The sequence below is a fragment of the Onychostruthus taczanowskii genome, unplaced genomic scaffold, assembly GCF_017590055.1.
Source record: "Onychostruthus taczanowskii isolate IOZ18803 unplaced genomic scaffold, ASM1759005v1 scaffold84, whole genome shotgun sequence".
Taxonomy (NCBI): Eukaryota; Metazoa; Chordata; class Aves; order Passeriformes; family Passeridae; genus Onychostruthus; species Onychostruthus taczanowskii.
Genome location: NW_024506332.1, coordinates 1,569,520 through 1,637,942, shown reverse-complemented (window position 1 = coordinate 1,637,942; position 68,423 = coordinate 1,569,520). Strand labels below are relative to the sequence as shown.

The 68,423-nt window shown below is 56.1% G+C and overlaps 2 protein-coding genes across 2 annotated transcripts in view; one reads left to right on the top strand and one right to left on the bottom strand.

The window, feature by feature from the left end:
- Positions 1-7,954, top strand: part of ATP6V1B2 (ATPase H+ transporting V1 subunit B2) — a 10,327-nt gene extending 2,373 nt beyond the window's left edge. Inside the window, exons 2-14 of the mRNA XM_041424950.1 lie at positions 434-489; positions 1,106-1,204; positions 1,842-1,935; positions 2,026-2,103; positions 2,599-2,738; positions 2,843-2,944; positions 3,414-3,511; positions 4,487-4,610; positions 5,094-5,244; positions 5,509-5,591; positions 5,674-5,778; positions 6,266-6,395; positions 6,491-7,954. Coding sequence (XP_041280884.1) covers positions 434-489; positions 1,106-1,204; positions 1,842-1,935; positions 2,026-2,103; positions 2,599-2,738; positions 2,843-2,944; positions 3,414-3,511; positions 4,487-4,610; positions 5,094-5,244; positions 5,509-5,591; positions 5,674-5,778; positions 6,266-6,395; positions 6,491-6,627 — 1,397 coding nt within the window. The 3' untranslated portion in view covers positions 6,628-7,954. The remainder of the gene's footprint in view (positions 1-433; positions 490-1,105; positions 1,205-1,841; positions 1,936-2,025; positions 2,104-2,598; positions 2,739-2,842; positions 2,945-3,413; positions 3,512-4,486; positions 4,611-5,093; positions 5,245-5,508; positions 5,592-5,673; positions 5,779-6,265; positions 6,396-6,490) is intronic.
- A 3,731-nt stretch (positions 7,955-11,685) lies between these two features.
- LZTS1 (leucine zipper tumor suppressor 1) lies at positions 11,686-33,403 on the bottom strand. Its single transcript, XM_041424909.1, has 4 exons — positions 33,304-33,403; positions 16,131-16,540; positions 14,975-15,799; positions 11,686-14,295 (listed from the first exon to the last, which is right to left on the bottom strand). Exons 2-4 carry the CDS (start codon positions 16,479-16,481, stop codon positions 13,636-13,638), a joined length of 1,836 nt encoding a protein of 611 aa, XP_041280843.1. The 5' UTR covers positions 16,482-16,540; positions 33,304-33,403; the 3' UTR covers positions 11,686-13,635.
- Positions 33,404-68,423: the final 35,020 nt, after the last annotated feature.

The following is a 68,423-nucleotide window of genomic DNA, read 5'->3' as shown; positions in this document are numbered from 1 at the left end:
AGAATAAACACTGGGATCACCTCAAGGAGCAGGAAAAGTGCTTCATGAATTCCTGTCATGGGGAATAAACACTGGGATCACCTCAAGGAGCAGGAAAAGTGCTTCATGAATTCCTGTCATGGAGAGGGAAACGCTGGGATCACCTCAAGGAGCAGGAAAAGTGCTCCACGAATTCCTGTCATGGAGAGGGAAACACTGGGATCACAAAAGTGTCACCTCCAGAGAGCAGGACACCCAATCCTGTCCTTCATCCTCCTTGTGGAGTTCCTAATAAACAGAAATCAGGTCCCAAATCTGAGCCTGGTGGTAGGGATTGAATGGGAAATGGGATGTGGGCAGGGATGGAGTGGGAAAAGGGATGTGGGCAGGGATGAAATGGGATTTTTGGAAGTTCCTGAGGAAGTGCCTGACTCTTGCCTTGTTTTTTTTGCAGCTTACAAAACCGTGTCGGGTGTGAACGGGCCCCTGGTTATCCTGGACCAGGTTAAGGTAAATTCTCAGCTGTTCATGGGGATTTTGGGGGGAGAGTTGCCAGGGAAAGCTGGGAAAGGCAAAATCCAGATTGCTGGGGAGTTCCCCAGAGCCATTTTGGTGCATTTCTGACTGCTGGGATGAATGGGAGTGTGGAAGTTCCTCTAAGGCAGGAGGGAAGGGAGAGCTCTTGGGGCAGGAAAAGAAGCAGAGTTTGAGTTTTACCAAAGCCCTGGGATGCTGATGCAGTTCCAAGATGAAATGGAGCTGTTTGCTTTGTTCCCAGCCTTTCTGTTTCCACATCAGTGCTCTGGAAAAGGAAGCAGTGGAAACTCCTGGCTTCTTTTCAGGCTGCTCTTAAGGGCAAAGCTGCTGCAGGTTTTTCTTCTTGTGCAGAGGCTGCACTGGGGCTTTCTGTTACTATTTGGAGTTTTTAGAACTGATTCTGGCAGCTCCAACCATCTAAATATTGTTTATTCCCACAAAAATCGCTTTAACCTGGGAGATTTAATATCCTGGGCAGGAGTTTATGATGAAATTATTCTCAAAACCCGAGTGGTTTCCAGGCTGGGAGTGGTGATTTTTGTTTGCTGGCTGGAGTTTAATGCCTTCCCTCCTCCCTCTGCCCCCTCAGTTCCCCAGGTACGCCGAGATCGTGCACCTGACCCTGCCCGACGGCACCAGGAGGAGTGGGCAGGTGCTGGAAGTCAGTGGCTCCAAAGCTGTGGTTCAGGTAGGAGCAGGAGGCTCTTTTCCCATCACTGATTAATCAGGAGGAGCCCTAAACCAAATCAAACCTGTCTGGAGGTGTGTTCCTCTTCAATGGGAACAACAAATCACCTGCTTGTTCCCAGTGCAGGTGGCATCGATAATTTTAGGAGATTTCTGACAGTGCACAGTGACATTTTTATTTCCATCCCCCCTGGATGTATTTCCACCCCCCTAGATATATTTCCATCCCCCCTAGATGTATTTCCACCCCACTGGATTCCTTTGCTGCTGGATTAAAGGAATCCCCTGGAATTTGCAGTGCTGGTTTCCAGATCAGCCCTGTGCTAAGTGGGTGCTGGTGTTTCTCCTAAAAAGCTGTTTCTTTTTCACATTATTGCATCTGAAGGACTTGGCAGGGGGAAACACTTGAGGTCAAAGGCGTTGCACCAGGTTTGGTGGTTGTTGCTGATAGAATTCATTATTTTATTTTTTTTTTAGCAGTGTTTTGTGGTGTTTTCTACCAGCTCTTGAAGCTCTTTCCAGAGCAGCTCCTGCTTTGTGCCCGGGGGCTGCAGGTGAAGCAGCATTCAGGAGTTGCTTTGTGGAGCACAAAACTCCTCTCCTGTGATGAATTTTTATTTTTCCTGCTGCATTTGCAGGTATTTGAAGGCACTTCAGGGATTGATGCCAAGAAAACCTCCTGTGAGTTCACCGGGGACATCCTGCGAACCCCGGTCTCGGAGGACATGCTTGGTGAGGATTTACGTGGGGATGTGAGCAATGATTTATCCAAAATTAACTGCTTTTCACAATAATTCTCATTTTTATTGCTGTTTCCTATAGGCAGGGTGTTCAATGGATCAGGAAAACCCATAGACAGAGGCCCCATTGTCTTGGCTGAGGATTTCCTGGACATTATGGGTTTGTTTATAATCCTTTTCTGAGGGGGGGTAAAGTCAAACCTGGTGTGTTTCAGCTTTCTGGATTTATATATTTGAACACAAGGGCTAACTCTGTATTATATATTAGAACACAAGATCTAACTTGGGAGGAGCTTCATCTCATTTTTGAGTATGTGTATGGCACCAAATTCTAATTCAACTACCCAACTGCAGGGAGATGAGGGAGCAGAAAATTTTCAGCAGTGTTTGAAAGATGCTCTTTGTTATTTGTAGACTTAATTCTACAACACCTAAAGGTGAAATGCTGATAACCTGGCAGGGTTTTAAATCATTCTTACCACTGATATGAGCATTTAACAGCAGAGTCTTTGGCCCTGAAAGGCTCAGGTGTGACCAGGTGCAGCTAAAGGTCTGTTGGTGTCACAGTGGGGTTTGTACCCATTCATCAGGGTGTTTGATAGAGCTCCCAGCGTGTCCAGGGAGTAACATTGTATTCTCTCCAAAAATCCCACAGGCCAACCAATCAACCCCCAGTGTCGGATCTATCCAGAGGAAATGATCCAGACTGGGATTTCTGCCATAGATGGCATGAACAGTATTGCCAGGGGCCAGAAAATCCCCATTTTCTCAGCTGCTGGGCTGCCCCACAACGAGGTGAGGCCTCAGAGCTGCTCTAAACCTGGTGGGAGCCAAAACTAAATTTAATTCTGGGCTGTGGGACAGCATCAGGTGCAAACCCTGGCATATTTGTTGCCTAGATTGCTGCTCAGATCTGTCGCCAGGCTGGCTTGGTGAAGAAATCCAAAGATGTGATGGATTACAGCGAGGAGAACTTTGCCATCGTCTTTGCTGCCATGGGGGTGAGCCCACAGTGCTGGGGGAAGGTGGGGCTGGAGGAATCAGAGATTCTGAGAGTGGCTGAAGCCTGAGCAGCTTCTGTGTGTGGAATTAAAGAATGGGTGAAAATCCCAAAGGCTGGAATCTGCCTCTGGAACAGGCTGCCCAGAGAAGCTGTGGCTGCCCCATCCCTGGAAGTGTCCAAGGTTGAATGAGGCACCCTGGGTTAGAGGGAGGTGTCCCTGCCCATGGCACTGGAGGGGATTTTGGGGTCCCTTCCCACCCAGACCATTCCATGATTCCAGCAAAGTGTGGCTGATCAGGATAAAGTATCTCAGACTTGCTCTCCAGCCTGGAATTCCAGAAGTTGCTCACTCTGGGAGCATAGAAGAACCTGATGGATGGAGATCTTTTGCTGTTGGTTATTAATGAGCTCATCAGCCCTTAACTGGCTGGGAAATATGCCAAGTCAAGCCCAGAACTGTGCTTTAGGTGAACATGGAAACCGCTCGGTTCTTCAAGTCGGACTTCGAGGAGAACGGCTCCATGGACAACGTGTGCCTGTTCCTGAACCTGGCCAACGACCCCACGTGAGTGGCCACTGCCTCGGGGGGAGAACAAACCAGCTGGGGGGATGGAGCCTTGTGGGGGGTTTTGTGCAGGTGCCACTTGTGGGGTGGGCTTTTGTGGCAGCAGTGCTGCAGGTGAGATGCTGGTGGAGCTGCAGGTGCAGTGGTGCTGGTGGAGCTCTGGGTGCACTGCTGCTGCTGCAGCTAAAATGCTGGAGCTGCAGGTGCAATGCTGCTGGTGGAGCTCCAGGTACAGTGGTGGTGGAGCTCTGGGTGAAATTCTGGTGGAGCTCCAGGTGCAGTGGTGCTGGTGGAGCTCTGGGTGCAATGCTGCTGCTGCAGCTGAAATGCTGGAGCTGCAGGTGCAATGCTGCTGGTGGAGCTTCAGGTACAGTGGTGCTGGAGCTCTGAGTGAAATTCTGGTGGAGCTCCGGGTGCAGTCATGCTGGAGGAACTGCAGGTGCAGTGGTGCTGCTGCAGCTAAAGTGCTGCTCCAAGTGCAATGCTGGAGCTGCAGGTGCAATGGTGCTGGTGGAGCTCTGGGTGCAATGCTGCTGCTGCAGCTGAAATGCTGGAGCTGCAGGTGCAATGCTGCTGGTGGAGCTTCAGGTACAGTGGTGCTGGAGCTCTGAGTGAAATTCTGGTGGAGCTCCGGGTGCAGTCATGCTGGAGGAACTGCAGGTGCAGTGGTGCTGCTGCAGCTAAAGTGCTGCTCCAAGTGCAATGCTGGAGCTGCAGGTGCAGTGCTGGTGCAGTTCCAGGTGCAATGCTGGAGCTGCAGGTGCAGTGCTGGTGCAGTTCCAGGTGCAATGCTGGAGCTGCAGGTGCAGTGCTGGTGCAGTTCCAGGTGCAATGCTGGAGCTGCAGGTGCAGTGCTGGTGCAGTTCCAGGTGCAATGCTGGAGCTGCAGGTGCAATGCTGGAGCTGCAGGTGGTGCCTGGCAGCTCCGTGTGGCTCCCAGGTGTCCCTGGCAGGTGACAGCAGCTTGTGTTGCAGCATCGAGCGCATCATCACGCCCCGCCTGGCGCTGACCACGGCAGAGTTCCTGGCCTACCAGTGTGAGAAGCACGTGCTGGTCATCCTGACAGACATGAGCTCCTACGCCGAGGCTCTCAGAGAGGTGTGTGCTCCTTGAGGTGTTAATTAATGTGTGTGTTGGCAGAAAGGGGTGCTGTGAAGTGAGGAGCCAAGCTGCTGCTCAAGCTGTTGGAATTAATATTCATGGGGGTGGTTGGGAGCAGCCAGGGAGGATTTCAGCTGATCCTTGGTTGGCTGGGATTTATTTCACTGGTGGAAATTCCACCCCTGGAAGTGTCCAAGGCCAGTTTGGACAGGGCTTGGAGCAGCCCTGGACAGTGGGAGGTGTTCCTGCTGTGGCAGGGTTGGGTCTGGATGATACTTCTTTCCAACCCAAACCACCCCATGATTCCATGAATCAGCAGCTTGATAGCCTGATTTTGGATTTACCTTGTCCTGTCACACGTGGCTGCGCTGCCAAACACCTGAGGGGGGTTTGTGTGGCTGCACTTGCACTAAGCCCAGGCAGACAGCAGCTCCCTGGGCTGGGTGTGACTCCTCGAGGATGTTTTTGTGGCTGCCCCAGGTGTCAGCAGCTCGGGAGGAGGTGCCTGGGCGCCGCGGCTTCCCCGGCTACATGTACACTGACCTGGCCACCATCTACGAGCGCGCCGGGCGCGTGGAGGGCAGGAACGGCTCCATCACCCAGATCCCCATCCTCACCATGCCCAACGATGGTGAGTCACAGCCAGGGGCCTTCCAAGAGCTGCCCTGGGGGCACCCAGCAGCACTCTGGCCTTTAGGTTTCCTTCTTATTCCATGTTTTGGTTGCTTTCTGGTAAAAATGCTTTGCCCTTTGAGGGCTCAGGCTTCAAGAGCACTTGGGATTTGTGGAGGAAATAATTGCTGAAGTCACCTGGCAACAAAAAGCTGCAGCTCAGTGCTAAAATGGATATAAAAGGGCTGAAAATGTTCAAAACTTTTTTTTTTTTTTTTCACAGATATTACTCATCCCATCCCTGACTTGACTGGATACATCACTGAGGGACAGATCTACGTGGACAGGCAGCTGCACAACAGGCAGGTGTGTGCCTCAGTGCTCACAAGGTGCTTAAGGTTATTCTGATTTTTAAGGGTTCCTGTTAATTCTGGGTGTTTTCCCCCAGATTTACCCCCCCATCAACGTCCTGCCCTCCCTGTCCCGGCTGATGAAGTCGGCCATCGGCGAGGGGATGACCAGGAAGGACCACGCAGATGTGTCCAACCAGCTGGTGGGTACAAAACCCCTCTGGGAACAGCACACCCTTAGCTGCCCAGCCTGGATCAGCTGGGATCCAGAACATTCCTGAGCCTGCTTTAATGCCTTGAGTGTTCAGTGAGATGTTTTGAGTTTGACGAGGAATTGTGGATTAGAGAGGAGGGAGCAGCTGAGCTGTGGGCGTTCACTTGGAGAGACCTCAGAGCCACTTCCAGGGCCTAAAGGGACTCCAGGAGAGCTGAAAGAGGATTAGGGATGAAGGGACAGAACACAGGGAATGGCTTTCCACTGCCAGAGAATGGGGATGGATGGGATATTGGGAAGGAATTCCTGGCTGGGAGGAGCTGGGCTGGAATTCCCAGAGGAGCTGTGGCTGCCTCTGGATCCCTGCAGTGCCCAAGGCCAGGTTGGGCTAAGCTGGGACAGTGAGAGGTGTCCCTGCCGTGGCAGGGGTGATGTTTGAGGCCCTGCCAGGGTCCCTGAGCCCCCTTCCCCTCCAGTACGCCTGCTACGCCATCGGCAAGGATGTGCAGGCCATGAAGGCCGTGGTGGGGGAGGAAGCCCTGACCTCGGACGATCTCCTGTACCTGGAGTTCCTGCAGAAGTTTGAGAAGAACTTCATTGCTCAGGGTAAGGCTGGCAGCAGCTCCCAGCGGGGCAGGGCTCATCCCAGGGCGTTCCCTGTGGCCCTCCCTGCCCCACGTGCCCCCGGGCTGTCCCTGCAGGGCCCTACGAGAACCGCACGGTGTTCGAGACCCTGGACATCGGCTGGCAGCTGCTCAGGATCTTCCCCAAGGAGATGCTCAAGAGGATCCCCCAGAGCACGCTGGCCGAGTTCTACCCTCGGGATGCCAAGCACTAGCCTGGCTCCCCGTGCCCCTGCTCCGTGGTTTGGTTTCCTTTTCCATGTGTTGGTGTTTCCCTGTCACCTTCCCAGCTCCACCCAGCAGCAGGTGACACTTGTGGCAGTGTTCCCACTGAGAGCAGTTTGGAAAAATATCCCTTCTCCCACAGCCTGCATCTCCAGGAGGATGCTCTGAAAATGTGCAATAGCCACCACGAGGCTTGGGCTTTGAAATGAGCCTTTTGTGGGTTCTCAAGGCTGAGCATTGCCAGAAATTGCAAACCTTCACTTTGAAACTATGGGTTAGAAAACACGAGAGAGGATATGTGACTTGCAGGACAACATTCCTTGGTGAAAAATGCGGGTTTTTAACCAGGGCTGCACATTCTGGAGGGTTTGTGTGACCTGAGGATGTGGAGGTGACACTGAGGGCTTCCCCACCAGCAAAGGTGGAAAAGTCCTTGTCCTTTCAGAGGACAAAGGCCAGTGAGGTGCTACCTGAAAGTAGGAGGATAAAGCTCAATTACTGAATTGCAGGTTTTAAATGAAAGTTTGCAGAGTAAACTTCCTTCTTCCCCCTTTTTTGGTTGGATTCTGGAGATGCCAGACAGAACCAGCAGCTCAGTCTGGGCTCAGGAGTGTCACCACAGCTGTTGGTGGTTCAAGGCTTTGTGCTGCTGCTGAGGGGGATCCTGAGAGGTGAAAACCAACCTAAAACCTGGCCTAGGTCTGCTGCTGGTGTGAGCTCAGCTTTTAAACCGTGGTCTGTTCACACAAGGCAACAGGAGTTGCTAATAAAGAGGCAGCTTTCAATGTGAGAGAGGATATTTCCAACCTGCTCCTGGTGTGCTGGGCCCATGCTGTGGCTGGAGCTGTTGTGGTTTGCACTCCAGGCACAGATTTGCCTCAGCCCTGAGCTCAGCATTCCCAAACTCTGCAATCCTGGCTGGGCAATTCCGTGTTGTTCCTTTTCCAGCGGGTTCAGCCGAGGCTCTGGGCCCACTGCTGCTGCTGCTGGCACAATTCCATGCTTTTTCCAGGCTTTCCTGTAGTCTGAGCTCTGGGCTGGCTCAGCAGGGCGTGTTACACCTCCCTGCACGTCTGGGAAGGTGCTAACATGACTGGAATGTGCTAATTCCAGCTTTCCCTGACGTCTCCATGTGCAGTTCTCTGGTTTGTTCCGTGTTCTCTGTGGCTGCAGCAGCGATTTTATTCCAGTGCATTCCACCCAAAGCTGTGTCCAGTCTCTTTTTCCCAAGGTCAGGATGGGAGGGCAGAAGCGTTGGCATGAAAACACTTTAATGTAGAAAATCTCTAAATAAATTAAATATGGAAGGTGTTGAACAAACGGGAGCTTTGGTGGTTCTGGGACTGAAAATTCACTCGGGCTGTTCAGCAGTGTTCCTGTCCCTGGGAATGGGAATGGAGCAGCTTCAGTGTGGATTAAGGGTCACTGGAGCCTTCCCCCACAGTGTCCCTGGAGCTGGTGGCTGAGGAGGAGGAGGGTCTGACCTTCAGCCTCAGTCACAGGGAAAGGCTTTGCAGGAATGTGCAGGGAATGTGATCCCTGTGTCCTCACCTCCCTCCCTCTGTTTCTGGGGGAGGCTTGGAAACCTTAAACTCCTGGAAAAGGAGCTTTAGGCCCCACTCTGGCTGGGATTTTGGGTATGATCAGCAGTGGGGTGGGGGTCGGTCAGTGACCCCTGTCCCAGCTGGGGACAGCCTGAGCCTGCACAGGGCCCTGGAAAAGCAGGAATGGGCAAACCAGGAATGGCCTAGGCAAACCTGGGAATGAACAGAAGCAGGGATGACCAAACCATGAATGACGAAGTCAAAGCTGGAAATGAACAAACCAAACCCAGGAATGGCAAATGTGGGAATGAGCAAAGCTGGGAATGACCAAATCAAACCCAGGAATGACCAAATAAACCCAGGAATGAACAAATAAACCCAGGAATGAACAAATAAGCCCAGGAATGAACAAACTAAACCTAGGAATAGCAAGCCCAGGAATGAACAAATAAACCCAGGAACAGCAAGCCCAGGAATGAACAAATAAACCCAGGAATAGCAAGCCCAGGAATGACTAAGTCAAACCCAGGACTGACCAAACCAGGAATGAACGAATCAAACCTAGGAACGGAAAACGTGGAAATGAACAAACCCAGGAATGGCAAACCCAGGAATGCCCAAACCAAACCCAGGAATGGCAAACCCAGGCATCAACGGCCCAAACCCAGCTTTGGTTCTGCTCTCCGGAGCCCCTGGGGCTCAGCACAGCGTTTCCCCCGAGCTGCTCAGTGCTGTGGGATGAACAAAGGCTCTGTGGCTGTCCGTCTGTCCGTGGCCGTGCTGTGACAGCTCCTGGCACGGCTCTGTCGCGGCTGGGGACAGGGGACAGCAGGTACCGGCTCAAAGGGCCGTGCTGCTCTCCCAGCTGCCGCTGCCGCGCCTTTCCAGGCCGCCTGCTTTTTTAATTCAGATTTTTGATCCCATAATGAGTAACGAGCACCGCCCGGGGGCTCAGCCGAGGGATGGCAGCCGGTCCCTGCCGCGGGCACACGCCAGCTGTCCCCTCGCTGGGGAGGGGAGGGGACAGCCCGGGCGGGTCCCTCCTGCCCCGGGGGCCGCGGGCCGGTGGCAGATGCGAGGCAGGGCCGGCACCAGGCTGGTGGGCAGAGCGGCCGGGGCTCATTTGCACATCAAAAGCGGCTTTTGGCTCCCCAAACCCGGCCCTGCGAGCGCGGGGTGGCTCCGAGCAATTCCCCGTCCCAGGCAGCGCCGCGGAGGAGGGGTTGGGGTTGGGTTTGGGTTTGGGTTCGGGTTCGGGTTCGGGTTTGGGGCTGGCTCTGCCCCGCACACAGCCAGACACGCGTGCGGTGCCACCGGCGCGTTTTAAGGAGATGCAAATCGGCTTTTCTCCGCTCCGGGCTTATTTGCATGCGCTCATTACGCTCATTAGCGCAACTGCTGCTCCCGCGGCAGCTGGAGCAGGGCTGGAGCAGAGCAGGGACCCCCGGCCCGGGCCATGCTCCGGCTGGGCTCGTTCTCCCGTTTGCCCCCCAAAAACCTGCCTGGCTCGTGCTGAGCCTGCCCCCAAGGGAGCTCTGGCTCCAGAGAATGATTTTCTCCTGGGATTATCCGGCCTTGCTGCTCCTTCCTGCTCTGTCTCCTGCAGGAGCAGAGTCCCATCTGTGCTGGGGCTCTCCCAGGACAGGAGCAGTTCACATCCTGGTGCTCTCCCAGGAGCAGTTCACATCCTGGTGCTCTCCCAGGAGCAGTTCACATCCTGGTGCTCTCCCAGGAGCAGTTCACATCCTGGTGTTCTCCCAGGACAGGATTATCTCACACCCTGGTGCTCTCCCCTGCCAGGTTTGTGCCAAGGCTGGCACAGCTCAGCCGCAGTTTCAGGAGGGATTTGCTGCAAAAGGGGCAGGATCGTCACCTGCTTTTCGGGAGAAGCAGCCCAGGGCCCTCAGGGCTGGGATTTTGGGTCTCCAGGGATGAGGTTTTGGCTTCCCTGGGTGCTCCTAAGAATTCCCTGGGGTGTTTGTGCCCTCAGGGATGCTGCTGTCCCTCCTGGCCCTGCCCTGGCTCCTCCTGGTGCTGCTGAGCTGGGCTGTGACCTCTGAGGGACAGAGATGTCCCCTGGGAGTTCTCCCGGGCAGAACTGAGAGCCCAGGGCTCTCCTTGCTGCTGCCTTGCCCGGATTCCTGGGAAGGAAGGCCTGGGGTGGCTGTGACAGGAGGGACCCCCAGGGTACAGAGCCCTCACAGGATTTTCTGTCCCTTCCCTCCCCAGCAGTTCCAAAATAAACTAAAAGTAAATAAACCCTAAAAATCAATATCCCTCGCTCCTGGGGTAGCAGGAGCACAGCCAAATTTCCCTGGAAAGCAGCAGCAGGTGCCAGGTGCCTTTTTGGGGTGCCCAGATCCACCCCCTGCCCCGTGGGTGCAGCCAGATGAGGCAGAATGAGCAGAGTTTCCTGAAATTGGAGAGTTTTCCCCATTTTCTGCTCCCCAAACCTCGCCCTTCACCTCCCCCCACGCTGTTTTTTCGTGGAGTTGATTTGGTTTGGAGCAAAACAGCTGAAATAGTCAAAATACGAGCTCGGGTTTGTTCCAGCAGCCACGGGAACCTCTCCCTCGGGAATTGTTTTCCCTGGATCTCCTGAGGGTCGGGCCCTGCCTGCTCAGGGAATGCTGGGGGTGGGCTCGGGGTGAGATCCAAGCCCACCTGCAGGGTCGGGGGGCTCAGGCTGGGAGGGGGCCGGGTGGATTATCCCACCCTCCCTGATCCACCCGAGCCCAATCCCTGCTTCTCCGTGCTCGGGTTATCCCAGCTGCAGAGCGGAGATAACTCCAGGCTGGAAAAAGCAGGGCAGGTGCAAGGATGTCCCCAGAGGGGACCCTGGTGGGCTGTGATAAATTCTGGTGGCTCAGGCATGGAAAATCCCCAGAACGCCACTGAACGCCCTCAGAGAGAGGCTGGGGAAGTTTTAAAAAATTTATTTATAAATAAAACCATAAAATTAACCAGTAGTTTACATCAGTCACCAGAAAGAACATCCAAAAAAATAACAAACAAAACCAAACAAAATAAAAAGAAAACCTGCAGAAAAATAATTCTCTGTCCAGGCCGGGACCTGGAGCGACACACCTGGAATGCGACGGGCACACACAGCGCGGTTGTGCAAAGGCAGCACGGCGAGGCCTCTGGAGATCACATCACAGAGCTGGGGACACGCCTGGGGACAGGGACAGGGACAGGGACAGTGCCACCGGGAGCAGGAGCGGGGAATTGCCGCGGTGGGGCGAGGTCGGGACGGGCTCTGCTCCCTCGGCTCCGGGCACAGAGCGCCGGGCGGGGCTGTGCCGGCTTTGGGGGATGCACAAAATCCCCCCCCGGCCTCGGGGGGGTGCACAAAATCCGCCCCCCCCGGCCTCGCCATCCCCGATCCTTCAGCTTTCCAAACATCTTTCGGCTGGGCAGGGTTGGGAAGGGACTGGGCAGGGCTGGGCAGGGCTGGGACTGGGCAGGGAAGGGAAGGGACTGGGTTGGGGCTGGGCAGGGCTGGGCAGGGCTGGGACTGGGCAGGGCTGGGCAGGGGCTGGCCCCGGGGGCACCCGCAGGAGCCTGAGGTTGGCTTTTCCAGCGTGCCGGGGGTGAGCATCGCTTGTGCCGGTGCCAGGATGGGCTGGGCAGTGCCAGACCCGGCTGGGCAGTGCCAGGACAGACTGGGCAGTACCAAGCCAGGCTGGGCAGAGTCAGGACCACCTGGGCAGTGCCAGGCGTGGCCAGGCAGTGCCAGACCTGACTAGGCAATGCCAGGACAGGTTGGGAAGTACCAGGAGTGGCTGGGCAGTGTCAGGACCAGCTGGGCAGTGCCAGACCTGACTAGGCAGTGCCAGGACAGGCTGAGAAGTACCAGGAGTGGCTGAGCAGTGCCAGGTATGGCTGGGCAGTGTCAGGACCAGCTGGGCAGTGCCAGACCCAGCTGGGCAGTACCAGGACTGGATGGGCAGTGCCAGGACCAGCTGGACAGTGCCAGACCCAGCCGGGCAGTGCCAAGACTGGATGGGCAGTGCCAGGAGTGGCTGGGCAGTGCCAGACCCAGCTGGGCAGTGCCAGGACTGACTGGGCAGTGTCAGGAGTGGCTGGGCAGTGCCAGGAGTGGCTGGGCAGTGCCAGACCCAGCCAGGAGAGCTGGGGCAGTGGTTTGGTGTGCTCAGGGCCGGGCGCAGAAGGCACAGACTGGTTGGTTCCTGTGTGTCACCTTTCCAGGCTGGAGTGGCACGAGGGACGCGGAATTTTGCACAGCTCGGAGCCCGTGGCCAAATTGGCGACGTTGGGATTGTGCAAGAACCCCGCCCAAGAGCCCTGGGATGGGGCAGTGGGTAAATAATTGCAGCAAAAATATCATTGCACTGGCACAGAGGGGTCCCCTGGAGCCCCCAGCCCACAAACTGGGTCCTGCTGGTTCCCTCCCCAGTCAGGGGGACACGAGGGTCACCAGCAGCACCACCTCATTATCTGTGGAGCCACTCGCTGGTGGCAGGAGGAACTTTTAAGAGCTGGGGTAGAAATTAAGGTGGAAGTGGTTGGTTTGGGGTGTTTAACCAGCTCCCCTTGGCCGGATCCCACGGGATCAGGGCACGGGAGGAGATAAGGCAGCCAGGGCTCCCAGGAGGGACAGCCCTGGTGAGTGCAGGGGTGAACACAAACCCCATTCCTTGGTCAGGCCGTGGCTGGGACATTCCTGTGAATCCTTGGATGCAGCTGCTGACTGGCAGCCGGGAGAAGGGACAGAGTCCTTGTCCGTGGGAGCTGGGAATGCCGGGCAGGGGAGGGCTGTGGTTGGGTGCAGGGGCTGTGCTTGGGCTGAATGGGGATTTCAGGGTGATTTCAGGGTGATTTCGGGGTGATTTCATGGAGTGGGGCTGTACCAGGGGGGTGTGAGCAGGTGGGGACCTTCCTGAGGCCCTCAGGGCTGGTAGGGCGGGATGTGGCAGTGGCAGGAGGTGGCTCAGCGCCCTGGGATTGGCACTGACGGAGGGTGAGGAGGAGTGGCAGCTTCCTCCAGGAAACTGGGGCTGATTCCTGCCACCATCGGTGGGCAGGACTGTGCTGTGCCATCCCTGGAGCTGGGCACACACTGGGGCTGATTCCTGCCACCATCAGCGGGCAGGACTGTGCTGTGGCATCCTCGGAGCTGTGCCATCCTCGGATCTGTGCCATCCCTGGAGCTGTGCCACCCCCGGAGCGGGGCCAAGCCGGGTTCCCCAAGCCTGGAGCAGAGCATCCCCTGGGCGCTGGGCACGGATGGCAGAGAATTCCCTGGAGTCCTGATCCCTGCCCGGGGGCAGAGGGGGCGGTGCCGGGGCGGTGCCGGGGCGGGGGAGCTGCGGGCACGTCACCATTGGCACGAGTGGCTTGGTCACCTCTGGAACACGACGGAGGGACGGGGGGGACACGGCTCAGCTCGGCCGCGGGGCGGGGCCGAGCGGCTCGGGAGGGGACAGCGGCTCAGATCTCGGTGGCGATGATGTCCTCGTAGGGGACGTCGGCGCCGGGGATCTCCAGCTCGATGGGCTCCTTGCCGTCCTCGCCCGCCGCCAGCTGCTGCAGCATCTTCTCCAGGCTCTGGTTCCTCTTGTACATGTGCAGGTAGCTCTGCTGCAGCTGCTTCTGGTAGTGGATCACCTTCTCCTTCTCCTCCTTCCACGTCTGCCGCTCGTGCTGGAAGCTGCAGCTCATCTGCTCGTTGTTGTCGCGTTCCGCCTTCAGCTCGGCCCGCAGCCTCTCCAGCTGCCCCTGCAGGGCCTGGGCATCGTCCCCGCCCGGCCGGGGCCCCTCGCGGGCCTCGCTGAGCTGCTCGCGGAGCGCGGCCAGCTCGGAGCGCAGCTCCAGGATCTCCTGCTCCAGCAGGTTCACCTTCTCCCGCAGCAGCTCCGACTCGTTCTTCTTGCGCTGCAGCTCGTTCTCGCACACCTCCAGCTCCATGGCCTTGGTGCGCAGCGACACCTCCAGCTCCTGGCTCTTCATCTCCAGCCCCTCCATCTTCAGCCTCACCTCCTTCAGCTGCGCCTTCAGGCTCAGGATCTCCGTGGTCTTGGTGGTGAGCTCGGTCTGCGACTCCTTCAGCTGCTGCTTCAGCAGCGAGATCTCCCCGGATTTCTGGCACACCTGGGGGGGTGAACACCTGAGTTAGGGCTGGACTGCGGGGAAGGGCCGGGGCACAGCTGGGGTGCAGCACATGGAGACCCTGAATTTAACTTCCTTACCATTATTTCTTAGAATTATGGACCCTGAATTTAACTTTTTTACCACTATTTTTTAGAATTATAATTTAATTGCAATTATTATTTATAATTAATATTATATTAAATAATATTACATATTATTATTTATTTTTATATTAATTTGTAATTAATATACCCGTTGGAATTTCCAGATTAACAGTGTTTGCTCAGCAGTACCAAGGAGTGAGTAAATTAACCTTAAGCAGAGAGTGGAAGGTTTTACTGCTCACTAACAAATGGCCGTGGCAAGCCCATGGAATTCCCATTTCCTTAAGGGAAGGCAGCTTTACAGCTCCTGTGGGGCAGAAAAACCCGAGCTGGAGGCCAGGAATGCTGAGTTATTTTAATGCCTGAGGGGTTTGTGCTGTGCTTGTTCCCTTGGTGAGGGGAAGGGTTCAGGAGGGCAGTGAGAGCCTCAATCCCACTGCCCTGGGAACAGCCCGGGACTCTGCTGGGATTTCACATCCATTTCCTACAGCCTGGGACGGGATGGGAAGGGCTGGGGGGTTTGGAGCTCTCCCCCTCCCCGTCCCCCTTGCTCCTTGTTCCCCCTTTTGCCTCACCTCCCACTGCGTCTCCTCCAGCGCCGGGGCAAAGCTGGTCTTCTCCTTCTCGTAGGACCTCAGCTTGGTCTCCAGCAGGTTCTGCTCCTTCATGAGTTTCTCCAGCTCCTCCCGCAGCTGCTGCTTCTCCTGCTGCAGCTGGAACACCTGCAGGTGCAGCACCTGCTGCGTCCGCTGCGTTTTCTGCGAGGTTTGCTTGAGTTTGCTGTTGCATTTCTGCTTCAGCCCCTCCAGCTCCTCCTTGCAGCGCCGCTGCTTCTCCTCGTAGGCCTGGCAGGAGCTGATTTCCTTCTCCTCGAAGCTCGACTGCAGCTCCTGCAGCTCGCCCTCCCTCTCCAGCAGCTTCTGCTCCAGCTCCTGGATGGTGGATTCATCCGTGGCGATGGGCGAGCGCACGCAGACGCTCTTCTCGGCGGCGGCGCGGTGCTGGGGGGCCTTGCCGGGGTTCAGGATCTTGTTGCCGCCGTCGGAGAAGGACATGGCCTTGAGGCTCATCATGTTGCTGTCCTGGATGATGGCACACTGCAGGATGTTGTGGGCAGAGCCCCCGAAGCGGCTGATGGGGCCCATGGGGGTGACCAGGGGCTCCAGCTGGTAGCTGCTGCTGGTGCTGTGCGTGGGCAGGCTGGACATGGAGTTGCGGCCGGAGTCGGACAGGCCCCCCGAGCACGGCAGCGGCCGCAGCTCCTGCTCCTTGCCCTTCTCCGGGGGGTGCAGCTGCTGGCCCAGGGGCCCCCCACTCTCGGGGGACGAGTGCAGGATGGCCCCGGAGCGCGGCAGCACCGGCTTGAAGGCCGTGGGACGAGGCAGCGGCTTGTCCCCACCCTGCCGGGGAGAGCAGAGCGCGTCAGCACCGAGCGAGTGTCCTCCCGCCCCTTCTGCCCCCCGGGATGGCACCCCCGCAGTGGGACAGTCTCCCCGGGGCTCGGGGGAAGCTGCTGGCTAAAACTGCTGGGTTTGGAAATGAAAGGACCCAAATCGGCTCCTGCTGCCGATCCGAACTCCCAAAAGCAGAGGTGGCAGAGTGCCCCCAGCTGCCCCTGCTCTCCCTGAGCTTCCTCAGGCTCAACCAACACAACCCCGTGGTGGCACCTGCAGACACTTCGGGGACAGTGGGACATCCCCCCCGCTTCCCGGGCCGCTTTTCCCCACTCACCACTTCCAGCTGGCTGGGGAAGGGCATCAGCTTCTGCGGCGTGGGCGTCCCGAAGTCCAGCCCGCTGGTCCCGGCGGGCACAGCCAGCTCCCCGCCGCCCAGGGCGGTGTAGTCCGGCCGCTGCGAGCCGTGCGCCTTCTGGCTGACCTTGATGTAAAAGAAATCCTCATTCTTGCTGCTCTTGGAGCCGGACTTGTGGCCGGAGTCCTGCGAGAAGCCGAAGCGGAGCAGCCCGTCCGAGTAGCGGTTGAGCTTTTTCAGGTGCGAGGACTTGCGGAGCTTGTACTGCGAGGCGCGGCAGTGCTTGCTGTGGAAGCTGTGGCCGGAGATGAGGCTGCTGACGCTGCCCATGCTGCTCCCGGCGCCGCCAGATCATAGCAGAGCCCGCGGAGCGGCCGGGAGCGGCGAGCCTGGGGACACGGGGACACGGCGTCAGCAGGACAGGCCACCCGGGGGTGGCAGAGCCCCCGGTTTGGGGGTGTGAGGGTGGGAATTGAGGCTGGGGGGACCTCAGCCCCGTCCCGAGCTCTGTGTGACAGGGACAGCGGCACTGTGATGTGTTTATGAAAAATCCCTTCGCCGGGATTGTTCTCCTGAGGAGCTGAGTAGCCTCAGAAAAGAAGTGTAGGGACAGCGGCACTGTGATGTGTTTATGAAAAATCCCTTCGCCAGGATTGTTCTCCTGAGGAGCTGAGAAGCCTCAGAAAAGAAGTGCAAGCAATGAACATTTTTTGCATGGGTTTTTTGCATTTCCTCATATTGTAAGCTTTGTTTTAGTGATATGATGGGATTTGACGTTCTACAGGTGAAGAATCTCCTTGATCATTCCACATCAGCACTTGATTGAGGTTTTGATTGGCAACAGATAAACCTCTCGAGATGTGTTTGCTCTCTCTTCTGCAAGGGCCAAGCAGAAGCATTACAAACACAAACTTTCGTAAAAGTTTAATTGTATAAAAAGGGTGAGCTGTCACTGTGATATTTTTATAAAAAATCCCCTCGACAAGATTTTTCTCCTGAGAATATGAGATGCCTCAGAAAAGAAATGTAAACAATAACTATCTGCTGCTGTGGAATGTGGTCTGGAGGTTGCTTACCAACAGGTGCATCTTTGGTCTCGTGTGAATTGTTTTTACTTGGTGACCAATCACAGCCAGCTGTGTTGGACTCTCTGAGTCTGTCACGGGTTTTTATTATTCACTCCTTTCCCCCTATAGTTTAATATAGCGTTTTTAAAATAGAATATAATATCATAATATAATAAATCAGCCTTCTAAGAAATATGGAGTCAGATTCATCTCTTCCCTCGTCCTGGAACCCTCAAACACATGGACAGGACAGCATGCCAGGGAGGCACATCCCATTCCCACATTCCCCATTCCCACATTCCCCATTCCCACATTCCCCATTCCCACATTCCCCATTCCCACACGTCCAGCTGGGCATCAGGGAAAGGCTCCTTTCCCCAGAGGGTGGTCGGGCACTGGCCAGGCTCCGGCTGTGCTTGGGACCCTCCTGGATAAAGCCAGGAAATGGCTTGAAATGGCTTCAATTTCTTATTAATTTAAATGGCTTTTATGAAATATTTAATTAATTTCAGTGGATTTTTAGCCATCCTGGATAAAGCCAGGAAAGTTCTCTAAAAACGCCCGGAGGAGGAAAAGGGATTTGTGGCGATTTTTGGGCGTAATCCAAACAGGCGCCCGCATCTCCTGCTCGTTCCTGGACAGATCCCGGCTCCACAGCCTCTCCCGCATCCCTGGCACTCCCGGATCCCTCTCCACTTCCCAGCACTCCTCTTAACCCGCCTGGAAAGGGGCTCCGCGAGGCTTAATTAGCGTTAATGGCTGCGCGGCACTCGAGGGGACGAGAGGCCCTGCGAGCGCTGAGTGCTCCATCAGAGGTGCTGCTTATCCGCTTTGTTGTGAGGGGAAAATATAAATTAAAACAAAGCCCCGGCTCCTGGTGGCCTCCTCGACGCTCGGCTCTAATGGGGATGCAGATCCATCTCGGTAATTAGCGGTGAGAAGGAGGAAGGCACGTAAATGAAATGAGCTGGGTCCTGTTTGCGCTGCAGCAGGAGGGAGGGAAGGTTTCTGCTCCGTGCTGTGCTTGGAACAGCTCAGAGCTCCCACCGGGTGCTCCAGCCCTCTCCAGAGCTCCCCAGGCCGGTGGTCCAAGCGGGAATCTGGGGGTTAAACTGGGCTGGGAGAGGGTTGGGTGGTGGAGAGGGTGCAGGAAGGCTGTGCCAGGGCCCTCACTGCCCTAAACTCAATCCCAGAGTCAGGCCTCTGTTTTCCCACCCTTCTTTTCCCACTCCTCTCTTTTGCCATTCCTCTCTTTCCCCATTCCTCTTTTCCCACTCATCTCTTCCTACTCCTCATTTTCCACTCCTCTTTTCCCACTCATCTCGTTTCCCATTCCAGTTTTCTCACTCCTCTCTTTCCCCACTCCTCTCTTTCCCCTCTCCTCTCTTTCCCCACTCCTCTCTTTTCCCACTCCTGTTTTCCCACTCCTGTCTTCCCACCCCTCTTTTCCCACTCCCCTTTTCCCACTCCCGGCTCCGGCTGCTCCCAGCCCCACCCGCGCTCATCCTTCCTTTTATTTGTTTCCCTCTCCCCGTGCCCGCGGAGCGGGATGGATGAAGGGCAGGGGGAGGACAGACCGCCCGCCTAATCCCCAAATCCATTTTTGGGAGATTAAGAGAACCGAGAAAGGCCAGAGCGGCTGCCGGGACGCGGCTGATACGGCACAAGCTTCGGGAAGAGGAGGAGGGGAGGGATCGCTGCAGGGGACGCGATAATTGCCCCCAGAATTGTCCCCACAATGGTCGCCACAATTATCCCCACGATTGTCCCACCATTATCCCCACAACTCTCCACCACCATTTCTCCACCATTGCCCCCACCATTGTTCTCAGAATTGTCCCCACCATTATCCCCATCATTGTCCCCAGAACTGTCCCCACAGTTGTCCCCACCATTGTCCCCACAGTTCTCCCCACCATTATCCCCACAATTATCCGCACAATTATCCCCACCATTGTCCCCACAGTTGTCCCCACCATTGTCCCCACCATTATCCCCACAATTGTCCCCACCATTGTCCCCAGAATTGTCCCCGCACAGCCCGTGCCGGTGCCTGCGGGGGTGGAAGGCGCTGTGACAATGGCACAGGTGCCCCCTGCAGCCGCAGCGTCCCCGGGCAGCGCTCGGCGCTCAGCCCAGCCCACAGGGCTGCGACACGTCCCGGTACATTTATTTTCCACCCGGGGAGTTTACACGCACCCACAGCCCGTCCCGGTACATTTATTTTCCACCCGGGGGGTTTACACGCACCCAGGGCAGGGTGGGGGGGTTCGAGCCCCTAAAGAGGTCGGAGCTGCTCGCTGCCCCTCGGGCAGAGGCGCCCGCGGATTTTTGGGTGCCTGTGGGAGATGGAGGAGTGCGGAGGCAGCGCTGGGACTTTCCAGCCTCTTGGCAGGAGGCGTTTCCATCAACCCCAGCCCTCCCACGCACGCCCGAGAGGGCTGGGCACGTTTTTTCTTCTTCCCTCTTAAAAATGAACGCTTGGAAAGCCGTGGGGGAGTTGGAATTCACGGGCAACGACGGCAAAAAGAGGAGCCAGCAGAGCTGAGAGGGCACAGGACCCCAAGAGGGGTCGGAGCCGTCCCCTTTCCTTTTTCAGCGCCTTCCCTGGGTGCCACGCAGGGATGCTGAGGCCCTGCAGGGAGCCAGAGGCGTTTGCTGAGCCACCAAACCCCGTCACTGTGGACACTGACACACGAGAGCTGCGTGGATATATCGGGGCTGGGTGTTTAAGGGGGCTGGCAGTTTGGCTGGGTCAGAGCAGGCGTCTTGTGAACGTGAAAAATAAATGTAAATGACACCGAGAGTGCAGGGAGTGAAGGTGGGGGTGTCCCGTGGGCAGCTGTGGGTGCACAGCTGGAGAGCACTGCGGGCCTGGGGGTGTGACACGGCCAGAGGTCACAAAAACACAGAATTAAAAGAAAAAAAACCTTTGAGATCGAGTCCAGCCTGCGACCTAAAAGTGAGAGGGGTGACTGGACCTGCGGGTGGGGTCCCGGTGTCCCCCGTGATGGCACAGCCCGGCTGTCCCCAGAGCCCCTGAAGGTGATTACCCCGATCAATTAGCAAGCACAGAGAGCCACAGAAGCCAGAGGTGTCCCTGTCGCTCTGTGCCTGCAGCAAACCAGCCTTTCAAGGGTCTTTTGTGGGCAGCACCGCGGTGACAGCAGCACGAGCCCCGTGTCCCCTCCCCGAGCAGGTCTGTGACCCTTCCAGGCCCTTCCAGCTCCCCCCGGATCAGGGAATCCCGGAATGGCCACGGTGGCATCACCCAGAGCAGCGCCTTGCAGCGTGGGGGTCCTGGGGGGCAGATCCCGACAAACAGCACGGGCTGAACCCCGGGATGGGGGAGAACACGTGGATTCACCCACTCGGGCTTGTGCAGAGAGAGGGGGGAAAAAAATGAATGGCATCTCATCAGCGCAGTCATGCCTACCCCGCACGTGGGAGCGCCGCTCTCCCCTGCCTCCTTCCCCCCGGAATTCGGTCTTATCTCCCTCAATCTTATCTCCCCCAGCCTTTGAAGCGTTCCCCCCTGCCCGCTGCAGCGGCAGCAGCTTTCCCTGCGCCTTCCCGAGCAGGTTCCCCTGGCAGGAGCCGCGGTTTCCTCGCGGCCCCGCGGTGCTGCTCCGCTCCCTGCCGATCCTGTTCTTCTCCCCCCCCCGCTCTGGAATGCCAGCGCTTCCTTCTTCCCCGCGAGCTCTCGCCCCCGCCTTTTCCCTCCTGGATTATTATTCATCCTCGCCGTGCAGATGCTCCCACACATTTGGGTGTTTGTTGGGAGATGCTCGGGAGCAGCTGCCAGGAGCCCGGCTCGGGGCTCAGCCTCAGCCTTCCTCTTCCCCTCGAGCGCTGCCAGGCGCTGTGCCCCTGTCCCACCCGGCCATTCGGGGCTTGGGGACACCGGGAATGTGGCCCTGGGGGGGAAAACTGGGAATTTCCATGGCGGAAAGTGCTACCTGGAGCATGTGAGTTGGGCTTAGGGAACGGAACGGCTCAGTGCAGAGCTGGGAGCTGGGCTTGGGAGCTGCACTAAACCCAGACTGAGCATCCAGGACCCCCCAAACGCCGCTGAACCCCCCGGGCTGAGGCAACAAAGCCACCCCGGGCTGTGTGAGAGCATCTGCCCAGCTCTGCTCCAGCTCCTGCTGCTCTCCCTGTCCCCAGCTGGGCCCGGGCTCCTCAAACCCTGATCTTTTATGCCTCCAAACCCTGCTCTTTTTACTCTCCAAACCCTGCTCTTTTTACTCTCCAAACCCTGCTTTTTGCTCCCCAAACCCTTTTTTCTTCTTCCCTCTTAAAAATGAACGCTTGGAAAGCCGTGGGGGAGTTGGAATTCACGGGCAACGACGGCAAAAAGAGGAGCCAGCAGAGCTGAGAGGGCACAGGACCCCAAGAGGGGTCGGAGCCGTCCCCTTTCCTTTTTCAGCGCCTTCCCTGGGTGCCACGCAGGGATGCTGAGGCCCTGCAGGGAGCCAGAGGCGTTTGCTGAGCCACCAAACCCCGTCACTGTGGACACTGACACACGAGAGCTGCGTGGATATATCGGGGCTGGGTGTTTAAGGGGGCTGGCAGTTTGGCTGGGTCAGAGCAGGCGTCTTGTGAACGTGAAAAATAAATGTAAATGACACCGAGAGTGCAGGGAGTGAAGGTGGGGGTGTCCCGTGGGCAGCTGTGGGTGCACAGCTGGAGAGCACTGCGGGCCTGGGGGTGTGACACGGCCAGAGGTCACAAAAACACAGAATTAAAAGAAAAAAAACCTTTGAGATCGAGTCCAGCCTGCGACCTAAAAGTGAGAGGGGTGACTGGACCTGCGGGTGGGGTCCCGGTGTCCCCCGTGATGGCACAGCCCGGCTGTCCCCAGAGCCCCTGAAGGTGATTACCCCGATCAATTAGCAAGCACAGAGAGCCACAGAAGCCAGAGGTGTCCCTGTCGCTCTGTGCCTGCAGCAAACCAGCCTTTCAAGGGTCTTTTGTGGGCAGCACCGCGGTGACAGCAGCACGAGCCCCGTGTCCCCTCCCCGAGCAGGTCTGTGACCCTTCCAGGCCCTTCCAGCTCCCCCCGGATCAGGGAATCCCGGAATGGCCACGGTGGCATCACCCAGAGCAGCGCCTTGCAGCGTGGGGGTCCTGGGGGGCAGATCCCGACAAACAGCACGGGCTGAACCCCGGGATGGGGGAGAACACGTGGATTCACCCACTCGGGCTTGTGCAGAGAGAGGGGGGAAAAAAATGAATGGCATCTCATCAGCGCAGTCATGCCTACCCCGCACGTGGGAGCGCCGCTCTCCCCTGCCTCCTTCCCCCCGGAATTCGGTCTTATCTCCCTCAATCTTATCTCCCCCAGCCTTTGAAGCGTTCCCCCCTGCCCGCTGCAGCGGCAGCAGCTTTCCCTGCGCCTTCCCCAGCAGGTTCCCCTGGCAGGAGCCGCGGTTTCCTCGCGGCCCCGCGGTGCTGCTCCGCTCCCTGCCGATCCTGTTCTTCTCCCCCCCCCGCTCTGGAATGCCAGCGCTTCCTTCTTCCCCGCGAGCTCTCGCCCCCGCCTTTTCCCTCCTGGATTATTATTCATCCTCGCCGTGCAGATGCTCCCACACATTTGGGTGTTTGTTGGGAGATGCTCGGGAGCAGCTGCCAGGAGCCCGGCTCGGGGCTCAGCCTCAGCCTTCCTCTTCCCCTCGAGCGCTGCCAGGCGCTGTGCCCCTGTCCCACCCGGCCATTCGGGGCTTGGGGACACCGGGAATGTGGCCCTGGGGGGGAAAACTGGGAATTTCCATGGCGGAAAGTGCTACCTGGAGCATGTGAGTTGGGCTTAGGGAACGGAACGGCTCAGTGCAGAGCTGGGAGCTGGGCTTGGGAGCTGCACTAAACCCAGACTGAGCGTCCAGGACCCCCCAAACGCCGCTGAACCCCCCGGGCTGAGGCAACAAAGCCACCCCGGGCTGTGTGAGAGCATCTGCCCAGCTCTGCTCCAGCTCCTGCTGCTCTCCCTGTCCCCAGCTGGGCCCGGGCTCCTCAAACCCTGATCTTTTATGCCTCCAAACCCTGCTCTTTTTACTCTCCAAACCCTGCTCTTTTTACTCTCCAAACCCTGCTTTTTGCTCCCCAAACCCTGCTGGTTTCTTCTCCCCAAACCCCACTTTTTTTGCCCTTCAATCCCTGTTCTTTTTACTCTCCAAACCTCCAAACCCTGCTCTTTTTGCCCTCCAAACTCTGCCCTTTTTTCTCTCTAAACCCTGCTCTTTTTGCTCCCCAAACCCTGCTGGTTTTTCTCCCCAAACCCTGCTGGTTTTACACTTCAAACCCTGCCCTTTTTTCTCTCCAAACCCCGCTCTTTTTTTTCTCTCTAAAACCCGCTCTTTTTGCTCCCCAAACCCTCCCCTTTTTTCTCCCCAAACCCTGCCGGTTTTACACTCCTAACCCTGCTCTTTTTACTCTCCAAACCTCCAAACCCTGCTCTTTTCGCTCCCCAAACCCTGCTGGTTTTGCTTCCCAAACCCTGCTCTTTTTGCTCCCCAAACCCTGCTGGTTTTACTCCCCAAACCCTGCTCTTTTTGCTCCCCACACCCTGCTGGTTTTACTCCCCAAACCCTGCTGTGGTTTTACTCCCCAAACCCTGCTCTTTTTCCTGGTTTTACTCCCCAAACCCTGCTGGTTTTGCCCCCCAAACCCTGCTCTTTTCACTCCCCAAACCCTGCTGTTTTTACTCCCCAAACCCTGCTCTTTTTACTCTTTTTTTGCTCCCCACACCCTGCTGTTTTTGCTCCCCAAACCCTGCTGGTTTTACTCCCCAAACCCTGCTGGTTTTGCCCCCCAAACCCTGCTGGTTTTGCTCCCCAAACCAACAGCAGCACCCAGCGCTCGGCGAGCCCCGGGCCCAGCCGGCCGAGCCCCCAGCCCGTGCCCGAGCCCCTCCCGGCGCTGCCGGGGCTGAGTTCAGCCCCTGCCCGGGCAGGCGCCGGCCTCGCGGGGCTCCTTTGTGCCTCGGGGCCCCGCAACAAGGCTTTCATTCACTGCCACCCATTGTCCCCGCTCGTTCAGCGACATCCACCGGGCTGGGTTTGATCGCGGGCCGGCACAAAGCGCTCTCCGTGTGTTCCGCCCCGATTTGCCATTAGCGAGGGAGGGGGGGACACTCGTCGAGAAGAATAACCCGCCTCGGTGACACGTTCCAGCCACTCGAGTGGCCCGGGAGTCCAGCACACTTCATGTTCTGTCAGTGAGCACCGGGAGAATTCGCAGCGGCCGCTCGTTAAGGGGAGACTCTGCCAGCGGCTGGGTGGGCTCCGTGCCAGGGTGGCTCTGCCACTGTCCCCTGGCAGCTGGGCACCACGCTGCAGGCCGGCGGGTGAAGGTGCGATTGCTCAATAGCAAAAAAAAAAAAAAAAAAAGAAAAAAAAACCCCCCAAAAAAAAAAAAAAAAAGAAAAAAAAACCCCCCAAAAAAAAAAAAAAAAAGGAAAAAAAAACCCGCCAAAAAAAAAAGGGGGGGGGAGATGTTCAAACGCTGCTGCTCCTCCTCTTCAAAGCCATTCTGAGCGCGTTGTGTTGGCAGGGAGCTGTTTCTGCAGAGGAAGAGAGCACAGTCCCAGCCCCTTACTCCCTCCCCTCCCTCAGCGCGCTCGCTCCCCGCTCTCTCCCTCTCAAATGAAAAAAAAAAAAAAAAAAAAGGAAAAAAAACCCGCCAAAAAACAAACAACAACAAAAAAACCCCAACAAAAAACAGGGGGGGAAAAAAAGGCAAAAAAGGGGGAGAAAAGGAAAAAAAAACCCCCCAAAAAAAAAAAAAACCAACAAAAAACAGGGGGGAAAAAAGGCAAAAAAGGGGGAGAAAAGGAAAAAAAAATCCCCCGAACAGGAAAAAAAAAAAAAAAAAAAAAAAGGTAAAAAAAGGGGGGAAAGGCAAAGAAAAGGTAAAAAAAAAAAAAAGGGAATTTGCATCACACCAGCTCCTGCGGGAGGGTGGCTCAGGTCAAGAGCACTTAGAAAGCCCAAAATCATCTCTGAATTCAGCAGCAGCTTTGGGAAGGGCTCTGCGGGAGCCGCGGACACCCAAGCAGGGGCCGAGGCGCGGATCAGGGATGTGCCGAGAAGCGGCCGCGCAGGGCGAGCGGGGTGGAACCATCCCCGGCGGGACGTGGGCGGCTCCGAGCCGCGTTTGGGGCAGAGCAGGAGGGGTTTCCGCGGGTCCCGCTGATTCAGAGCCAGGCCGAGCTCCGGGGCTGCCTCCCCACCCTCCCCGGGGAAGGCAGCGCGGGGAGAGGCTCCGGGCCCTGCCCGGCGGGGATTGCTCAACGCGCAGAAAATCGGTGTCAGCAGCGTGCCGGGACTTCCCCCGGAGAGTTCGCTCCCTGCAGCCTCAGCCCAGCACATGCCCGGCCTAGAGAGGGGATCTGCTCCTCTCCTCTCTGCCCCGCAGCCCCCGGGGGACGCGGGGGGGACACAAACCCTGAGAGGCCCCAGCCAGAACCAGAACCAGAACCAGAACCAGAACCAGAACCAGAACCAGAACCAGAATCCCCGGGGACAGAACAGCCTGGGGTGGAATCCCCTGGGATGGAGCCCCCTGGGATGGAGCCCCCTGGGATGGAATTCCCTGGGATGGATTCTCCTGGGATGGAGCCCCCTGGATGGAATCCCCTGGATGGAATCCCCTGGGATGGACCCCCTGGATGGAATCCCCTGGCATGGAGCCCCTGTGATGGAGACCCTGGGGTGGAGCCCCCTGTGATGGAGCCTCTGGGATGGAATCCCCTGGGATGGAGCCCCCTGGGATGGAATCCCCTGGGATGGAGCCCCCTGGATGGAGCCCCCTGGGATGGAGCCCCTAGGATGGAGTCTCTGGGATGGAGCCCCCTGACGTGGAACCCCCTGGGATGGAGCCTCTGGGATGGAATCCCCTGGGATGGAGCCCCCTGGATGGAATCCCCTGGGATGGATTCTCCTGGGATGGAGCCCCCTGGGATGGAGCCCCTAGGATGGAGTCTCTGGGATGGAGCCCCCTGACATGGAGCCCCCTGGGATGGATCCCCATGGGGTGGAATCCCCTGGGGTGGAATCCCCTGGGATGGAGCCCCTGGGATGGAGCCTCTGGGATGGAGCCCCCTGGGTTGGATCCCCATGGGGTGGAATCCCCTGGGGTGGAATCCCCTGGGATGGAGGCCCTGGGATGGAGCCCCCTGGGGTGGAATCCCCTGGGATGGAGCCCCTGGGATGGAGCCTCTGGGATGGAGCCCCCTGGGATGGAGCCCCCTGGGGTGGAATCCCCTGGGATGGAGCCCCCTGGGATGGAGCCTCTGGGATGGACCCCCCTGGGATCCTGCAAGGTGACAGCCCCTGGGACAGCTAGCCCCTCTGGCAGGGCTGGCAAAGGTTCTGCCCCCCGAGGGTGGCAGGCACTGCCCAGGGAATGGGCACGGCCCCAGGGCTGCTGGAGGACCTGGGATGGGATTGTTGGGGCTCTGTGCAGGGCCAGGGCTGGGACTCTGATCCCTGTGGGTCCCTCCCAGCTCAGCACATCCTGTGATCCTAGAACTAACTGGGATGCCACCAGATGGTGATGATGAGGGACCGAACATCTTCACCTCCTTCCTGCCGGCCCTGCCGTCCCCAAAAGTCACTTTGGCAACCTGCTGCTCCCAGGCCAGCCCTGGAGCTGCCCTGTGCGCGTGCCCTGAGCGAGGAGGGATTCCTGGAGGCCAAACCCCCCAGCTCTCCCCACACCGCTGCAGTTTGGGAGCTGCAGAGCCCAGAAAATCGGGGGCTGGACACATCCCCGGCCCCTCCTGCCACCCCTGTCCCTGCCTGAGCCCGGCCAGGGGCTGCTCCCAGCTGGCCCCAAGGATGGATGCTCCCTGCTGGACTCAGGGCAGCCTGGGAACATCCCAGGAGCTTGGGGATCCCTGCTCCACCCACCTCGGCTCGGCCTCTGGCTCTCCCTGTGCCCAGCTGGGGCCAGGCTCCCCAAACCCTGCTCCTTTTGCCCTCCAAACCCTGCTCCTTTTGCCCTCCAAACCCTGCCATTTTTCTCTCCAAACCCTGCTATTTTTCTCTCCAAACTCTGCCCTTTTTGCTCCCCAAACCCTGCTCCTTTTGCCCTCCAAATTCTGCTTTTGGGTCTCCAAACCCTGCTCCTTTTGCCCTCCAAACCCTGTTCTTTTCTCTTCTTTTGCCCTCCAAACCCTGTCCTTTCCATCCTCCCAACACCAATATTTGTGTGAACAACCCCCAGCCCTTCCTGAGAGCAGAACCCGAATTCTTCCTCACTCTTTTTTGGGTTAAATCCACTCCAGGCCCCCTCCCCAGCTGGCACCACGTGCCAGAGCCTCCCAGTGCCACCCGGAGCTGCCCGGTTCTGTCCCCGCTGCTGTCGCCGGGCTTTGGGAGCTCGGTGATTCACAGAGCACCCACACGAGCCACATCAGTCATGCTCGGCTACAAAGGGAACGCGTGTGAGACACCGTTAAATATTCCTGGGGCGGAGAGAAAGATCCTTTCAGCTCCTCTAATTCCTCCCAGCATCTGGCTTTTCGCACTAATGAGCGACTGAGACGGCAATTAGAGCCCTGCTAATTGGCAAGGAAACGCCCGCTCGCTGCTTTGGTTTGGGGACACCTGAAGGGTGACAGTGGCACCTGGGGGATTCACCCCCCCTCCCGTGCCAGGCACCCTCGATCCGTGGGGAGCAGCCACAAATTTGGGGATATTTTGGCCTCCTGGGGATGCTGTGGGGGACACCTCGCTGGAGGTGCCATCCCTGCAGGTGAGGAGCGGCCCCCCCCCGCGCTGGCCAGGATATTTTGGGACATTTTGGGATCTTTTGGGAGCCGTCTGGGGCTGGCAGGTGGTGCCGGGGCGGTGACAGCTGAGCCCGGCTTTCACTCGGGAGCCGCCAGGCCCCTGCTCACACTTCTCTTCCCGGCCCTGCCCCGCACAATCTGCCGCGGTGCCAGCTGAAATTCCCGGCTCCAGGGGCTGCTTTGCCCCGGGCAGCTCCGGGAGGGTTCGGGGATGGATCCCTGCATTCCTGCCCGGGCAGCACCGACCCCGGCGGGGCTGGGGGTCCCGCAGCCTCCCACGCGCTGGCCCCGGGCTCTGCCTGGTGGGAAAGCTTTGTCTGTCCGGCTAAAAATAGCAGGAACTCGCTGTAACTCGGCATGAGCCCGAAATACTTCTCCTCCCAGCTTGCCGCTTCCACCGGCTGCTCACGTGGCTTCGGCCCTGAATTATGGATGAAACCGGGATGAGGGACAGCAAACCCCTTCGAGGGCTCCTTCCACGAGGCACCCAGCTGCCCAAAAGCTGCGGGAAATACCTGGGCCGAGGCTCTTTGTGCTGCACAACTCCCCCTGGCACAGGAGGGGAGCAGCATCCTCTCCATGTACAGGCAAAATTTAGCAGCGGTGCTCAGGCTGCCATGGAGACCGGGCTGTGTTTGCAATCCCCGCGCCTTTTATTGTCTCTCCCCCTCTCCCGAGCGGCTGAAAAGCAGGCAGGAGCAGCGGGGCTGGCATTGCCTCGCTGGCATTGCCCCCCCTGGCACTGCCCCCCCTGCTCCTGGTGGCCACAGCAGCCAGCCCACCCCCCCTGGGCACCCTCTCTGCTCCTTCACCCCCTCTCAGGGCCACTTTGGGCACCATAAAGCAAATTTGGGCTTGCTGGGCTCAGGTGGGCACCGTGAGGGGCACGGGGCCACCCTCTGCTGTCCCCTCCTTGCTGCGCCCTGGGGACAGCCAGGAAGGGGGACAAGGGCTGGAATTGGGCTGGGTTGGGGCTTTTTCCTCTAGCCAAGGGCTGGACACTGCCTGAGGAACGGGAGGGGGAGTCAATGGCCCTGGCAGCAGCTGAAAGCCCCAAATCTCTGAGGAAACTGAGAGAGCCAGAGAGAAACCTCGGCCAGGCAGGGCCTAAAGATCCTCCTCAAACCAAACCCAGCGCCAGCTCCAGGCTGGGCTTTGCTGTGATTCCTCCTGCGCTGCCCTTCCCTGTCTGTGGTACCAGTTGCACCCAGCTCGTCTCAATTTGGGGATTTTTGTCCCTGCCTGGCGCTCAGAGCTGAGCAAAGGCAACTCCTGCTCGTTGGTGAGGAGCCAAGCTCTGTCCTCGCTGTGAGGAGCATCTGCTGCCGCTGTCTCCTCATCCCCAGCTCCTCTCCTGCTTCCCAGAGTGTCACATCCCTTCCCAATGCTCCAATGCAGCAGCAGAAGGAGGGGGGAAAAAAGGCAAATTCAGTTCTTGCTTCCTATTTTCCTCTCTTTCCCAGACTTGGCCCGTGGTGAAATCCACCCCTTTAATGCCTGGCTGCCAAATAGAGCAGCTCTCCCAACAGGGAAATGTGCATCAAAGTTGCGGGGAATATTTAATTAACCTTTAAAGGAGCTCTTCCCTAAGTGGCTCACGGAGATGTCACTGGATTGTTCCGAAAATTGGGAGGAGCAGGAGGAGATGGAAAAAGGGGCATTTAAAGATCCAAATGTTCCTGGATCCTGAGCTGGAACCTCTGACCTTGGCTTGGGCAAGGGCCCAAATCCACAGCCCTGCAGCCAGGAGAGCTGGGAGAGCTCGGAGAGGACACCCTGGGATGGCAGCAAGGATTTTTGGGAGGTTTTCCTTTCCCAGGATCTCCCAGCTGCCTCCTCTCCCTCTCCCAGGCCTCGGAGGATCCTCCCACCTCCCAAAGCCAGAGCTCAGGGACGAGGCTCTCCCAGAAATGATAAAAACTCCCTTCAGGCAGGAGCTGCCTCCGCTGCTGCTGCCACGAGGAGAGGATAAATGGGAATATTTCAGCCCAGGGGGAGAAGCCCTGGCTGTGAGGAAGAGGAAGAAGAGGAAGGTCTGGCTGGGAATGCTGCAGGGGTGCTGCTGCAGGAACCCCAGCGCTGCTTGGGCAGGATTTGGCTCCCCAAACCCAGGGAACGGCCACGCCTGGGAGCACTCAGGGCTTCCCACAAAAACCCAGGAATTCCTTGGCCCTTCCTGCTCACAGGGGCTTCTCCCAGCCAGGGGAGCAGCACAAAACCCCGGCAGCAGGGAAGGCCTCCGTGAGCCACGTGCGGAATCTTTGTGCATTCCCTGCTATTTTTAACTAATCCCAAATGGAAACCCTGCCTGGGGCTCCTGCTCCCGGCCTTGCTCCTTCCCTGCAGCTCCTGGAAAAATCCCCCCAAGGGCAGCTGGTGAGCGAGGAACACCGAATAAATCAGGCAGGGGGTGGATTTGGGGCCTCCCAGGAGAGAGGATATTTATAACCACGCCAGGCAGTGCTCAGGGGACAGGAAAAAAACCCATCCAAATTTCCTGTCAGGGCTGAGCTTTCCCTGATGGAGAGGCCGGAGGTCCCACGGCTCTGCCACGGAGCCACGCGGGGCCACAGCCGTGTCCCTGCCAGGCTGGGCTGCTCCAGGAGCAGTTTCAGCAGCAGTTTTAGCAGCAGGTTTTGCAGCAGGTTTAGCAGCAGCTCCCGGAATAGCTGCAGTGCTACTACGGTTTCACACTTGGCCACGCAGCGCGGGCACCGAGCTCTGCCGGTGGCCCTGGGTGACTCGGTGTCCCGGGAAGGGCCCCTGGAGCTCGGCTCTGGCTCTCAGGGATTTCTGGGATGGTCCCAAGGATCAGATTCCTGCCCCGGCCGGGCCCTGCTGCTCTGTGCTGCCCATCTCTGCGTGCCGCGGATGCCTCACCTGAGCCTCACCTGAGCGTGACTGGACCTGCCCGCTGCAGACAGAGCCTTTCCGAGAGAGGGAAAAGAGGGATTTGGGGCCGAGGACGGAGCGAGGGGTGCAGGAGGAGCGGCAGCTCCCTGGCACAGATCCCTGTCCCCTCCACAGCGGAGCGCATCCCGCTGCCCCTCCTGCCCTGCACGCCTGGGCACGGGGGCGCTGCCCTGGCAGCCCCCAGGGCCGGGGGGCTCTGCTGGGGCTCTGCAGGGGCGCTGGGCTGCTCTGGAGCTCTCATTTTGCTGCCTGAGCCTCGCCTGCCTTCGCCTCCCCGCCTCGGCAGCGCTGCCTGCCAGGAGCGGTGACTAACGGGTGGGAGGGACGGAGCGGCCCCGGCCCCGTTCAGCGGCCCCGCCGTGCCGGGCAGGGCTCACCCGGGCACGCAGGGCTCACCCGGGGGCTCCGGGGGCCGGGGAGCATCCCCGGAGCCGCGGTTGTGCGGCTGAGTGCGCTTTTGCAGCTGCCATTAATTGCCCCCCAACGCCGATTGCGAGGATTTCGCACTTTCAGCTCTTTGTGCCGCTCATTAATGGCCCTGGTAATTAATGACCCGGGCGGAGCGGCTTCGCAGCCCTGGGAAAACCTGGCTGGTGGGCGCGGAGATGAGCTGGACACACGCAAGGGACAGAGTGTGACACTGGAAATGCCTGGCTGGGGGCACAGAGCTGAGCTGGACACACGCAGGGGACAGAGTGTGACACTGGCGTGGGAGGCTGGGCTGCCCAGGAATCCCTGGCCGATCTTCCCAGGGAAGGTAAATCAGTCTCTGGTTGAGGGTGGGGGAGTTTTTTTTCCCTGCTTTTCCGCTCGCCGCAGCCTCGGGTGAGGAAGAGGAGCTCTGGGGAGGGTTTGGGCAGCCATGGGGGAAACGCACGGGCCTGCTCCCAAAAAATGGGGCCGGCGCTGCTCCCTCCTGGCTGCCCGAGGCCCACGGGGTCTCGGGAAGGGTCACGGGAGCACGGGACACACACAGAAACCCCTCGGGCCAAGGGCGTGCCCAGGGCTGGGCACGGCTGGACAGGGCAGGCACGGAGGGGGCGGGGGTGGCAGAAGGGGACAGCAGGACCCCAAGCCCAGCTCCCCGGGAGACAGGGATGCAGCTGTGCCACCCCTGCAGCCGGGACCGAGGGATGGGGACACATCCCTTGTGGGGGAGGGGATCAGCACTGGGGGTCCCACACGACCCCCGGGCCCTCTCGTGGGTGCGGGACCCTCCTGCCACACCAGGGGGTCCTGTCCTGTGGGAGAGACCCCTGGAGCAGGAGGGAGAGCCCAGGGCCCTCCGGAGATGTCACAGAGCAAACACGGCTCAGGTGGCTCAGCAGCGACGGGAATGTCGCCTGCCAGGACCTGCCAGGACCCGTCCCCGTGCGGATCCGTCCACGAGCACTGCGTGTCACCGGGTGAGCGGTGACAGCCCCGCGCTGACTCCGGCCGTGGCAGCGCTCCAGCGCCGCTTTTCCAAGCGAGATTAATCCCCGGCTTTCCAGGAGCTGCGCTGGCACCCGCGGGAGCTGCGCGGCCTCGGGGCAGCTCTGACCTCCCTCCCACGCCTTCCCCGGGCTGCAGAGCCCGGCCCGGAGCGGGGGCAGCCCCGGGAAAGGCCGGGCCCCCGGCAGAGGCGGCGGGACGGGGCTGCCGCATCCATCCAGGTGCGGTTGGCATTTCCCGCAGGGGTCTCCGCTGCCCGCGGCCCCCGCGCTCCTTCCTCCCCTCCCACGCACCCGGCCCTGCCCGCGCAGCTCCAGCGGCGAAGAATTCCTGCAGGAGCAGGCAGCCCCTTGCCGGGATGGCTCCGAGCTGATGACAACAAACCAAAGGCATCCGCTCCTTCCCTTCCTTCCCCTCCTTCCCGGCAGTGCGGGGCTCTGTAACCCGAGGCAGCCCGCACCGAGGTGCTGAACAGGCAGAATTTTCTCGCTGCCTTGTGAAAAGAAGTTTTCCAGACTTCAGAGGGAAGCGAAAAGCCAGAGCTGAGCCCCGGGGGAGCCGCGGGCGGCTCCGGGCGGCCAAAGGGATGGGAGCCGGCAACGGGGGCGAGCCCAGGCGCTCTCCCGGGGCGATCCTGACTCTTTGTCACCGAGCCCGAGCCCTGTCCCGGAGCCCCGAGCCCCGTCCCCACAGAGCCGGGCCGGCGCGGGGCACCCCCGGGGCGGCCGTGCCCACCGGGGGGGGGTCACCCCAAAGCCACCGCACTGTGGGGAGCCCCGACCGCGCATCTCGGCCCCTCCGGGTCCCCTCGCTGTCCCGTCAATGTCCCCGCAGCTCCCCGGGCAGCGTCCCCCGGTGCGGCCGGCTCTTCCCCCGCGCGTCCCCTCCGTGCCCCTGCCCGGAGCCCCCCGGGCACGGCCCCCCGGCGTCCCCCCGTGCCCACCTCGGGTGGCCGCTGGCTCCTCGGCGCGGCGCGGGGCTCCGCGGGGCTCCCGGAGCCGGCCCGGCCGCAGCATCCCCGGCGCGGCGGCGGAGGAGGAGCCTGGACCCCGCGCCCGCGCACCGGGCCCGCCCCGGCGCAGCCCCCGGCTTTGTGCCCGGCCCCCGGCCCCTCCTCTGCGCCCCCGGCCCCTCCTCTGGCCCCGGCTGAGGCAGGAGCAGGAGCGGGGCTTTCTCTCGGATGCTGAGGGAGAGGGGAGAGGGGCCCGCGGGTGGAGCCGGGCTCTCCGGCGCCTCGGGAAGCTCTGCGGGAACGGAGCCGGGGCAGCAGGGCCGGGAAAGGTCCAGGCTGAAGTTCCTGTTCTGCTGGATTCGGAGCGAGGGCTTTGAGCAGAGGCTCCAAAATCGCGGCCTGGGCTGTGCCCGGCTCACGCCGCAGGGACACGATCCCCGCGCCTCTGACCCCCGGCAACCCGCTCGGGGGGCTGGAACTGCTGGGCCAGGGGGACCTGACCCCTCCTGGGCTCGCCGGAGTGCCAGGGACGCTCTAAAGGAAAGCCCCGAACGTCTCTGCTGAATCCATTCAGGTGGGCCCCGATTTCTGTAGCCCAGGCAGGTTGTGCGTGGCCGCAGGTGAGGTCTGTCCTGCTCCCGATTTTCCAGCTCCGTGTGGTTCCCGTTGCTCGCTGGCAGCCTGGAACAGGGCTGGAGGGGCAGCGACATTGCCACGTCCCTTCCGTCCCTGCGCCCCGGCCCCTGGGGAGGGGGTTCGCCTCCTTCCCCTCACCTGGGAGCCGCTCCCTGCCCGGAGTTTCCCTGCCCGGAGTTTTCCTGCCCGGAGTTTTCCTTCCCGGAGTTTTCCGCCTGCCCCGCGCGGGGCCGGGGCGCTGACGCAGCGCTCAGAAATCCGCCGGGCAGCTGGAGGCACATCTGGGCTTGTCCCGGCCACATCTGGGCTTGTCCCGGGCACGGAGCGGCGGCGCTGCGGCCCGGTCCGGTGTGCGGGGAGGGAGGATCGCCCGAGCCAGAACAGGATCCCCAGGATCCCCCATTCCAGCCCAGGATCCCCATTCCAGCCCAGGATCCCCATTCCAGCCCAGGATCCCCACTCCAGCCCAGGATCCCCCACTCCAGCCCAGGATCCCCCATTCCAGTCCAGGATCCCCGTTCAGTCTCACACTGGGCTGCTGGGTGCCCATGGGATTGGGATGGCATTCTGTAGGATTGGGATTGTGTTCCATGGGATCGAGATAATTGTGTTCCCTGGGGGTTGGGATGGCGTCCCGTGGGGTTGGGATCATGGTGTCCCACAGGGTTGGGATGGTGTCCTGTGGGACTGGGATAGTTTCTCATGGGATTGGGATCATCGTGTCCCGCAGGGTTGGGATGGTGTCCCACGGAGTTGGGATGGTGTCCCACGCATGGATCTCCATCCTCTGGCACATCCCAAGGATCTCAGCACTGGGATTTGCTCCATTCCCCCGGTGGGAGCCGGGCCAGCACCCCGGACCGGGCGGGAGGTGTGACCCCAACCCTGGCCCTCCCCTCCCGGGGTCTGACGGGAGGGAACGGACCTGCGGGGGTGGAGCCGGCACGGAGAGCGGGGCTGGGATTTATGGGATTTACGGGATTTATGGGATTTTTTTGTGATTTATGGCGCTGCCACTAGGCAGACAAGATCCACCCCCTGGCTTTTTTTGACGCCGTTTCCTGGCAGCTCCCTCGGTGTCTCTGCTGGCTCCCACAGCCAGAGCAGGCGGCTGGAGTCGGATATTTTGGGAGCTCTGAAGTGAAGGGAGGAAGAGGAAGGAGAAGAAGGAGAGGGAAGAAGGGGAGGGAGAGAGAGAGAGAGAAGGAGGAGGAGGAGGAGGAGGAAGAGAAGGAGGTGCAGGAGAAGAAAGAAGGAGGAGGAAGAGAAGGGACAGAGAAGAGAGAGGGGGAGGAAGAGGAGGAGATGAAGGAGGAGAAGGAAGAGAACAAGGAGGAGGAGAAGGAGGAGGAGAAGAAAGAAGAAGGGGGAGGAGAAGGGAGGGAGAAGAGAGGGGGGAGGAGGAGGAGAAGGAAGAGAACGAGGAGGAGGAGGAGAAGGAGGAGGAGAAGAAGGAAGAGGAGTGAGAGAGGGAGAGGGAGGAGGAGGAGAAGGAAGAGGAGGGAGAGGGAGAAATAGAAGTAGAAACAGGAGGAGGAGGACAAGGAGAAGGAGAGGAAGGAGAAAGCGAATTCACGTGAGCACAGAGAGGGTTTAGCAGGATTCCACAGGGAAAAAGGGCCAGGAAAACGGTGATGATTTATTTTCAGTGAGCTCGGTGTTTCTATAGCAAACACAGACAGGGGGGATCTGCTCCAGCTGGACCAGCGGCTGGAGCTCCCAGGAATCCTCCGGGCTGGGATGCCTGCAGCTCCACCACCTTGGGGGGTCGGGGGGAAAGAGCCCCACGGTGTCCCCTGGCTGTCCCTGGGCTGCCCCCGAGGACGTGCTTGGCTCCTCCCGGGCTGGAACTCGTCGTCCCTGGCTCCTCTGGGCGGGACCTTGCCCTGCCTGGCTCTTCCTGGGTTGGAACTCGTCCTGCCCGGCTGCCCCATCCATCCATCCATCCATCATCCATCCATCCATCCATCCATCCATCCATCCATCCATCCATCCATCCATCATCCATCCATCATCCATCCATCATCCATCCATCCATCCATCCATCCATCCATCCATCCATCCATCCATCCACCCATCCATCCCATCCCATCCCATCCCATCCCATCCCATCCCATCCCAATCGTGTCAGGACTTGCCCCAGGTGCCGCTGCCTCCTCCCCGCTGCCACCTCTGGGCTGCGGTGTTGCTTCACCTGCCGAGTCACCTGGAAACCTTCCCAGGCCAAGGGAGTCCCAGAGAGGAACTGGAAGGGATCCCGGTGGAGGTTTGGGTTCTTGAGGAGCGTGGGGTGAAGGCCAAGTCCTGAAATGCCTCCCTGAATCCACCTGGATTTCCCCATGGTGGGGCCTGGGCTGTTGTGAAACCCCCCCCGCAAACATTCCACATTTTAAATTTAAAAATTCCTTCAGCGAAACCCAACCACAAAAAAAAAAAAAAAAAAAAAAAAAAAATTTCATAAATCCCGCTCATACTGCCGAGTCACCTGGAAACCTTCCCAGGCCAAGGGAGTCCCAGAGAGGAACTGGAAGGGATCCCGGTGGAGGTTTGGGTTCTTGAGGAGCGTGGGGTGAAGGCCAAGTCCTGAAATGCCTCCCTGAATCCACCTGGATTTCCCCATGGTGGGGCCTGGGCTGTTGTGAAACCCCCCCCGCAAACATTCCACATTTTAAATTTAAAAATTCCTTCAGGGAAACCCAACCACCAAAAAAAAAAAAATCACTAAATTCCACTTCTTGTCCTTTGGCTGCAAGTGGGGGGTGAACCATGGGTGATTTGTTTCCCTGCAGGGAATTTGGGCAGGGAAATGTTCCCGGGCCTCGTTCAGTCTGGCAGCTCTGGGAGTGGCTCAGGTGGGCAGCGAGTCTCTCCCTCTTCCTTCCCACCCCTCCTTCCTCCCTGGAATCATCCTGGACGCAGCCCTAAGTGGATTTGCATGGCTACATGGAATAAAATCTCTTATATTTTAATATAAAGGAAAAGCAGAAATTACAAAGACAGGATTTCCACCCCCTCTCTTTTTTTTTTCTTTTTCCTTTTTTTACTACTCCCAGATTATTTACAAATCCGTTGAAATTGGATAGAACTCGGTTCACACTCCTTTGCTGCTTGGGGAGGGAATTACAGGATAATCAGATCAGTGATAAAAGCAAGAAGTAGGTGTGTATTTAATGACTTTTTCCCCCACAGAGCCATGAGGGAAGATTGGAGGAGTGAGGCAAAGGCTGGAAAAGGAAACAAAACCTCCAAAGGCTCCGCTGGGCTGGAGGGAAAGAAATTGTACCTTGATTTTTCCACCTGGATTTTCAACAGATCCAGGAATGGGATGTGGGGTGGGAAGGGCTGGGGGATGGGGAAGGGACATCCCCTGGGGCTGGGCAGGGGGGGTCACACGGGGCTGGCACAACTCTCCTGGTTTGGAGGATGGGTTTGCTTCCCAAAACCACAGGGATGGGAATTTACCTTCCAAGGGGGGAGAAAGCAGCTGTGGGGCTGCCCAAAGGGTGAGCCAAAGGGTGACCCCAAAACCTGAGCCCAAAGGCTGATCCCAAAGTTTGATCTCACATCCTGATCTCAAAGCCTGAGCTCAAGGCCTGATCCCAAAGCCTGAGCCTTCCCAGAGGTGCCAGAGCAGGGATTTGGGACTTCAGGACTGGGATGTGTCTTTGGGATTGCTGAGGGCTCAGCTTTGGGGCTGGGAATATTCAGGAGCTCATCCCCAGCTGATGTCCCAGGATTTTGTCCCTACTGTGCTGCACAAAGGGATTTCCAGCCAGGCCAGCCAGGATAATTATTGTTCTGGTTGGGGTGGAGGAGGGAATCCATCCCAACCATCCCAATCCATCCCAACCCATCCCAACCCATCCCAATCCATCCCAACCATCCCAATCCATCCCAACCCATCCCAGTCCATTCCAATCCATCCCAATCCATGCTCTCGGAGCAGAGTGTGCCTCTCCTGGCAGGAAAGGAGACTCCCACCAGCTCCTCTGTAATTTGGGGTAAAACCTGACCCAGAACAATCCCAGAATGGTTTGGGCTGGAAGGACCTTAAATATCCAATTCCATGGGCAGGGACATCTCCCATGATCCCAACCTATCCAGCCTGGCCCTGGGCACTGCCAGGGGTCCAGGGACAGCCACAGCTTCCCTGGGAAATCCATGCAGCATTCCCAGAGAGTTCCAGCCTACTTAGGCCAGGCTTTGCTCCCGTTCCCATTCCTGGAGCCCTGAGAAGCAGCTCTGGCTCCAATCTCAGCAAAAATAAAAACAAACCAACCCTCAAAAGGTCGTGAGAAAAAATCCAGAGAAAATCCAGTCCCATCCCCTGCTCAGAGGCAGATTGATGTTTCCTCTTCCTCTTCTGGGATTCATCCGTGCCTTTCACATCAGGATTAAACTGGGAGCTGGGCTCAGCTCCTGGGCAGCTCCCCAGCCTCCTCCTGTGGTCGACGCTGACAGAGCCCAGCCCCAAACACGTCCCCAGAGCTCCGGGCTTTGGGAAAGCAGGAACGGGAGCAGGGATGAGCTGGGTGCTCCCTGGGAGCCTTCCCTGTCTAACCCAGCTAATTCCTGTTGGAACTAGGGCTCCTCTGGCAGAAATTGCAGTTTCTGGGCCTCAGAGACAGAGGGTGGAGATGGAAAATTCGGCTTCTCCAGGCATTTGGGACAAAAGGCAAACCCAGAGCCTGGGTGTTTTATCTGTGAGAGAAAGGCTCCAAAAAAATCCTCCTCCAAAAAACCCTGCTCCAAAAAACCCTGCTCCAAAACCCTGCTACCAATCCTGCTCAAAATTCTGCTCCAAATCCTGCTCCAAAATCCTGTTTCTGGTCTAGGGAGGGAGCTGAGGGGTGGAATGTCAGGGGAGGAAGGTGGGAAGGTGAGGGGGGATCCCAAAATGCAGGAGGGAGCTGGAGTCAAGTGTCACATCTGGGGTGAGAAATGGGAATATCAGTGGGTGAGATATCCCAAACTCTCATCCCAATCCAGGAGTCACATATGGGAATATCAGTGGGTGAAATATCCCAAACTCATCATCCTGATCCAGGAGTCACATTTGGGTCAGAAATGGAGATATCAGTGGATTAAATATCCCAAACTTTTCATCCCGACCCAGGTGTCACATCTGGGTCAGAAATGGGAATATTGGGGGGTGAGAAATCCCAAACTCATCCCAATCCAGGAGTCACTTCTGGGTGAGAAATGGGAATATCAATGGGTGAAATATCCCAAATTTTCATCCCAATCCAGGTGTCACATCTGGGTCAGAAATGGGAATATCAGTGGGTGAGATATCCGGACCCCTGTGTCATCCCAATCCAGGGGCTCTGGAGCAGAAGTTTTCTCTCCTCTTCAGAAGAAAAGTTTTCTCTCCATTTCCTTCTCAGCCTTTTCCTCCTCCTCCTGCTCCTCCCTCCTCTCATTACTCACCACTTACACAATTCTTATCTCCATGAACCTGCCTGGCTCTGCCTGCCCGGATTCACCCCAGGACAGCCCAGGCCGCTCTCCTGCTGCTTTCCAGGGAAAAAAAAAACAGTGGGAAAAGAGCCTGGATTTCCCCACGGGTGTTCAGTGCTTCTGCTCCGTCGGCCTCCAGATCCAAATCCTCCTCAATAATTCAGCAGAGCTGCTGCGCTGCGGGATTGAATAATTCATCCCGGAGCTGGAGGGGGAGATGCGCTCACATCACCCTGGGACAGCGGGAGGTGGCCCTGGGCTGCAGCTGGATGAGTTTTGAGGCCTTCCCACCCCCTTCCAGGATTCCCAGCTCTCTCCGTGCTGGATGAAATCCTTTTTCCATTGGAGGAGAGCTTGAGAAATGAGGATTTACCCCAGCTCCAACACAGGAGGCTGGAATTAGGTTAAAATCATCCACAGGGATGATTTGGGGGCTGGAGTGGGAACATCCCCAGTTTTGGGGGGTTGGGACACTTTGTTCATTTCCCTCACCCAGCTGTGGAAATCCCTTTTGGCTGCTCTGCTGCAAATTCGAAGCCCTTAAAGTGACTTAAATCACTCCTAAAGAGGAGCAGTAATTCCGGGATTTATTGAGCCCGGGGCTGCGTAAACACAGCTTTGAGCTGGTCTCAGTAAATCACAGCCAAACCCCGAGCAGATTTTCCTCTCTGCTGGTTCTCCAGAGCCCTTTAAGCCGGTTTCAGGTTGATTTAAGCCCAGCCTGGGCCGGGGGAGGCAGGAGAGCTGAAATTCCCATCCCTAGGGAAGCAGGGATGCTCCAGAATTTCCCATCCCAGCCCAATCCCCGCACACACCTGGACCTTTATTAAATAAAACCGGACTCGGCTGCAGGGCCCGCCTCGCCCGCCAGAGGCTGCTGGTGCCGTTTGGAACCGTCCTGAATTCCACCCTCATCCTCTCCTGAATTCCAGCCCCATCCTCTCCCGAATTCCAGCCCCATCCTCTCCCGAATTCCAGCCTCATCCTCTCCTGAATTCCAGCCTCATCCTCTCCCGAATTCCAGCCCCATCCTCTCCCGAATTCCAGCCTCATCCTCTCCTGAATTCCAGCCTCATCCTCTCCTGAATTCCATCCTCATCCTCTCCCAAATTCCAGGATCTCCCTGATCCCTTTCCAGGATCCCCCCATCCCTTTCCAGGATCTCTTTGATCCCAGGATCCCCTGATCCATTTCCAGGATCTCCCTGAGTCCTATCCAGGATCCTGTTGATCCCAGGATCCCCCGATCCCTTTCCAGGGCAGTTTTGGAGCAGTGACCTCAGCACTGTCCCCTCTGTCCCTTCCCAGCCTCAGGGTCTCCAGAGCGTGTCCTGCCCCTGCCTGGGACCCCTCTGCTCCTTCCGTGGGCATTTTGTGCCACAGCCCAAATTTGGGGTTTTGTGGCTTCCCCTCTTCCCGGGAAGATCCCAAACCAGCCCCCAAAGCCCAGCTGGGCACGGTGGGGGGAGCCCTGAGCCCCCCCCCCAGGTCAAACCCCTCCAATTCCCCAGGTCAGGGCTCACCATGGCAACCCATGGAGGGGCGCCCTGCAAACGGGAACCCAGGGAATTCCCAGCCAGATTCCCGGCTGGATCGGGGCTGGTTGATGCTTTTTCTGCCAGGTAGGACACAGGCAGGCCGGGCTGTGATTACTGGGCTGTAATTAGCGGGCTGTAATTAGCGGGCTGTGATTGAGGCATTGCCATAGTTACTGTCTGCTCTGCTCCTGGGGAATCGATGGATTCATCCTGCCCAGAATTCATCCTGCCCAGAATTCATCCTGCCCAGAATTCATCCTGGAGGGATTCATCCTGCCCAGGATTCATCCTGCAGGGATTCATCCTGAAGGGATTTATCCTGCAGGGATTCATCTTGCCAGGGATTCATCCAGGGATTCCTCCTGGAGGAATTCATCCTGCCCAGGATTCATCCTGTAGGAATTTATCCTGGAGGGACTCATCTTGCCAGGGACTCATCCAGGGATTCCTCCTGGAAGGATTCACCCAGGAGGGATTCACCCTGGAGGGATTCATCCTGCCAATCCTTCCAGGGATTCATCCAGTGTCTGGGGTCTCTCAGGATATTTTGGGTTTGAAACTCCCTGGACCTTTGTCCTGTCTCCTTGCATTGGTAAAACCCCCACGGGAAGGTCCCTGTGAAGGTTTGGGAGTTTCATCTTCCCAAAAATCCTTGGAAAAGTGGGATCAGTGTCCTACAGAGCTCATGGAAAGGGATTAAACCAGGAGCAACAGGTTTTGAGGGAAAAGGGATGTCTGGAGCAGACAGAGGGGCTTCCAGTCCTCTGGAAAAGGAGGAATTGTCCAGGATTCAGGAAAACCCAGCTGCCCTTCCTCCCTCCCTCTGGAGCAGAAGAAAGAGGGAGTTGTGGGGCTTGGAGAGGGTTTCAAAACAGAAATGTTGGAGCACATCCAGGAGAGAAAACGAGGAGGAATTCCTCCAGGGGAAGGGTGGGCAGGCACTGGAAGGGGCCTGGAAGCATCCGAGGAACCTGGAGGTGTCCAAGGAACCCCTGGATGTGACACTCCCTGCCCCAGGCTGGGGACAAGGGCGGGATCAAAGGTTCGATTTGATGATTTGGGAATTCTTTCCCAGCCTCAGGGATTCCATGATCCAGCAGAGCCTCCCTCCTCTGCTGCCCAAGGAGATCATGGAGGAAACTCCATTTTCCTGAAAATCCCACGTGGGTTCCCTCAAAACCCAACTCTCCGAATTTCCTCGTGTTTCTCCTGCTGTGCTTTGGGTCTCGCCAGCTCTCCCTCCTCCTCCTCCTCCTCCTCCTCTCTCCCGCAGGATCGGGTTTCCAGCTCCGCGGTTTTATCGGCACCGGCAGAGCTTTCACTCCCAATAAACCTTTCACGACCCGCGATTAAACCTCAATGATGGAAATGTTCCCTGGCCTGCCCAGGGAGGGAGGGCGAGGGCGGCGGAAGGAGGGAAAAGCGTCTCCTGGAGGGCTGGAAAAAGGCACTGGGAGGAGTTCAGAGCGTCCCTGAAATCGTGGAATGGTTTGGGCGGGACTTCAATCCCATCCCATCCCAATCCCTGCCGTGGGACAGCTTCCGCTAGGCCGGGTTTGCTGCTAATCAAAATAATTATCATTAAAACGCTCATTCCTGGCAGGGAATTCCATTTGGTGAAAGACATTGAAGAGTGGAGGATCCTGAGCGGAATCCTCTCTTTTCCTGGAAAGAGAGCTGGAACTGGGGGAATGTGGAATTTGAATTCCAGGAAAGGAAAGGGAAAAGGAAAGGAAAAGGGAAAAGGAAAAGGAAAAGGGGAAAGGAAAAAGGAAAAAGGAAAATGAAAAGAGGAGAGGAAAAGGAAAAGGAAAAAGGAAAAGGAAAAGAGGAAAGGAAAAAGGAAAAGGAAGAGAGGAAAGGAAAAAGGAAAAGAGGACAGGAAAAAGGAAAAGAGGAAAGGAAAAAGGAAAAGGAAAAAGGAAAAAGGAAAAGGGAAAAAGGAAAAGAGCCTGGAGGGGATTCCCAAGCCAAGCTGGGCTCAGGAGGAGCCGGGAATGCTCCTGCTGGGAGATTTACTGGATGTTTAACAGCTCTGCCCATCCCCGGGGGTGTTTATTGGCTTTTCCTTGGATAACTCAAGCTGTTCCAGAGGCTTTCCGTGCCATTAGTGCCCTCGGAGGATTAATTAGGGCTCGAGCCAGGGATTTGTAAACCAGGCGTGAGTTTGTCCTGGGAAAACTTCTCCGAGGGCTCCTCGCCAAAGGAGAGGGGGAAAACTGCATCAAAACTCTGCAGGGGGAATGAGGGAGGAATTCCAGGCTGTGGCACCAGCAGGAGTCAGGATGGATGGAAAAACCACCCCATTAATTTCTCCTTTTGCTGAAATCCGTGGAAAAGTGGAATTGAGCACCTGGGCTCGGGTGGGAGCGGCGGATCCTGAAGCGCTCGGTGGGGAGCTGGGGATTCACCTCTCGTCACATTCCCATTTTCTGGAAAATCCCTTCGCCCAGGATTTTTCTCCTGGGAAGCTGAGAAGCCTCAGAGAAAAAGGGAAACAATTTTATCTCATTTGCTTCTCCTGTGTTTTGCTCCTGTGGAATGTGTTTGGAGATTGTTTACCCACAGGTGATTGTTTCATTGGTTTCATGTGAATTGTTTTCACTCTTTGGCCGATCAGGGCCAGGCTGTGTCAGACTCTGGAGAGAGTCACGAGTTTCATTATTATCTTTTAGCCTTCTGTCTGTATCCTTTCTGTATTCTTTAGTATAGTTTAGTATTCTTTAATATAATATAGATCATAAAATAATAAATTAGCTTTCTGAGAACGTGGAGTCAGATTCATCATTCCTTCCTTCATTGAGGAACCCCATAATTACAACGGGCTCTGGCTGCTCCATAAATCCCAAATAACTCCTCGGGACTGGGGTGGGATCAGCGGCTGCAGGGACAGGATTTCACCGGGGATTTACGGCTCAGCTCCCACGGGAAGCGATTCCTTAGGGGAACAAAACTCCCTCGCAGGTTTGCTCTCACCGTGATATTTTCACCCCAAATTCCCCAAATTGGGATGTTTATAACAGCAGAGTGACCCCGGGGCCAGACAAGGCGCCAGAAGGGAATGAAGCGTGGCTGTGGTGGCACCTGGGGGACACACCTGGGGACACAGCTGGTGACACTGCTGGGGACACTGGGGACACCTGGGGACACCTGAGGACACACCTGGGGACAGCTGAGGACACTGAGGACACAGCTGGGGACAGCTGGGGACACACCTGGGGACACCTGGGGACACTGGGGACACACCTGGGGTCACACCTGAGCACACCATGGGACACAGCTGGGCATACCTAAGGACATACCTGGGGACAGCTGGGGACACACCTGGGCACACCAGGGGACACACCTGGGGGCACACCTGGGCACACCTGGGGCCGTTTGTCACCGCCCCCCCCTCCTGGCGCAGCACAGAGTTGCATCCCCGTGCTGGAACTGTGGGAATTTCCCGGCTGGAATTCTGCCCTGCTCTGCAGGAAGATCGGTTCTGCTGGCAGGGAGGAGGGGTCGGTGCTCCCGAATTTTCCGCTCTCCCCTCAGGTTTTGATCCCGCTTTTCCTTCGTGCCTCTTATCTCCAGAAGTTCCCGGGCAGAATCCACAAGCAGTGGGATTATGGATTCCTCCTGCCTGGCAAGAAGTTTTTTATTTTTTTTTTTTTAATTTTTTTACGAGGCTTTTATTACTTTGATAATAAATTAAACTCCTATTTTCACTCCTCGCCCTTGAATTCCCCCCTTTTCACCTAAGTGGAATTTTCGCTGGAGGTGTTTAATGCCCCTCTAATCCCTGCATTCCCAGGGGGGCACCAAAGCAGCTTTACAAACCCATAAATCCAGCAGGATAAAGTGCATTTTTATTATTCCTGTTGCCATGAAAGTCCGAAAAAAACCCATGGCCTTAATGTGATGCAGTCAATAACAAATTTACCTAATGGTCCCACTTATCCTGGAAAAGCACCTGGAAAGGGATGGGATGGGATGGGATGGGATGGGATGGGATGGGATGGGATGGGATGGGATGGGGGGGAGCATCCTGAGGGTGGGGGCATCAATGAGGGTCACCCAGCTGGGTTTGGGATCACCCAGCTGGGTTTGGGATCACCCAGTGGGGTCTGGAGTCACCCAGATGGATTTAGGGGTCACGCAGTGGGGTCTGAGGGGCACCCAGCCAGGCCTGGGGTCACCCAGCTAGGTTTGGGCACACTCAGGTGGTTTTGGGGTCACCCCAGCTGGATTTGGAGTGACCCAAATGGGTTTGGGATCCCCCGGCTGGGTTTAGGGGTCACCCCATTGGATTTGGGATCCCCCAGCCGGGTTTGGGGGTCATTCCATTAGATTTGGGATCCCCCATTGGATTTGGGATACCCCAGCGGGTTTGGGGTCCCCAATTGGATTTGGGATCCTCCAACCGGGTTTGGGGTCCCCCATGCGGGTTTCGGATTCCCCACTGGATTTGGGGTCCCCCAGCGGGTTTGGGGTCCCCCAGCGGGTTTGGGGTCCCTGTGCCCCTGTTTGGGGCAGCCCCAGCCCTTGCTCCCCCCCCAGCCGCTCTCCCCGCGCCCTTCCCGGGTTCCTCCCGCAGCCGCTCCTGCCTGCCCCGGACTGCGGAGCCTCCCCGGGACTGCGGGGGCGGCCGGGCTTGGGGGCAGCGGCAATTGCGGGATTGCGGGATTTGCGGGAGTTGCAGGAATTGCGGGATTTGCAGGAATTGCTGGAATAGCGGGAATTGCGGGATTGCTGGATTTGCAGGAATTGCTGGAATTGCAGGAATTGAGGGATTTGCGGGAATTGCAGGAATTGCGGGATTTGCAGGAATTGCAGGAATTGCGGGATTTGGGGCCGGCAGCAGCGCTAGGTGGCAGGAGTCAGCCGTGCACAGGGAGGGATGCGGGGAGAAATCCGGGGAAGGGATTCAGGAGCTCCTCTGGCCCTGGAATCGCTCCGGGCTGGAATTCTGCCCGCTCGCCCAGGGGATGCGCTCAGGAGGCCAAAACCGTTCCTGCAGCCCGACCCCAAACCCGCATCCCGCATTTCCCCCGGTCCAGGGAACAGGGGGAGGGATTTGGGACCGTCCTGCTCCAGCATGGGGATTTGGGAACCTCCTGCTCCAGGATGGGGATTTGGGAACCTCCTGCTCCAGGATGGGGATTTGGGAGGCTCCTCCTGCTCCAGGATGGGGATTTGGGAGGCTCCTGCTCCAGGACAGGGATTTGGGAGGCTCCTCCTGCTCCAGGATGGGGATTTGGGAGGCTCCTCCTGCTCCAGGATGGGGATTTGGGAGGTTTTGCAAGCTGGGCTTGGATCTGTGCTTGGAGGTGCTCAGGCTGCAGCTCGGGGTGGGGTTGTGGGGTTCGGGATCAGTGGGGTTTGGGATCTGTGGGGTTTGCGATCAGTGGGGTTTGGGACCTGTGGGGTTTGGGATCAGTGGGGTTTGGGACCTGTGGGGTGAGGCTCCTCCTGCTCCAGGATGGGGATTTGGGAGGCTCCTCCTGCTCCAGGATGGGGATTTGGGAGGCTCCTCCTGCTCCAGGATGGGGATTTGGGAGGTTTTGCAAGCTGGGCTTGGATCTGTGCTTGGAGGTGCTCAGGCTGCAGCTCGTTTGGGATCTGTGGGGTTTGCGATCAGTGGGGTTTGGGATCTGTGGGGTTTGGGATCAGTGGGGTTTGGGACCTGTGGGGTTTGGGATCTGTGGGGCTTGGGATCTGTGGAGTTCGGAATCTGTGGGGTTTGGGATCGGTGGGGTTTTGGATCGGTGGGATTTGGGATCTGTGGGGTTCGGGATCGGTGGGGTTTGGGATCTGTGGAGTTCAGGATCTGTGGGATTTGGGATCGGTGGGATTTGGGATCGGTGGGATTTGGGATCTGTGGGGTTCGGGATCGGTGGGGTTTCACTGGGGAGTGTTTTAGTCGAGATCTGTGGCTGGGAATCCCTGCAGAGCCTCACTCGGGCATTCCTGAGGGCTGGAATAACAAGAATTTTCACACACAGCCTCAAAACCTTCTCTGGGGGATGTTTTTGTCCAGAGATGTGGCTGGAGAGCCTCACCTGGGCATTCCTGAGGGCTGGAATTACACAGATTTTCACACACAACCCCAACCTCCATGGAGCCATCATTCAACAACCACCCAATAAATTTGGGGAATCAATCCTCCCCTCTCCAAGAGGGAGAAAATCCCGGAGCCAGAGGGGCTGAGTGCATCCCCAGCCCTTCCCAGCTCCGCTCGGTGCCTCAGCCAAGCATCCCTTTGAGAGAGGCACAGGGAGATTTTTCCATCTCTCCGAGTCTTGTCCGAACTTTTATCTGCATGGGGCTCGGCTTTTAGGGCCGCTGGCAGCAGGTGCCTCCTCTCCCGGCCCTAAAGGGGCTCCCCCGGAGCCGGAGCCGCCGCTCCGGAGCTCTCCGGGGTGTCTGTGTGACTTTATCGGGCCCCAGAGCCGGGGGAGAGGCGGCTGATGCAAAATCAATCCCCGGAACACCTGAAGGACAGAGAAGATCGGTGCCAAACGTTGTAGCGACAACAGAAGGAACGATTCTCGCTCCGGTTCCTCGCCTTGGGAATCTCTGCTGGGATGGAGACCAGGAGGGTGAGGGAAAGAGGGAGAGGCATGGGAGCGGGATCTGGGGCAGAGCAAACCCCACGGAGCTGCTCCGGGAGCCGAGACCCCGCAGGGATGGCGCAGGGGAGGCGGCAGGCGGTGATTGCTCCTTTCATCGCGTGATTGCTCCTTTCATCGCCGCACAATGGCCTGGGATGGGATCCGGCCTCTCCTGCCAGCCCGGGCGTGAGGGGAGATATCCCGGTGCTCCCAACAGCCCAGGATCTGATCCAGGCTCTGTTTCCAGCTCTGCCAATCAGGGAGATATCCCAGTGCTCCCAATAGCCCAGGATCTGATCCAGGCTCTGTTTCCAGCTCTGGGAATCAGGGAGATATCCCAGTGCTCCCAATAGCCCAGGATCTGATCCAGGCTCTTTCCAGCTCTGCCAATCAGGGAGATATCCCAGTGCTCCCAATAGCCCAGGATCTGATCCAGGCTCTGTTTCCAGCTCTGGGAATCAGGGAGATATCCCAGTGCTCCCAATAGCCCAGGATCTGATCCAGGCTCTTTCCAGCTCTGGGAATCAGGGAGATATCCCAGTGCTCCCAATCAGGACCTGATCTAACCTCTCCTCCCAGCCCCGGGAATGAGGGGAGATATCCCAGTGCTCCCAATCCCTTGGGATCTGATCCATCCTCTCCTCCCAGCCCCGGGAATGAGGGGAGATATCCCAGTGCTCTCAATCGGAATCTGATCCATCCTCTCCTCCCAGCCGGCAATGAGGGGAGATATCCCAGTGCTCCAATCCCTCAGGATGAGGAAATATTGTCGGAGCTGCATTTTTATCCATTCCCAAGCTGGAATAAAGGCGCAAAATAGATTTTTTTTTGGGATGCAAAACAGCTGGGCTGGGCATGGTCCCGGCAGCCCGGTTTGGAAGGGCTGGAGAGGGCTCCAAAAGGAGCGGAAGCGTCTCCGTCTGGCACATCCCGGAGCAGGGAAAAGCCGGGTTAATCACCGGGGCCGGGCGCTGCGGGAACCTCCCCGCGCTCGTCAGGGCTCTCCAGGAGCAGCGCGATTTCTCAGCTCGCAGAACAGAACAGCTCCCCGGAGCCGGCTGCGAGAGCAGAGCTGTCTGGTGGAGGGAAATCAGAGGCAGAGGGCTCCGCCGAGGGCGCCGCGCGGGCTCCGGGTGTTTTTCTGGCTTTATTTTAAAATAAAGGCGGTGTTTGCTGCTCCCCTCCTTCCCCCGAGCCCGTGCAAAACAGACGGAGAGCGGGATGGGGATTGGGATCCTGGGGGCGAGGGGGGTTTGGGGGCTGCCCCCCCAAAAATGGGTGGGGAGCCGGGATGGGGGATGGGGAGAGAGGGAGGGAGGGTCTGTGGGGTTGGCGGGAGGGAACAGGAATCATGGAATTGTTTGGGTTGGGAGAGGTCTCAAGGATAATCTCATCCCAAACCTGGCCATGATCCCAGGCTGATCCCAGCCGGAGCTTCCGGGGGTGGGGCGGCCCCAGATTGGGTGAGGCTAAGGTTCCTCAGTCGGGTGATGAGCTGGGATGGCAGGGATGAACTCCTGGAGAAGGGGGAATGTCGGGGATGTGGGAATGTCGGGAATATTGGGGATGAACTGGATAATGTGGGAATATCAGGGACATGGGAAGAATGCCTGAAGAAGATGAGAATGTTGAGGATGTGGGAATATCAGGGATGTGGGATGAACCCCTGGATAATGTGGGAATATTGGAGATATCGGGGATGAACCCCTGGATAATTTGGGAGTACCAGGAATGTGGGCAGCCCCCCAGCCCCTTCCACCTGGATCTGCTGCTCTGCCTCACTTGAGGAGCTGCGAGGCCCTGAGGGAGTAAAACGGGAATTTGGGAGCTGAGGAAGGGAGGAGAAGCCACGAGGGATGGGGATCCAGGGGTGGGGATCCAGGGATCAGGATCCAGGGGTGGGGATCCAGGGATGGGGATCCAAGAGTGGGAATCCAGGAATGGGGATCCAGAAATGGGGATTCAGGGATCAGGATCCAGGGGTGGGGATCCAGAAATGGGGATGCAGGGATGGGGATCCAGGGATGGGGATCCAAGGGTGGGAATCCAGGGATCAGGATCCAGGGGTGGGGATCCAGGGATGGGGATCCAGGGGTGGGGATCCAGGGATGGGGATCCAGGGGTGGGGATCCAGGGGTGGGGATCCAGGGGTGGGGATCCAAGGAGAGGGATCCAGGGCTGAGGATCCAAGGATGGGGATCCGGGGCAGGGGGGGATCCAGGGAAGTGTCTGTGACGTCGGGCAGGGTCCCCGGCGCTGTCCCGGGCTCGGGGGTGCTGAGGGAGCTGCAGGAGCAGCCTGGCCGGGCTCTGCTGCCCGGGGATCCCGAGGAGCCGGGCTGGGGGGTACGGATGGGGCCCTGCAGCCCATTCCTCCTGATTCACCCTGAGGGGAACAGCAGATCTGTCTTTCCCAACAAGCTGTGGATCTGCTGGTGGATAAAACCAGCACTGGGAGAGGAAAGAAACAATGGGGAGGATTCCGCTGATTGACAAATGGAAAAAGATGTTTGCTTTTACAAATAAACTTTAGGGTTGCTGATAAATTAAATCGGACATTGAAAGTTGAAAGAAACAATGGGGAAAACTCCTAAATTCCAGAAGAATTAAAAATTAAAGGGGAGGATTATACATTAGAGGGGAATCTTCTGTATCATGTGTTCTGAGAAGTCTGAACCTCCCAAGTACCTCAGAAATGGGGAAAGAGAGAAGGGAAATGCAGCCAGGAAATTGGGATAAAAGGGAGACTGCATCCTCCAAAACTTGGAGAGACCCCAGGGGATGCCCCATGGCCTCTCCCTTTACTGGAATAAAGTTACAGGACTCCTCTGTCTCCTTTTGGACACAAACCTCTGGTGTTTGTGGGTTAATTTTCCTGACAACCCCTTGGCCCGGGGAACAGCCTGGGGTGCTGGCTGGGGACAGGGGGAGGTGACCAAACCCAGCAGTGTCCCCACGCCAGCTCCACACCCCCAGGGTCACCCGCACTCCCCCCCGACCCACTCCCCGAATTTCCCTGCAGTCTTACCCTGCTCCAGCCACCCCAGCGTCACCTGCTGCTGGGGGTGGCAGCCTGGCTGTCCCCGCTGTCCCCGTGTCACCCCCCAGCCGTGCCGGAGGGGTGTTTGCTTTGGGCCCGTGTTTGCTTTGAGCCCAGCTCAGCGCAGCCCTGCAGGAGCCGCCGCTGCTGTGATTGACTCGCGGATCAATTAAAGCAGCGCGCGGACAGATGGAGGGCTCGGATCCTGAGTTTTTCCCCGCCGATCTCCTCCTCTCTCGCTCTCCAGGGGCCTTTCAGGTTAATTGCCCTGATCTCTCTCTGCCTTTTTGCGCCGGCCCTCAAGGACTGCCTGGCAAACCCTGCCCTCCTGAATCCGGGCCGCGAGCAGGAGGAGGAGGAGGAGGAGGAGGAGGAGGGAGAATTGATTTGCTCCATCAGGCAGCAGCAGCAGTTGCTGCCACTGTTTAATTCTCAGTTCAAGCCCCGTGGAGAATGCAAACGGCTCCGCTGCTCGGCCAATTTACAGCTCTGACAAGCTGCTAAACAACGTCTTTGTCAGCGCCGGGCGGCCCCGGGCTCGCCGCGGGTGGCGGGGGAGGCGCAGGTGAGGAGGAGGAGGGGGAGGAGGAAGAACAGGAGAAGGAGAAGGAGAGGGAGAAGGAGAAGGAGAAGGAGAAGGAGAAGGAGAAGAAAGAGGAGAAGGAGAAGGAGGAAGAGGAGGAGAGGAAGGAGAAGGAGAAGGAAAAGAAGGAGAAGGAGGAAGAGGAGGAGGAGAAAGAGAGGGATAGGGAGAGGGAGAAGGAGGAGGGAGAGGAGGAGAAGGTGGTGGGAGAAGGGGACGGAGAAGGAGAAGAAGGAGGGAGAGGAGGAGAAGGAGGAGGAGAAAGAGGAGGAGGAAGAAGAGGAGGAAGAAGAGGAGGTAGTCTCTTCTAAGCATCCCCCTCAGCCTGCCCTGCCTCTCCCAAGCAGCCCCTCCTGCCCCTTCCAGGAATCTGGGAGAGGCTGAGGGATGGGAATGGGCCTGGGCTGGAGCTGGAGCTGCCTGGGGCTGTGGTAAATGGGAGGGGGCTGCAGGCACCGCACGGTTCTGTGAGTGAGCTGCAAAACAACGAGAATCCAGCAAAACTCCCCAAAACCCAGTCTGGGGGTTCTCCTTTGGGGTTTGGAGCGTTGGGTGCTCAGGTCAAGGAGGAATCCTCCCAGGATTCACCCAGGGAAGAGCCGGGGAACCATCCCACACTCCGGGATCATTTTAAAGATAATTATTACGATAATTTTTTTACACAAAACTCTTTTGCTCCAAGGCTCCAGCTCCTGGCCTGGGAACACCCCGGCCTGGCAGAGGCCCTGCTAATCTGATCAGGCTGCACTAATCCCAGGCTGGAACCAGGGCCTGACACCGAGTTTAGGTAAATTATCTCCCTAATAATGACAAATCAATTATCGGTGCTGCCCGCAAGGAGGGTGCACCTGTTCCAAAAATCACCTGTGGCGATGCAGCCAAAAACCTCGGGAATAATCCCAGCCAGAGCCAGAGAATTAATGAATCCTCATCCTGCTGCTGCACAAAAGGGAAACAAACCCAGAATCCTTCTTGGGGTTTATTCAGAGATTGGATGAAGAGATTTTGCTTTTCTTCACATCTTTTTTCTGCCTTCTTTTTTTTTTTTTTTTGCCATGAGCCTGGCTGGGAAGTGAGATTTGGGCTGGGATCTGTTCCCAGCACACAGGGCTCAGCCCAGAGCTGGGGCTTGGTTTTGGGGAGCTGGGGAGGGGCTGGGAGGCTGCTGTGACATTTGTGACATTTGTGCGACATTTGTGACATTTGACATCCTGGCGGGACACCCTGTCCCGTGGCTGGGCTGAAACAGATCCCGAGGGACCTGGGAGGCTCTGGAATTTCTGCCAAGGGCAGGGATGGCATCACTGCCACCAGTCCAGCCCTTTTCCAGCACTGAGAGTGACTTTGGGGGTCACCTCGTGCCCCCTTCCCTCCCCCTGCCCCTTTGTGGGCTCTAATTCTCGCTGTGCCATTTGGGTGCCAGGTGGACATCCCTTCTTTGGGGACATCATTCGCGCTGACAGCACTGATGGGACTTTTCATCAAGCAATTAAATTGAAAAAAAACCCGCAAAAAAAACCCAACAAGAAAGGGCCCAGCTTGTTCTGAAACACAAAGGCAGCAGCAGCCGGCATAAATTACCGAGTGGAGTTGTGTTTACTCCAGCGCATTCCCGGGGGGGATAATTAAGGAAGAGGCTGGTGCTGTGTTCCATGAGGCACCAGGGGATGCTGCCACATCCCTGGGCTTGGCCGGACCCCGGATCTGAGAGGGGATCAGCGAGGGGAGAGCAGGGAGCGATTTCTGCTCCGCTCCGAGTTCGGGGTGTGTGATTTCCTGAGGGGGGGTTGATCCTCGTTAGCTGAGATCCCAATTAGCTGCCTGTGATCGGGGCTGGAGCATCTGGCTCTGAGCAGGAATTGGGATGGGGGTGGCAGGAATTGGGATCAAAATTGGGTTTTTTTAAAGAATCGTTTGTTCTGAGCAGGAATTGGGATCAGAGGTGGCAGGAATTGGGATCAAGGCTGGAATAATTTGTTCTGAGAAGGAATTGGATCAGAGGTGGCAGGAATTGGGATCAAGGCTGGAATAATTTGATCTGAGCAGGAACTGGGATGAGGGCTGGAGCACTCTGCTCTGAGCAGGAATCGGGATTAGGCAGGGAGCAGTTTGTTCAGAGAAGGAACTGGGATCAGGACTGGAGCAGTTTGCTCTCAGCAGGATTTGGGCTGGGAATGGATGCCAATGTTCCCACAAGTCAGAGGGGCTTTAATGAGCACTTTGGGGTCCTCTCCCTGTGAGCTGGGCCTGCTCCTGCACCCCCATCCCTCCTGCAGCACCACCAGACCCCCAAAATCTGCGTGCTTTGATTTCCTGGTGGAATTCCTGCAGGGAATTGCCCCAAATAGGGGTGCTCTGCATCCTTATCTTGGTGCCAGAGGAGGAGGAGAGGAGCAGAGGCGATGCTGGGAGAGAACACACCCCAACGGCCGTGGGGTGACCTGGAAAGTGGGAATTCTGCTGGAAATGGGCTCAGTCTGTGCCCTGTTCCCTTGATCACGGAATCCTGGAATGGTTTGGGTTGGGAGGGACCTCAAAGTCACCCCCAAGGACACCTCCCACCACCCCAGGCTGCTCCAACCTCACCTTGGACATTCCAGGGACGGAGCCACCACAGCTCCCATGGAAAACCATTCCCAGGGAGATCCCTCACAGGGTTAAACCTTGAGGCAGGAGGGATCCGAATACAAAAAACCAAGTGGTTCTCAGGATTTGGGGTTTTTTTTGATTTTTTTTTTTTTTTTTAATTACCGTCCTCTGGCGCATTTTAATTTGAGGCATCAAAGGCAGGAGACAAAGCCGTGAGAATCTGGTGCCGTACCTGCGGTGGCCGGGCGTGTGGCTGTCATCTGCAGCCTTTGCTGGGGACAAACAAACCCTCTCCTCTTTGTTCTCTCTGCTGGTTTTTTTCCCGTGCATTAATTTCTCCTCTAAAGTTAAAAAAAAAAAAAAAAAAATTATAAAAAAAAAATCCGCGAGATTTGGTGCTTTGCAGGAAAAATAAAGGTGGCGTTTAGGGGATTAAGAAGAAAATACCTCATTTCTTTCAACTAAATTACAAAGTGCTTGTTCTGCTTTGTACCTGAGAGCCGGAGGAGAGGAGCAGGTGGCGTTTGGTGGCAGATGGGAGGCGGGGATTGAGGCTGAGCTGTGCTCCGGAGCCAAGGAGGGGACGCTGGAAATGTCCCTGCCAGGGTGGCCTTGGCTGAACTGGGGCTGTGACACTCAGCTGGTTCTGCTCCTGGTCCTGCACGGCTCCGGGAGAGCAGGACTGTGGAACCATGGAAGGGAATCGTGGAACCCCTGAGGTTGGAAAACTCTCCAAGGTCATCGAGTCCGACCTCGTCCCCAGCCCAGAGCTCTGAGTGTCGCAGGTGTTCCTGGGACACCTCCAGGGATGGGGACTCCAAACCCCCCCGGCAGTGCTTAGCAACCTTTTCCATGGAGAAATCCCTGTGGATGTCCCACCTGGCACAGCTGAGGCTGTTCCCTCTCATCCTGGGAGAAATCAGCAGATCCAGCCCCAAACGGACGTGCTGAGCTGCACTTCCCTCCCTGCACCCCCTGCCAGTCCCTGTGACCTCCTCCCGAGCCTTTCCTGAGCTTTTCCAGAGGCTGGGATCTGTCGTTTTCCCCTGGAACGAGCTCAGGGAGATGTTTGTTCCCCACCCTGAGCAGCTCCTGGCTCGAGTTTGGCTGTGCAGAGGCGCTGCTGCTTCCCAGAACTTCCATCCCATGGAAAGGCTTTACCAGGAGCAGAATCCAGAACTTCCATCCCATAAAATGGCTCCAATGGGAGCAGAATCCAGAACTTCCATCCATGGAATGGCTTTTCCAGGAGCAGAATCCAGAGCTTCCACCCCATGGAATGGCTCCAACGGGAGCAGAATCCAGAACTTCTACCCCAAGGAATCACTCCAATGGCAGCAGAATCCACGCTGCTTCCCAGAACTTCCATCCCATAAAATGGCTCCAATGGGAGCAAAATCCAAAACTTCCATCCCATGGAAGGGTCTAATGGAAGCAGAATCCACACTGCTCTCCAGAACTTCTATCCCATGCAATGGTTCCAATGGGAGCAGAATCCAGAACTTCCATCCCATGGAATGGCTTTTCCAGGAGCAGAATCCAGAACTTCCATCCCATGGAATGGCTTTTCCAGGAGCAGAATCCAGAACTTCCATCCCATGCAATGGCTTTTTCAGGAGCAGAATCCAGGCTCACAATTCCCACCGTGCTCCCCAGATCCCTCCGAGCCTTTCCCACGGCGCAGCGCGAGGCCGAGCCGCTGGAATTCCGCCAGCGCCGGGATGGATCACCCCCTTGATTGCTGTCAGGGTGCTCGTAAGTGCCTCCATCCATCATTCCCGGCGTTTTCCGAGCGGGAATGAGCGCCCAGGTGCCAATCTCGGCTCCCGGAGCCTCTCCACGTGTCCCTTCCTTGGCTTCCCTTCTGTTTTAGTGCCACTCTAATGAGCTCTCGCTGCACAGAGCACAACGAAGCCACGGCCAATTAAGCACAATTAAGGAAATTAAGGAAAGGCCCCTGTCAGGTGTCCTCATCAGAGACTCCATGGCAGTTCCAGCAATAAACGGGATTCCAGCTCCGTAAAACTCCCCCACGGCCAAAGAGGCGTTTTGGGATCTCGGAGGTGCAAACAAGGAAGGATTTGAACTTAAAAATTTCAGTTTTAATGGGTTTGAGCTGAAATACGGGAGATTTTGCTGGGATATTGGGGTGGAATTCCTGTCTGGGATGGAATTCCCAGGGGAGCTGTGGCTGCCCCATCCCTGGAAGAGTCCCTGGGATGGTGGAAGGTGTGGCTGCCCACAGCATGGGTGGAACGAGGGGATTTTAAGGTCCCTTCTCACCCAAACCAGTCTGGAATTGTGTAATGAAATATTCCTGCTGTTCCTTCTTTCCCTTAAGCTGCTTTTCTGTCCCAGCAGAGCTCCTGGTGGGAAAAACTTCCGTGGGTGTCCTCGGTGTGTTCAAGGAAACAATCCAAGCAGCAGAGGGGGGAATGGACCTTTTCTAGCTGGGAGAAATGTTTAAAAGTCTCTTCCTGGGATTTAAACCACTGGAGAAAGGTTTGACTGCTGGGAAAATAAAATTTACATGGAATATTGGGCTTTTGCCCTCATGGAATTCCCACCCAAAAGAGGCCAATCCCTGCTGAGTCTCACCCCAGCTTTGTCCGGGATCTGGCAAATCCCAAATTCCAGCCCCTCCCAACCCTTTTTTCTCAACCTGGAAATGAAAATCGAGGTAATTTTAGTAAAAAGGAACTATAAAATGTGGATCTTTGTTTGAAGGCCTTCAGGGGCAGTTACGGAAAGGCAAATTCCACTTACACAAGGTCGATACAGTTCTTTATTTAGTGAATTAGCATAATTGATAAAAAAAATTTAGAAGGACAAGAATGATGAAACCATTCCCCAGGTCAAGTCCTTTTTTTTGGATGTCTGGAATTTGTTGTGTGGAAAATTTGCCTGTGGAAAATTCGGGTGTGGAAATTCCTTGGGAAAATGAGTTATTGATAGAACGGGTTACAGAATTGCAAATTTCTGAGAAAAGAGAAAAGAAAGAAGGCAAAAATCAGAATGGCATCATGGGGGTCCCGTTGAGGGTCACTGCAGTTTTGGGAGGAATTTTGGGTTTGCTTTGGGACCCATTTTGGGATTGCTTTGGGATGAATTTTGAGTTTGCTTTGGGATGGCTTTTGGGTTTGCTTTGGGAGGGATTTTGGGTTTGCTTTGGGATGGATTTCGGGATTGCTTTGGGACCCATTTTGGGTTTGCCTTGGGAGGGGTTTTGGGTTTGCTTTGGGATGGATTTCAGGATTGTTTTGGGAGTGATTTTGGGTTTGCTTTGGGATGAATTTTGAGTTTGCTTTGGGATGGATTTGGGGTTTGCTTTGGGAGGGGTTTTGGAATTGCTTTGGGATGGATTTTGGGATTGCTTTGGGATCCATTTTGGGTTTGCCTTGGGAAGGGTTTTGGGTTTGCTTTGGGATGGATTTCGGGATTGCTTTGGGATGGCTTTTGGGTTTGCTTTGGGAGGGATTTTGGGTTTGCTTTGGGAGTGATTTTGGGTTTGCTTTGGGATCCATTTTGGGTTTGCCTTGGGAGGGGTTTTGGGTTTGCTTTGCGATGGATTTCAGGATTGTTTTGGGAGTGATTTTGGGTTTGCTTTGGGATGAATTTTGAGTTTGCTTTGGGATGGATTTGGGGTTTGCTTTGGGAGGGGTTTTGGAATTGCTTTGGGATGGATTTTGGGATTGCTTTGGGATCCATTTTGGGTTTGCCTTGGGAAGGGTTTTGGGTTTGCTTTGGGATGGATTTCGGGATTGCTTTGGGATGGCTTTTGGGTTTGCTTTGGGAGGGATTTTGGGTTTGCTTTGGGAGTGATTTTGGGTTTGCTTTGGGATTAATTCTGGGTTTGCTTTGGGATGGATTTTGCGATTGCTTTGGGATGGCTTTTAGGTTTGCTTTGGGAGGGATTTTGGGTTTGCTTTGGGATGGCTTTTGGGTTTTCTTTGGGAGGGATTTTGGGTTTGCTTTGGGAGGGATTTTGGGTTTGCTTTGGGAGGGATTTTGGGTTTTCTTTGGGAGGGATTTTGGGTTTGCTTTGGGAGGGATTCTGGGCACTGCGATGGGAAAAGCGGCGGCACTGGGGTTGATTACCGATGCTAAACGCGGAGCATCCCCTGACAGCCGAGCCCTCAGATCTCCGAGCCATCAAATCCCTGCCTGAGCTTCACCGCTCCACGAGAAACGATGGAGAGGACGGGAAAAAAAGGGATGAAAGTGTGGAAATTGCTCCTGGAGCTGCTCACCTCTGCCTCAACCCCGCCGCTTTCATGTCGCGCGGATTTGTTTTGATCGTTCCGAGCCGGGGTTGGTTTGAGTCCCGTTCCTGGGATTCATGGAAATGAGGAGCCACTAATGAGCGCGGCTGCGGCTGCGGGAGCGGCGGATCCGGGGGTGCGGGATTTGGGATTTAGGGTGCAGGATGAGTGATTTGGGATGTGAGATGTGGGATTTGGGGTGAAGGGTTTGAGGTGATGGGTTTGGGATTTGGGGTGCGGGATGAGGATGTGGGATTTGGGGTGAGGAGTTTGGGGTGTGGGATGCGGGATTTGGGGCATAGGATGAGGATGTGGGATTTGGGATCAGGGATTTGGGGTGCGGGATGAGTGATTTGGGATGCGGGATGCAGGATTTGGGGTGTGGGATGTGGGATTAGGGATTTGGGGTGAGGGATTTGGAATTTGCGGTGGAGATGGAGGCATTGGGATTTGGGGTGAGGAATGCAGAATGTGGGATGTGAGATTTGGGATTTGGGGCTCGTGATTTTGGGTGCGGGATGCAGGATATGGGATTTAGGATGCGAGATTTGGGATGTGGGGTTTGGGATTGGGGTTTGGGATGCGGGATGCAGGATTTGGGATTTGGGATGTAGGAGTTAGGATGTGGGATTTGGGATGCGGGATTTGGGATTTGGGATGCTGTGCCCAACCCCAAAATGACGCAACCCCAAAGCTGTGCCAACAGGACATTCAGAAACCAGGGCAGACACCAGAACTGCAGGAAATCCCATGGGAAACCCATCAAAACCGCATTTTTTATCAAGCTATTTTACATTTTGATGTAAAATTGAGCTTTTTTCTTTAATATCCTGATTCTAATGGAAAAATGGTGAAAATCCCATTCCTACAACTCAAGTTTTATAGAAAAAAAAAAGAGGAAAACTCAAGTTTTATTGGAAAAAAAAATGCACCTAATTTGGAGTGTGTTGGAATTATTTTCCCCAAGGACGCTGTTCCACATTAAATAGGAATTAAATTCAGTTTTTTCTTGGTGTGTTATTTCTAACAGAAATGCATTTTTACCCTTTTTAGGGTTTGTTTTTTTTTTTTTCCCTTTCCTATTCTAAATAATTCCCTGGCTCCTTGATTGTCAATGCACCCAAATGGAAAGAAAAGCTGATTTCCATCCACTTAAATCCATATAAAATGAGCCCATTAGGAGCCACCTTCATCCAGTGTTTATTTTGAGGAGAAAAAAACCCAGTTTGGGGCATCTCCCACTGCCGAAAATTCACATTTTGGGCTTGCCCAGCTCTGCTCTCCTTTTGTCCCAAAGCTGTTTTTTTTCAGCGCAGATGTTTTCAATTTCTCCCCAATTTGTTGGAAATGTCATTCCTGCCAAAAAGAGGTCGGGAAAACTTAATTTTCCCCAGGAAAATTAATAAAATATGTTCTCATGCAACCTGTTCATTAAACTGCGAAATGAGAGGTAATTAAAATTAAAATTAAAATCTGGGGGCTTCTCCCAGATTTCACCTTACCAAATTGTGGATACAGGAATTTTTTGGGGCCGAAAAGCAAAAAGCCCAATCTGGCAACTCGGAGCATTTCCAGCTTCCAAGAAATACCTGGGAGAAGAGCTGGTGCTTTGTCTGGCACGGACAGGAGAAATCCGGCTATAAAAATTGAATTTTTTTCCCTGGAATGCCGTCAATTTTGGTTCCTTTCTCGCAGGATTTGTCTAGCACAGACAGGAGAAATCCGGCCGTAAAAAAGGAATTTTTCCCCTGGAATGCCGTCATTTTTGCCATAATTTTTGCTGCCATTTTAGCTCCTCTTTCCCGGGATTTTAGGACGAAGCTGCGATGGGAATTCGGGGTTTTTATTTGGGTTTTGGGTGAGGAATTGGGGCTGGGGAGGAAGGGACATCCCGGAGACTGAGCAGCTCGAGGGCATCACCTGAGGGATCACCTGAGGGTGTCCCTGGCTCCGCCCCCTCCCAGCAGCCATGATTTAGGAAATTCTGGGGAGAATTTGGGAATTTGCTTTCCCATAATGAAGGGGCACATAGAAAAGGTGGATTTGGGCAATAACCTCCTGTCTAATTTGTTTTTTATTTCCTTTTGGTTAAAGCTGCTGAGAGGCATCCAAAGCAGAGAAAGGAAAGAAAAAGTTAAATTTATTTAATTAACTATAGAATATATTTATTATAATAACTATGTATCTATTATTAATATTAATATTAATTAATTTAAAACTAAAATTATTTAGATTTAAAATATTTTTTTAAAAATTAAAGTAAAATTGTTTTAAATTTTTAAATTAAATGTAATCAATTAGTATAAACTTATAATAGAATATATAATATACAATATATAAGACATAATATAGAATATATAATACTTTATATATAATATATGATACATAATACATATTAATTTATTTAATTATTATGAATAAAGCAGCCAGAAATTTGGGATTTAGGTGCCACGGAACATTCCCATCTCCACATTCCCTCTGGGACGGGGATGTTGCCCAGGCCAGGGGTGGGGCTGAGCCCCAGCTGCTGCTTCCCATCGAGGCCTCGAAACGCTCAATTAATTCCAATTTTAGCAGCAGCTCTTTGTTTGTTCAATTAAAACCAGCTGTTTATTGAAAGAAACATATTTATTGGAAATTAGCAGCCATGTGCCGGGTGGATATTTCCCATCTCGTTGTCAGGGCTCAGAAACAAAGCTGTGTTTAATAATAATTTTTTATTTTCCCTTTTTCAATTATCGCAAAGGGGGGGAAAAAAAATCATCCCATTAATTCCAAATTAAACGAACATTTGGAAATGAACCTTTTGGAAAATCTCAATTCCCGGCGCTGACGGTGTCGTGTTCCAGCTGGCTCTGGGGAAGATCTGCTGGGATTTTCCACTGGAATTTTCTCCTGGATGATCCAGGCAGGGCTGAGACCTCCAGAGCTTCAGCTCTGCCCTCTCCAAACCCTCACTGGGGACACTGCAAACACCTCCCCTCTCTCCCAACAAAAAAAACTCTGTGAAATTCAATGTTTAGCAGAAAATGGGGATAATTGGGTCTTCCTGGAGCAGGCAGGGAAGGCCATGAATGATTTAGAGGGAGCTGGATCAGAGCTTTCTCCTGTGCTGCTGAAACATTTATTGCGCCTTCCTCCAGTGCCTGGTGCCAGGCCGGGCTTTGTTTGCGCGGATCTCTGAGGAAAAAGTGTTTATCCATCCCAAAATACAGGCTGGGGGAAGGAAAATCTTCCCGGGGCACCCGGATCCGGGATTTGGGGTGGTTTTGTCTCAGCCTTGCAGCTCGTGGGGTGGGTTTGGGTCAGAGCGGTGGCAGGGGAAGATGTGGCCTTGTCACTTGTGCCCTTGGACAGGTTATGCCCATTTTTGTGCCCTTGGACAGGTTATTCCCATTTCTGTGCCCTTGGATAAGTTATTCTCATTTTGTTGTGCCCTTGGACCAGTTATTCCCCATTTTTTGTGCCCCTGGATGGGTTATTCCCTTGTATTTGAGCCCTTGGATGGGTTGTTCCCCATTTTTTGAGCCATTAGACAGGATATTCCCTTTTTTAATACCCTTGGATGCATGATTCCCCTTTTTTTGTGCCCTTGGACAGGTTATTCCCCTTTTTTCATGCCCTTGGATGGGTCACTCCCTTTTGTTGTGCCCTTGGACAAGTTATTCCCTTTTTTCTGTGCTCCTGAAGGGGTTATTCCCTTTTTTGAGCCCTTGGATGGGTTATTCCCACTTTTTACACCCTTGAACATGTTGTTCTCTTTTTTCTGTCCCCTTGGACACATTATTCCCTTTTTTTTGCACCCTTGGATGCGTTGTTCCCTTTTTTTGTGCCCTTGGACAAGTTATTCCCATTTTTCGCACCCTTGGATGTGTTATCCCTTTTTTTGTGCCCTTGGACAAGTTATTCCCATTTTTCACACCCTTGGATGTGTTATTCCCTTTTTCCCGAGCCTCATCTCCAGGATCCCGCCCGGCTGCACGAGACCTTGCTTCGTGTCTCACCATCCCCAGTTTCACTCAGTGGTGCCTTTTTTCCCCGCAATCCGAAGGTGTCTGCGAGCTCTGCCCGCCCCCAGCGCCCGGGGCTCAGCCTGACCTTTGCTGCTCCCTCTCCACTTGAGGAAAAAAGGGGATTTTTGAGGGGAAAACAACTTGTGAGGAGCGATGGAAAGAACAAAAAAGCCCTCTGAGGGCTCGCTCCGGGCGGGGAGGGAGCGGCGGCGTTGCCAGATCTGTCCCTGCTCCAGCGAATCCCATCCCGCGGGAGCCGTGCCAGGGTGGTGGCACTGTGGTGGCACTGTGGTGGCGGCAGGGCAGAGGGCACCCCACTAGGTGGCAATGCCCACCCACGCCTCAGCCCCGGATTTTGGGGTTGTGCAGAAGAAGCCTGGGATTCTTGGAATTCTGTGCCCTGCGCCTGGCAGGAGGTGGCACCACGGCAGGGTGGCGGTGGGTGGAGGGACACCAGGGCGGGCTCGGAGCTCTCCCCGTGCACGGCTCCTGCCCCTGCTGGGGGAACAAGCCCCTCTCTGCATCCAGACATTCCCAAGGATCCAGGAAAGGCATCTCCAGGCCCAGGATCACACCTGGCTGTGCCCAGACTCCTGAGCAGCTGTGCCCAGTGCAAGCTGTGCCCTCCCACGCCACCCCCGTGACAGCCACTGCCCCATGACACCGACAGCTCCGGGGACAGGCACGGGCCCTGCAGGATCCTTCCCGAGCTGATCCCACTCCATGTTCTCCTGCAGGATCCTCCAGAGCTGATCCAACTCCATGTTCTCCTGCAGGACCCTTCCTGAGCTGATCCCACTCCATGTTCTCCTGCAGGATCCTTCCTGAGCTGATCCCAATCCATGTTCTCCTGCAGGATCCTCCAGAGCTGATCCCACTCCATGTTCTGCAGGATCCTTCCCGAGCTGATCCCACTCCATGTTCTCCTGCAGGATCCTTCCTAGGCTGATCCCACTCCATGTTCTCCTGCAGGACGCTCCAGAGCTGATCCCAATCCATGTTCTGCAGGATCCTCCAGAGCTGATCCCACTCCATGTTCTCCTGCAGGACCCTCCTGAGTTCATCCCCTCCATGTTCTCCTGCAGGATCCTTCCAGAGCTGATCCCAATCCATGTTCTGCAGGATCCTCCAGAGCTGATCCCACTCCATGTTCTCCTGCAGGATCCTCCTGAGTTCATCCCAATCCATGTTCTCCTGCAGGATCATTCCTGAGGTGATCCCAATCCATGTTCTCCCTCCAGGCCTTTCCTGCCCCTCCTGTCTGCCCCAGCCTCTCCTGGGGACACAGATGAGAGGTGGCCTTGGACGGGTTCCTGGCTGGACTCAATGATCTTAAAGATCTTTTTCCACCTAGAAATCTCCATGATTTCCTCAGGGAATTGCGTTCCTGTGGCACTGACACCCACGGTGTGGTTGCCTTCCACCAAACTCCTTAATCCAAAATCCTTGGGCACCTAAATCCCAAATCAGGGCAAGAAATCAGATTTGGAAACAACAAATAGGGATCCACAACCAACCTGGATCCATAAACAAGCTGAGATGTTGCTGGAGCCATTTCTGCTCCGTGGCCCCACCATTCCCAGCAGCCAAGGGGCAGAGTAGGAAAGCAGCCCCTGGGTCGGGATCAAGGCCGAGGCTGCTGCTTTTCCCGAATTCCCAAATCCCGGCCCTGCCATCTCCCCCTTCACCCTCTCCAAGTTATTTCAGCCCGATTTCCAAAGGGGAACCACGGGCGGGTTTTAGAGGAAGGCATTCCCAGCAGGAGGGATGGATGGAGAGGAGGGAGGGAGGGAGGGAGAGAAGGAGAGAGGGAAGGCAGGAGGGAGAGAGGGAAAGAGGGAAAGAGGGAAAGAGGGAGGGAAAGAGGAAGGGAAAGAGGGAGGGAAAGAAGGAGGGAAAAAGTGAGGAAAAGAGGGAGGGAAGGTGGGCAGCAGTCAGGGAGGGAGGGAGGGAGGGAAGGCAAGAGGGAGGGAGGGAAAGAGGGAAGGAAGGCAGGAGGGAGGGAGGGAGGTGCCTCCCCGCCCGCTCCCTGCCCTTATCTCAGTTTTTACGGCACAATCTGATGCCTTTAGATAAGGGGGGCGATAGCGAGGGCGTGCAAAGTTTAGAGCCTCATTTTTCTCCTTTCAGGCAAAGGCAAAGGATATAAAACCAAGAGCGAGGCACCAATAAAAGGAGAAAGTTGTATTTCTTTAAATAAAAACCCCAACCGCGGCTGCTTCCCGCGGCCTCAGCGCCGGGGATGAGGAGCCTCAAAACCCATTTTGGCAGCTCCAAAATCCTGGGATGCTGCTGCCATTCCCGGGCTCTCCCCAGCTCGGAAATCACTCCAGGTTCCTGCCATAAATCCGGGATAAGGCTCTGCCCTGCCGTGGTGGGTTCCCGGGAATTCAGGGATGCTCCAGGGGCTGTCCCAGTGCCACCATTCCCGGCCCGGCTGGGGACACTCCTGGCTGAAGGAACAAAATAATCAGTCCCTGCTTGGCTGTTGAAGCCACGGGCAGGTCTGGGGCGAGGCAGCTCCAGGAGCACAGAGCAGCCCCGTGGATCTTCTCTGCCCTTTTCCCCCGGTTTACCAATAAAACAGACACAGAAATGTTGAAAAAACACAATTTTTTTTTTGTAATTCCAGCCCTCGCCGTGGCTCAGACTGATTTAACAGTCGCGGGGACATTCCTTTGTTTACAAATCAATATTTCGCTGAGGAACAGCAGGACCTGCCATAAATATCCTCGTAAATATCCTCATAAACATCCTCATAAATATCTTCATAAACACCTTCCCAGCCACCTGAACCCCATCCACAGGTTCTCCTGGCATGGATCCCATAAGGAGCCCCACACTGGCTGGGCCAGGGAGGATTTTTGGGATCTGCTGGCATCCAGGTGGCCTGGAAAAGGTTAAAATTAAAAAAAAAAAAAAAAAAAAAGGCCCATGGAAAGCAGAGCCTTGAAGATAATTCCTGATTCCAAGCTTGGGAATTGCCCCTGCTCATTATTGAACCGAGTGAGTTTGGGAAATTCAGGGAATTTATTTGCTCTTGCAATGGATAATCCAATACAGATGAATTTACAATAAATAGAAACACTCTGGGGCACTCGAGCAGGAAAGGGAAAAAAGTGGAGGGAAAAGGAGGAGAAACAAGGGAGTAGCCCAGGGAGCTCTGTGGGTCTTCCAGGAATCCCATTGGATTTGGGAATGTGCTGACACAGCACTTCCAGGAATCCCATTGGATTTGGGAATGTGATGACACAGCACCTCCAGGAATCCCATTGGATTTGGGAATGTGCTGGGAGGAACTTCCAGGAATCCCACTGGATTTGGGAATGTGCTGGGAGCTCCCTGCTCCTGCTGGGAATTCCTTCAGGGTTTTGGATGTTTTTAACCCCTGGAAGTGTCTGAGGCCAGAGGGTTTGGGGCACGCTGGGATTGTGGGGGTGCCCACGGGTGGGATTTATGGTCCCTTCCCACCTCATCCATCGTGGGAGAATTCTGGTTTTGGGGTTAAACAGCTCCAAACCGATCCCAAATCTCCATCCCAGCCCTACCTGGGCTGTGGGAGCTTTCCTTAGGATGGGGAGGTCCCAAATGTCCCCCCTGAGGTGGCAGCAGCCCCTCCCGGTGCTGCCAGGCCCCTCCTGGCACGGGGGAGCCCCAAAACCACCGGCGCTGAGCAAACAAGAGAGGAAAGGAGCAGCAAAAGACCCCCAGCACGCAATTATTGCTAAACACGGGATTTTATGATCTTTCAGAAATAAAAAAATACCAAAAAAAAAAAACCCCAACAAAACCCCTAGCTGGCAGAAGAAGCGAGGAGGAGGCAAAGTGAGCAATCGGGGAATCATTCTGAGCACAAATTGCCCTCGGGAAAGGAACGTGTCAGAGCAGATTGAGGGATGGTGTTATCCCAGCGCAGGGAGCGGAGACGAAACAAATCCCGACAGGGAAGCTGCTGGAGCTGGGGGAGACCCGCGGGATCCTCCTCTGCTCCCCCCTCCCCTCCGCAGAGACCCGGCTGCCCTTTATGAGCAATAAAAGCCCAAACAGCACGAGGAGGGTGGATAAATGACAAAGGGGAGGTTAATGAGGGGAGGATTAATTGCTGGAGAACCCCACGGTGCCATAAAGCGCTGCTGGGCTGTCCCCAGGGCTGGGCTCTGATTTGTCACCGCTCACTGGGGTGTGACAGCCCCTGTCCCCCGGCCCTGTGCCCCCACCCTGACCCCGATGCCCCCCAGGTGCCCAGGAAGGGCAGATATTCCCTATAACTCATCGAGGGATGAGCCAGCCCTGAAACCAGCACCTGCCCTTTCCAAGAGCTGCTTTTCCCCTTTCCCAGTGCCCGTGGAGGAGAGGATTTGGGATGTGGAGGGGAGGATTTGGGATGTGTCAGACACATTCCACATGGAAGGGATTATTTGGGATGTGTTGGACATGTCCCAGGTGGAGGGGAGGATTTGGGATATGGAGGGGATGATTTAGGATGTGGAGAGGATGATTTGGGATAAGCTGGACATGTCCCACATGCAGGGGAAGATTTGGGATGTGTCAGACACATCCCACATGGAGGAGATAATTTGGGATGTGGAGGGGAGGATTTGGGATGTGTCAGACACATCCCACATGGAGGAGATAATTTGGGATGTGGAGGGGAGGATTTAGGATGGGAGAGCTCCAGGAGAGCCAGAGCTGCTAGATTTCATGGGTTTTGGGTCAGGATCTGAGGTGGGATCCATCATGTCCCTGGTTTGCACCAGCACAGGTTTGGGACCTTCATTCAGGTCAGGTTTCCAAGAGGAGCAGGACAATTCCTTGGGGAGGTTTCACCAGGGGTGGGATGAGGAGTGGTGTGAGCTCAGCTGGATCTGTGGGGTGAGAAGTGGGATGAGCTGTGGGGTGAGCTGGAGCTGTGGGATGAGCTCTGCCCAAGCTGCAGGGGCTGGTGGGCCTCCATTCCTTGGAAAAGCAGGATGGAGCTGGAACCCCTGGAGCAGGGAATGAGGGTCAGAGCCCCCCAGGCTCCACACCTGAGTTGCAGGAGCCCCAGTTTCCTGGAAAAGTGGGATTGAGCTGGAAGCCCTGGAGCAGGGAATGAGGGTCAGAGCTCTCCAGGCTCCATCCCAGCTCTGTCCCATCTCTCCAAGAGGAGCTGGAGCAGAGCCCGGGCTCTGACAACGGATATTTAATGATTTCCCCCAGGGCAGTGCTCAGGCAAACAGGTTTGTCATTTATTTCCACAGATTTCCTGGAGTATTATTAATTTCCCAGGATAAACTCCATTAGGAGAAGGCATTAATTTCTGGGATATAACTTATTCACAGCTCTGCAGACAGGGATTCCACCGGTTAAGAATTACTCAAATATTGATCTGGACATTTCTAATTAACTTTGCCCATGTGTTAATATGCATACGCCCCCAAATTGATTTTGGAAGGCCCAATAATGAGATTTAATACCTGAGGTAACGTATATTTATGTGTTTAATTATTAGATTCATTAGCAATTTTAATAAATGCTCTCGGCTCGGGAGTGAAGCACCGCTCTTGACACTTGTTGACTTTCCCTGTCGCTGTCTCAGCAGAGGAAGGAGAGACAAAAGCCCTGCCTGGGAAGCAATTAACACCTTGTGTAATTATTAATACATTCCCCGTGCCTGCAGCGTGGTTGGGTTTGAAACCGAGGCCATCTGTGAGAAGCACAAAAATATCTGACTGGTTCCTGGCGCCGGGGGGGAGCAGGGAGTGTGAAATCCGTGTGGGAAGCAGCAGGAGGATGGCACGGAGAGAGACCGGGAGTGACAGAGCTCCAGGGGGAAATTCCAAATCCCAAATTCCCACTGCATTTCCAAGGCAGAGAAGGGATGGGATGACCCCGACGTGGGGACGGTGGTCCAGGAGCTGCTGCTGGGGTGGGGATGTTCTGCTTCAAATCTTTCCTTCCCAAATATCCAGGTTTTCCTGCAGCATCCACCTCGGAGTGCCCCTATCCACACCCAGATCCAGTCCTGGAATGGTTTGGGTTGGAGAGACCTGAAATCCCACCTCAGGATGGGATCCATCCCATTCCAACCAGCCATCCTATCTCAGGGTGGGATTTCCCATGGCCAGGACACCTTCCACCCTCCCAGGCTGCTCCCAGCCCCTTCCAGCCTGGATTTGAACAATCCCAGGGATGTGCTATCCCCAAAAATGGTGGAATTGGGCATTTTGGAGCCATGCAAAGTCCCCCTGGATCCCCCTCTCAGGCTATCCCAGGGCCCATCCCCTCTTCCAAGCTGGAATTGCTTCCCAAGTGCCTGAACTACGGCGACCTCTCAGTCTGAACCATTGCCCCAATTTATTTTGGGATCCATTTCTATTTTGCCATCCCAGAGCCACAAATATCCTGCAAGAACAA

What these genes read in the sequence shown, in the direction of transcription:
- LZTS1 (XM_041424909.1), bottom strand. Translation starts at nt 16,481, where the DNA reads ATGGGCAGCGTCAGCAGCCTCATCTCCGGCCACAGCTTCCACAGCAAG. An exon ending in TCCCCAGCCAGCTGGAAGTG is followed by an intron (nt 15,800 to 16,130) that starts GTGAGTGGGGAA and finishes TCTCCCCGGCAG; the next exon opens with GGTGGGGACAAGCCGCTGCC. An exon ending in TGGAGGAGACGCAGTGGGAG is followed by an intron (nt 14,296 to 14,974) that starts GTGAGGCAAAAG and finishes TCACCCCCCCAG; the next exon opens with GTGTGCCAGAAATCCGGGGA.